Here is a 60,948-nt window from a genome sequence, read left to right as displayed (position 1 = left end):
CACAACAGAACAACACTACACTCTAAGTGCTGAATTCTTTGAGATGTGGATTTGGCTTACTTAAAGCATACTGTAACACCACACATGGATTCACCCTATAGAGCCATTTCAAACTTCCCTCATTTATGTACATTCAAGCAAGTGAGTATCACCATTTCAGCAGAATATATAAGGCAAGCAAGAAGAGTACTTGCCTCAGTTCCCCATTTAAAACTGGCTTGCTCTAACCGTTAAGTGCAAAGAGCAAGCATCAGTGGCAGACAAAATGCAGTTTTCTACTGAAGAATACATAGAAGACTGATGGATACAAATCATCCTGGAGAATGCATAGGTGAGTGAAATACATAGCTACTGAACAAGCTTTATTTATTTAAGGTAAGGTTATGTAGTATTATAACAAATATGTGTGCAAACTACATCAGCATCTAACTGAGATTAACTGCAGGATGTTTTGTCATTTCATTGTAGAGCTTAACCTTTAGCTAAGATAAAAAGTCACACTTTAGACCCTATATAAAAGCTTTATGCATCTATCGTACTCATGAAAGAGATATATGGAAGCAGTTAGTGTTAAGTTACAACTTCTTTCCTTGAAAAAATCTGAAACAAAAGATTTCCAATTTAATGTTGCATTTAAAGCATTTTTAAAGAAATATTTCAGTCGTTTGAATATGGATGCATTCTCCTTAAGGGAAGAATGTTTTTGCACCTTATCTGTTAATACATTCAATATGAATAATATAGGTGAAGCAAAATTCATTATTGTCCCACAGTAGAAGGTTAATTTAGAGTAAGTTTAAGCAAGAGGAGCTGCCTAAATGAAATACGTAAACTGGTAAAATTACAACACATTTTTATTAGCATGTGTTCTGAACAAAAAGAATATTCACCTGAGATAAAGCTAGTATTTGAATATTTCTAAGTAGCAATGAGTTTTGCTCAAGGAAAGCCACTTGAAGTTTTAAAATATACATTTTACTATTATACAATATTTGCAGTTTAAGTAATTAAGACTGATGCTAACATAAAAGTCCTAAAAAAAAAAATCACAGTGTGTATCAATATTATTAGTTACAAAATTTATGCTACTTCATAACTTTTAAAAATTATAATGATTACAAATTTTACCTATTCTTCTAAAAGTGATCTTCTGAGTACAAGCTTCAAGGAGCAATGAAATAAAAGCATAAGAATTAGCTTCTTATAATTTAAATATATACATACTCACTGATTTAGAAAATAATCAAGCTTTGGAAAAAAAAATACAAAACTGACTACTTTTGCTTGCACTGGTTAACATAATGAACTATTCTAATCTGTTTTCCAAAATGAAATGAGAGGTTTTGTGACTGCATTATGAAAAAAAATTAATATTGAACTTCACTTAAGACTAATTTAACAGCAATTTTGAACTGCCAAAAAGATGCATTTATAAGGATTTTGAATACACTTTCTGTTACCAACTTAGGTTGATCAGCAGCTTTTTTTCACTCTCAGAATCCTTCAAAAAGGGAAACTCAAAACAGGAAAAAGGCATATATAAAAACAGTAAACACTGACCTCCTGAGGTTCCTACAACAAAATTATTCAAGTAGAAAATCTACACCATTACATAGCAGCGGCTATTTCTGTAGTTTAGCACACTAACAGCACTTTTTCAGTGTGTAAGGAGCAAATGAAGGAAGCCGTGCTTTCAGCATGCCAAGAGGCAGAAACACTGGAATGTAACAAAGACAAACTCACAATTCTACCAGTATAAACATTCAGTCAACATTCAAGAACTGTCAAGACTACACCACAAGAATTAAGATGCTTTTTATATATCCCATGATGCAATAATTCAGTTTTAAATATTAATGCTGTGTCAGAACTTCTCTTACCTCACATTACACCCTAAAAGGCTTCTGCAAATCTCTGCACTATATGATGCATTAGGAATATGGTTTATTTGCTTTAAAATATACCATGAAAGAACTTACTGATACAAAATACTATTTTGTTTATTCCTGTACTGGTTCTTCCTGCCCTTTGTAATTATTTTCCTTGCTGTCATACCAGATCAGTTCACATCTGTACAAGTATGTATTAAAACTAATATGTACAAAAGTGGCATCCTAAACTAATGCAAGGTGAGGTGGAGTGGTTTTATTTGGTTAAAGGGGCTTTTTGAAATTTAAGAAGTTTAGTTGTTATGCTACTATATTATTTGGGTAGGTTTTCTATTCTACAAACTTTTTAATGTCATTTCTCTGAAACTCTTCCTTAATGTTTAAACATTTAGAATTAAAGCAAGTTGGGGTCTAAAATAATATCCCACCTTGCTAAGTGTTGAGCGGCAATGTCCCCTTTCAAAATTAAAGTCTTTTTATTTAATTTTACTAATTTATACCAGAGTTATTAGTTGAGAAGGTATTTTTGGTTTGTTATCAAAGTAATGTAACTTGAAAGCAAGTTATCACATGCAATTTTGATCAAATTGAATAAATACTATGTACTGGTATTATCAAATGTATTTCATACAGTACATGTTCAAACTATGCTTCAGGCATAATCCACTAAAATTTGCAAAGCCAAAAAAAAGAGGGGGAGGAACATAAAACATGCATGTGATCATGCATTGAAAAAAAAAGTCTAAAACTCTTTAAACTGCATTTATAAGTTCACACTCACACAGCTCAAACTTCAGTGCAATGGCTAAATCATTCAACAGTCAGAGAACAGAACCATGCAAAGAAGAGCAAGTTCTTAAAAAAGCCCCAACAAAGAAACCAAAAAACAAAAACCACCCCAAAAAACACAAACCAAATAAAAACAACAACAAAAAAATCCCCAATCAAACACAAACAATAAAAATATCCCCAAAACTCCAAACCAAAACAAACAAAAAAACCACCCAAAAAAATCCCACAATCCCTTCCAAGATCCCCCAAAATGCCCAAAACAAAAAACTAAAAACCAACCAACCAAAAAAAAAAAAAAAAAAAAACAAACAAAACCAAAAAAACCAAAATAAACCAACACCACCAAAAAAAAAACAAAAAAAAACCAAAAAAAACCCACCAAAAGAAAAAAATAAAACAAAACAAAACCAAAAAAAAAACTCCAAACAAAACAAAAAGCAGCCCCCAAAAAAACACCAAACCAAAAAACACCAACTAAACCAAAAACTGTTATCCAGTATCCATTCTGCAATGCAAAGGTGAGAAACTAAATCTACAAAAAGGCTGTTATGGCTTAATTTTGTTTTGCAGATTAATAATGCAGCACTTGAAAAATGGAAAGGTGTGGCTTCACCTCTGACCAGCAGAGTTAAAAATCTCTCCATTTTCCTTTATCATCATGGGATACTCTTTAGGCAATCTAAATTAATAAAGACTTGCCACTTTCAGATGGACACAAGATCAAGTGTACCAGTTAGGATTTCACATTCACAGTACATAAGAAAATACACATGGAAGGAAAAGTAAAGCGTTAACTTAACAAGGATTTATTCACAGGAATACATGTAAGTAGAGAAAAAAAAAACACAACAGAAAAGCTAAACAAATGAAATGAAGAGGATCCAAACCAACTTTCACTCTGTAGCTTTAAACTTGCACCCTTGTGCATTTAACTACATCACAAAGGGCCACCAACATGCGCCAATACAGTGTAGATACCCTGCATTACATCCATTAACTTAAACATCTCTTTAAGATCATGCTTTGAACAAAAAGAAAGCGTAGAAGGTAATACGTTGAGTGGGAATAAACACAAATATAGCAATCTTGTCATCAACTTCTACAATTGTCTTTACGTGCCAACTAACATTTATGCAGCCTTTAACGGGTCTTACCATGTAACTCATTTTAGAGATTCTGATAAAATCACTAGTATATAACCATGCAGAAAGCACATCACACTGACAGCACAGAGGCAAATATTTTGCACAGCTATATCAGCTTTCCACATTGTGCAGGTTACACACAATACAATATCAATCTTATTCTTAACAGATCCTAAAAAGGTATTTCAAGGCCTAATTGTTAACTACAGTACTTTATATCTATATTCTTAATAAAAATAAATTCCACTGAATCTTAAAAAGGAATTTTAAATGCAGGGCTATATTGAATTGGTAAACTGCAACACAAAACTGGCGCAACATAGGTAAATGTATACCAATTTCACTCTATGTGATGCAAGCATGCTACTTTCCCACTAATTAAAATTACTTCTGATCACTATGAGCCAGAACGCATGCCTGAACCTTAAACTGCAAGTTAAGAATAATGCCTTACTCTAAAAATCAAAACTAACAAAGTACAATAATAAAATCATATCCACTACCTTGGTTGTTTTTCTTAATGTAAAAATTAAGATGTCAATCTTTCCTTTGCAGTGTCCCTCTCCTTACCCCAAAAATGAAAGGAGTGACTTATTTGGCAGCTTGCAGGTTGCTTCATTTATCCAAGTTAACCTTTATTATTTTACGATGGGGTTCTATACTGTACACTGCAAGTGCCTGTTCCTAATACAGACACAAGCTGCATTTTAACTGTACTAACTTCGTTTGTGTAGTTCTTCATTAACATGCAAATACCTAGAAATCCCCTCAAGCAGGATGAAATAATGTAGAAAACCCTTACTTAAAAAAACAGAAAACAAAAAAGAAAGCCTTTTACTGTTTGTGACCCCCATTCTTAGGTTTCCTTTATTGTGCGCAAAATATTTTTCCTCTTTACGTATCCCTATGGTTCAATTATATGGTTTCTTATTTTGGTACAAATCCCCACAATATTCCAGAATGTGCTGTTTTGTGACTAGATTCTTTTTTTTTTCTTCTTCACATCCAGTGCAGAGGTGTAATAGGAGACAGATTTCCACCCACAAAGGCTCCAGATGTTAAAACATTTCCCAACATCGACTTAATACAGTGACGGCAACACCTCCCTCCCGCCCCTCCCAGTAGGGTTGGGATTGTACTGTATTCCCTACTGGTTTACCCTTCCCCCCAGTAAAGGGTAACATTTTCCCTGGGTGCAGAGGCTCCCTCATAGTCTCCCAGACTGAAGGACCTGTAAAAGGAAAAGATAATGGTATGATTAAATCTCACCTTGAACCTTTGGCAGATAGATAAATAGAGTATTTTTCAAGCACTAAGTGCCAACCTCTGACTTAAAAATTGATTTATGCCTAATGTTCCCTTTTAAGTCTGTTAAGAAACCAGCCCATTTGTATCAGATAAGTTAGTAATCATGAAACAACAATATATGCTTTGAAGCTACATTGACAGTTCCACTATTGTGCTAAACTTAGGTTTAAGATAAAAGCAGCCCTATATGTTCTAACCAGTTTTTCCATTTTTAGCACAAAATTATGAGGCAGTTATGACATTGAGAAAGAATATTAAAGCATATCTTCAACTGACCTAGCAGTTTCCTTTTTGAGTGGATTAAAAGATAGCCATAGCTTCTCTGCAGTTGAAACTGAGAGTAATGGCGGATTTTATCACTTTGGTTTCTTTTTCATCAGGAGGAGAAAACATCCTTATGTTAGTACTAAAATGCCCTCACTGGTAAGTATGTAGCAGTTTTATTTTTAATCCATTGTTCCAAACATGTAATGCAAAGAGGATTTTTTATGACTTTGAAAATATCTTAGGCTGAGTTTTAAACAGTTGTCCATTCCAACACTGAACAGAACTGCATGACTCACCTAATTTCAGTACAAAAATTCTACTAGAAGTATCAAAATGGTATAAAGAGTAAAAGAATAAACTTAATTCACTCCTTTTCTTGGGTAATATAATAATATAATTTGGTATATCTTGGGTAATATAATAATCTCTTCACAGTATCACACATGGGAAATTTGCTTTATACAAAGTACACAGGCAGCTTACAAAGCAAGGTGGTATAATAATAATAGAGCTACTCTGGAATGCACTTTCAATGCTCTTTGTTGAAGCTGAATCATTCTCCACACAGAGGTGTTTAACAATTCTGAGTTGACACACAAAATGGAACACGCCAGTAATAAACACATCAGCCTCCCCCCAACATCAAATTATTAGCATAGCATTCTCTGTTCAGGAGAAACATCATTCAGTATGTAGTTAGGACTTCCCATAGCTAGTGTCTTAACAAACCTGCTTTCTTATGCTAGAAGAGTGTTCCCACTTAGACCACATCTGCCACCTACTAATTCATAACATAGAAGGTAGCCTGTGTCTTTAGTACAATGACTTGAGGATCTTATTCATCACTTTGTTTATTAATCTTCAACCAGCACTTTTTATACCTACACTTTCTTGATCAACTAATGTGTGTATCATAGACTCAGTTTTTCTTTCTTTCTTTCTCTCTGTGTAACAATAAAAAAAATCAGACAAATGCTTTTGCTACAGTCACCATCATTTAGGTATACTATCATCCCTTCTTTCTTTCCTTTATATAGGAAGGAAAAATACCTTCTCCAGTGCATCTCAGCAATTCTAAACTGATGAATTAATTATGTTTCACATGATGCAACAGGGAGGAAGTCTCAGCTCTCTCTGGCAAGCAAGAGTCATGTACTTACCTCTAATTATGGGACTGCAGCTACAGTGCATGAGGTTAAACTCCATAGTAAGCTGCAAGGCGCTCTTTTAAGGGAAGAGGAAACTGGTCAGAGAAACGCCTCCAATTCTCATCCCCAACTTGATTTTTAAATCCATGAAGAATCTACAAATGAGAAAGTGGAAGTCAAAATAAGCAAAGAACTGAGGGTACATTATTTACTAGCCTCATATGCCACAAGCTGCTGAGTTGTACATCTGGCAATTTGAATTCTTCATCATACTGAAATGCTACAAAGAAGCAAAGAAAGTAGAGCAAGGTCTTTCTTAACGCGTTTCTTAAAAGATGACATAAAGAATATAGCTACTCACAGAAACTAGTGTATGTGACTTAAAACCCAGGGTTAAGCCATTTCAGAATGTTTATTTGTAATTTTTTCAATTCATTTTTTGTCCGTCCGTCCGTCCGTCCGTCCATCCATCCATCCATCCATCTTATCAACTGACACAGTTCGCATATTTTAAGACTACTGTACTCACATTTATTTTTTAATAAATGTGAAGTATGTTGTGGCAAGTTAAGTTAAACAGCAGCCAGCTTTTGACAGAATGAATATCTGTCAATTTCTAGCACAAATACTGAACCTTTGAGAACTCTGTTTTCTGCATGGAACCTGTAAGACAACTTCACTAAAAATGAAGCTCTTAAAATCTTTTTTGTTTTGAAAGAACAGGGATCCACAGTCAATGGCAATCAAAAGCCAGTGAAAGAGGAAAACAAATAATCTCCAGGTTTCAGTCTGGACCTTGTGATGTAACAAACTAACTGAAAATCAAATTACACTATCAGAAAAAATTCTTAGTATGTTCTCTTAAAATTGCCAAATCTCTGTAAAAGTCAAATATTAGAAAGGACAAAAGCAGGCAAAATTACTGTTTCTCATATAAAATTATACCAAGAAAATCCAGAGCTTTGTTTTTCCTTTTTACGCTCAGTGTAACTGAATTGTGGAAGTCTGTCATGAACACACATCCTCAAATAAAAAGCAGTCGAAATTCAAGGTCATGGTGACAAGTTCACACTCAACACAAGACTGTCAAGCAGAGCTGTTTTTAATCAGATGTAGTGGTAATGACATTACATGCAACCAGTTAACTTACTGCTTTTCTCCCTCCCACAAGCAGGCTCTTTCCTAAACCCAATGAGTCACTTTAACCAGCTGCTACGAAACTACTGAAAATCTCAGACTGCTCAGGTATGACAAAAGATTGTGAGTCAGATTTTAACACTGGCAGCTAATCTACCAGTCTCCTGAAAGTATTTTCTCTTCTAGTTCTAGTACTAAATAAATAAAAAAGAAAACCAAAACCTGGACAAATCCCGTTTCTATCCCTTGTTCCCAAAAGTCATAATTACTGTTGGAAAAACATCTAATTGGGATACAGCAATCACATATTCATGAAGAAGTAGTCTAAAAATCCTCCATGCTATCACTGAAGAAAGCTTAATCTCCTTTCCTGCAAGGCAAAACTCAAAATCTACTTTAAAATTGCTTGCTTAAAAAGGCAAGGATGTCCTTATGCCAAGTGACCAAGAACCACTCTGTTAAGTTTGAATGCATTGTATCCTAGAAATAACATGGAAAGAATTTGACAAAGAGGACTTTAGCCTGCTGAAGGACTGGTGCAGTGAGACTGCTTTGGGCAATCATCACAGACTCTATCCAGGACCTCCTTTAGAGTTGTAATTGCTGTTTTGTTCTGCTGATGTTAGAATACTCACAGCTGTGCCTTTTCCAAATTTAAAGCTCCTCAGAAGGAGGCAGGTTATCTGAGAGACTAACTAGGACAGCGAGATTTCTGTCTCTGCTCTTAAAGATGGGATAGAAAAGTTCTAGCTTCTGATTTGATGCTCACACATCACTAATTGAAGAAAAAGTGACAATACTGACCCATGATCCTAATAAGTACTTAAGAATATGCTCCATTTTTGCTTTAAGAATATCATGAAACTTACTTTTGACATAGAACTTCACAAAAATGGGGATTTCACTTTAGAACTTGTGAGGTAAACCACTTCTCTCTCTCTTTTTTTTTTTTTTTAAAGATACCAGTGCCAAAATACAATGTACCACATTCTAGGTGGGGCTTTTTTTGTTTTTTGCTTGCTTAAAACAAGGCAAATAGTCATTTTGTTTAAATTCTAACTCTTTGCCTAGGTTTTTGCCAATGTTTGTCTTCGTCATAATCTCATAGAGAATTTAATTAAAAATGGTTGCTAACTTAAAGCAACTGACTGTAGAACATTAATTCTTTAATCCTAGTATTTCTCCTGCTCACAAAAGTTTTCCTTTTAAGATGTACAAGATGTATTCTAGGGTATAAATGTATGTTTATTTATAAGTTTATTGAAACTTACACAACCAAGAGGGATTCTGAGGAGGATTAAGCAATCTCTTATTTTCAGCAGGAGTTAGGAGAAACACGTAAGATACCACTGAGATATTTTTAATTTGAAACTTATGTGTTTCTCCAAAATAAAGTAGCCATCTTTGTGGCAAAAAAAGTCTTGAATCATACAAATTTCATTTTCTGAAAAAAAAAAAATTACATTCTTACATGTAGTATAAACTCCTCTGTTCTTCCAAATGCAGGAAAAACATAGCAGGCTGGACACTATGAAAAGCTGTTTGAGGATCGTTATCCCTTCAAGAAACACTTCAGGTGAACTTTGCAACTATTTGAAAAAGTTTGGAATAATCTAAATGCATACACAAAGATACAAGTTAAAAAAAAGTCAGGACTTTCATGCTTTGTCTGACAATTTATTGACCTTGCACGACCCACAAGGAGCAGAGGAACCTCCATGACCACAAACACAGTAAGTGCCAGCAGCGAAACATAAAGAAGGAAACCAGAGGATGTAAAACAACCACCACTAGAACAGACTGTTACCTTAGCAACCTTACCTTACAGAACATGTCTCGAAGATCATCTTTTGGGCTAATCCATGATGCAACAGCATCACAAAAAAAAATAAAGTCCTACAAGATTAAACAATCATATAGGTTAGAAATCTCAACTTATACATCTGAAAACAATGCTTGATGTTCATTCTGTAAATCGTGGATGGTCTTTGATCCTAATTCACAACTGCTTTTGCTTTTATGTATTTATTTTTCACTCAATTCAGAAAATGGTAAATTATTTTACGCTCAAATGTTCAGCAACAGAAATTGCTGGGTGTCTTACATTAAACCACAGTGACATCAACCCAAACTCTCCCCTTTGCATCACACTAATATATCTTCAATTCACCACAGTAATATAATTTCAATTCCTGCAGTACACATATAAATGCAAGATCTACTTACTTTAGTCACAAGCAACAAATGTATCTCTCACACATTTCCAGTTAGGGAAAAAAAGCTGTTTTATTTCTTTAAGTAGTCTTTTTCTGGGACACAGAGAACATTTATCATACAAGTTCAAAACTAAAGCCACCTCAAAGTCCCTGTACTCCATTCATCTGCTGTCGTGCTTTACCTCCTCCTACACCAATAGAACACCAGTCTTTAAAAATAAAGTTGCTAATGCACATAATAGGAACTGAGGATGAAGACTAGAGAGGAGAGATGAGTTACTGAAATGGGTCCTTATTTAACCCCTCTCTGTAAGCTACACAAACGAACATACAGTAGAGGACTGAAATGTAAAGTACAGAACAAGGCCTAATGAAATTAACTGAAAATTTCAAAACAAGGTAAATGCTCAATTCTTGAGCTTCAGGAAAAAGAATTCCAGGCAGAGAAAAGGGAAAGATCAGTTTTGTTCTCCTCTTAGAAAATATTACATTGATACAGCTTTACTTTAGAGGTGTGGAGACTGAAGATCAAGTCATATCCTATTCTTCAACTGTACCATTTTTATTTTGAAGAGATGGATGTTCATTGTCACATTGACTATTTGAAAAAATTATCCAAAGTTGAAACAGAATCTTCCCTACCCTACTATTAAAAATGAAGAGGTGGTTACTGGTTTTGTTCTGTTCCTTATTTTAAAAACCAAGGTTACATCTGGAAAATGGGTTTAAGAATGTCAACTTTTAACTTATATTTGCATACAGATCCTGACCACAGCCTGATAGAAGTATCAAAATACTTATTTTATTCGAAGTTGTTTACATATTCATTGCCAGTAAAAGACAAAAGCTGACTTTAGTAATACCTCTCTTCACTTTTCCTTTTTAGATAACAATTACTGAAGCATCATGATAGGGATCACTCACAGTATACACATCTTTGGGCTCCTTGACCTCAAAGCTACATCATGTACTGCAGTGAATCTCTTCAAGGTGAACTTTTTCATACTCTCCATACGGCTTTCACTAAATTTCACATGAGTAAAGAAAAGTTAACATCTGCTAATGTATCTTACTTGGACTACTCCACTGGGGTTGACCGTAATCATGGTACAAATCCCGCGGAACGCTGAGTCCTTTTCCTCATTGTCTCTTATGTTTCGCAGAGAGGTGCACCTAACAAATTGGAAAGCAAAACTTAGGTAACTCCATTACTTTTCTTCAATCAAGTCAAAACTAGATGACAGTATCTGATGGAATAAGTCACACTGATAAGATGATCTGAAACACGGTTTTGACCACTTAGAAAAACACTTGTTGCACACGGTTTTTCCTAGCATAATCCCACATTAGGCATCACCTCCAGAATCTGGCCTTTTTGTTATACTGTAGTCAGAGAGTGTGACCTCTATTCCATTAAATACAAAAGAAACATGTATCTGAAATACTTATAGAAACTATCATTATTAGAAGCGGAACATAAAATACTGTCACAGTATGAATTATGTCAGATACCACTTACAGAACAGTTATTGAACTTTAACAGCAGCAAGCAAGCTATTTTATACATAACAAATCTATAAACATATATTCCTTACAGCATTTCAAGCCTCAGACTGAATTTTAGGTAATGCACGGTTTAAATTTTACAATATTTGCATGCATTGTATTATCATTCTGGTGGATTTTAAAATGCTCTTTCATAGTCAAGCTTTAACACAGCAAGCATGTGACAATCTTATCCCATGCATAAATTAGTCGTTAGCCACAACATAAAGAATACATGACGGTGCTACTAAAAACTCACAAACCTGATAGGACAAGATTAGTCACATGGTTGGCAATGATTAAGGATTGAGATTTTGTAACCAACTGAAAATATATCTAAAAGTGAGATAGAGAGAAGAAAGAAAGAAGGAAAGAAAGAAAGAGAGTGAAGAAAAATGAATTAAAAAAAAAAGATTGAATAATACACACCAGGGTCTTATAAACTGCTGTAGCATGGGTGCCACCTCTTGAGGACAAACGTAACCAAGACGACCAATTGTTATTGCTAAGGTAACGCAATCACGGTTATACACCACCAAACGCCAACCAAGACATGAGCAAATGAGGGGGGAGGAGAAAAAATAAAGAAAAAACAACAAATAACTCAGAAACAGAAACCAACAGAATCTGTGTATGATAATAAACATAAGATTTCACCAGTGCTGTTTATTACCACCCCCTAAATAAGAGGCAGCAACATATATGGTTTACTCTCCAAGGTAAAAGAAAAATTAAAGAAGTATGAGAGAACACCAAAAACACAATTTTAAATCCAAAGGCTGAAGTAAGCAGTCACTCTGTCCCCCTTTAGAGTAATCATCTGCAGTAAATTTACCTCTACATATTCAAAGTTTTTATTGAAATATACTATAATGGATTTTTTTTAAAAAGGAAATTAATATTTTTCAGTTTTAGTATCAAGTATTCTAAACACTTTATCCAATATTTAGAATTCAGGGATTTTATAGACCTAATCTGTCAGTAAAAATAAATTTCCAAATACTTTTACATGGAATATATTGTGGTCTGTCTGAAAATGCTAAATAGATTGAACACTTCTCAAAGAGTAACCAAGGTTTGTCTTCATCATAATCTCATAGAGAATTTAATTAAAAATGGTTGTTAACTCAAAGCAACTGACTGCAGAACATTAATTCTTTAATCCGAGTATTTCTCCTGCTCACAAAAGTTTTCCTTTTAAGATGTACAAGAATCTGACCTCTGATACCAAAGCATGAGGACACATGAAAAGCAAAATTGCTTCGCCACGTGATGAGGTAGTTTAGTTTTTTGTTCTGAGGGACAGACCAAATAAAGTATCATTATGCAAATGTGTTTTAATGGTGTTTGCTCAACTCACAAAAGATTAATCTTTAGAAAAAGGAGAGGGTGGGGAATAATGTATCAGAATTACTTGAAGCAAAATACATGAATAATACTAAAATCCAGCAGATTTGTATGAAGCAGAAAAAGGAAACCTATGTTCAAGGGACATACTATGCAACACTCTAATTAACAGGCATTTGTGAACAGTTTCATGAAACATGCAATAAAGCAGATGATGCTTTCTCAAATAAAAGTTTGGTGTAGGATATACTAGCAGTCTGAAACATATTAATTCCATGTGATGCAGCTCACTGTTAACGTACTGGTATACTTGATTTCCATATACAGTGTCTAAAATTTTTTACTATCTTATAAAACTTCACTGAAGTTCAAATGAAAATACATTTTTAAGTTTAATCTGTAAATTCTTACAGCTACATCTTTAACAACAAATAGAAATCTCTGTCAAAGTGTGTTTTCCCAACTGCTTTCATAATTACACAGCAAGCTACAGCAAAACCAGTAGTACTCTTGCACATACTAGTGGCACACAACAAAATATCCCACAACAAACTTATAATAAGTACACCACACTCAACATTTATTTGCAGTTATCCATTCACATTTAAAATAACTATTAAGAGAATTATATAAAAAAAAAATCAGTGTTTGAATGCTTCCAAAAATTCTCTTAACAATGATGGAAGCATACATTTAACTATTGGATGCCTCTCAGTTACAGGTAATACACATCCATCAGTGCAGAGGAGGGGAGTCAGGACAGGGATAAGGGAAACTGACATTGTTATATTATTATAGTATTATACTGTCACACTATTCCATGGTGAATTTCACAACTAGGTATTTGATTCAAAATTTTCTTTTCAAAAAATAGTACCTACAATATGCCAAAAAACTAAGTAAATTTTCCTTCAAGTTCACCTTCCATACTAAATGGGATAGAGGAGCAGAGAAAGTGCAGCTTTTAAGTTCAGAGAATACTGAAGGAAAAATACGCTTTCCAAAACCTCTCTCCAAATTATCTCTTGCTTTACTCAAAAAGTATAACTGTACTCTTGTATTTGCATCATATTCAATCATGTCAGATATAGCAACTAAACTGTCATTTTCTTACAAGACAGTTTTCAAAGAGAAGGAAAACAGTAAACAAAATAAACTCATTGCATTATCTATAATTTTTTTGCTCAAGTATGGAAGGTGCTTTTCATACCAGAACATGCCCTCTATAAATGCAAAAGAAACAAGCCTCAGGAATTCCAATTCAGTAAAGCATTTGGGAATTACTCCCAATTTGGAATGCAAAGCCAGAACATAAAATATGCATGCCATTATTAGAATTCTTTTCAGGAATTTGTTATTAAGTGACCAGGTAACAGAAATTAAACATAATTTCAGTTATGCCGTGGTAAAACTGCCATCACAGATCTAGATTTTTGTGCATGATATTGTAAGTTTATCTTAAAAAAAAAGTGCAAATTCAAAGAGTTCATTGTTTTATATATGCCAATTATATCTTTTCCAACACTGGACATATATATACAGTACACGTGTAAGGACATGCATACATCAAAATCAGTGAGAAATTAAGTCCTAAGTGTTACTGCATACATTTGTCATATTTAATACATAAATAAAACCAGAAGAATGATTAAACAGATGATAAATCGATATAATAAGTGTTATAAAAGGAGAAAGCAATTAGAATCTAGATATATGATTTGCTGCAAGACTGAGACTTGTAAGAGCTTGTGCAAAACAGAGTTGCTTTTGCTTATAAAAGACAAATACATAACAAAATCAGTTCTGGTGTGGTTCCCCTATGCAATTTCAAACAATAATTATTAAAAAAACCTTCTAATTCCCATCACCATGTACAGGATATTTTCTGGGTACCTGTGTTCTCTAACAACGTCTTTGGTGTGTTGGGTCTGTTAATTATTTCTACAAGCTGGTGCAAGACCATTGGAATATAAGGCTGCATTTCTATACCTGAAACAACAATTGAAAAAAATCAGAAGAAAATGACCATTAATATACATAATGTAAACACAACATGTACACTTAACTTACTAACAAGAACAAGGACAACAAATATAATTTAAATATTAACATAAAGGTATCACTTTAAAAAAATTCATCTAAAACACCCAGTCAAATAATTCTAAATGTGCAAAGATTTAAAGAAAAAAATAAAATCTTACCCATCTGGATAGAGATTTCTCCAATTGCCCAGGTGGCATTGTTACACACAGAAATGAATTCGGGGTTTAGGTTGGTTCCCAAAATTGGCATGAAATCAGCTAGAAAGAACAACATTTTAAAAACTCATCACACAATACAACCATCTTGTCCCAATATTTTATGATTGTGAGAAGAAAAAAAATAAGGGAAGTTTTAAAAAAAGAAAATGTAATACTATTTAAATACTTGGAAAGTGTTACATTCAAATTAACAAAAGCTATATATTCTAGCTACATATATCAGATTAACCTGGAATTTAGAACCTAAGCAGATAAACGCAAATATTTTCAAATTATGCTTTTAAAATCTTCTTAGTGGGGTTTATCTTTATGTAACTTTCATAGAAATCTTCTCTCCTTTCCTTGCTCAGGGGAGAGGAGAGAGAGGAAGAGAAGAAAAAAAACCACAGTTACAAGCACTAGTGGTTTTGTCATATGGCTGAACAAATCACCTGGATAACCATGTATTCAGCTACCCTTGAAAAAACAATAAACACTAGAAGGCAATCGTGTTTTTGATTAAATTTTAAGAAAAGTGTGTCAAAAATGTCATTATAACATGTGCCAAATTAATTTTAAGTTCCAAACCTATCCAAGCATTCATTTGGCAAGGGCATCTCAACAGTATCTGTGGGAAGTGAAAGAGCAAATATTGTGGAAGTGTATCACTGATGCTACTTCCAACAGAAATAAAAAACAAAGCAGAAAAAAAGAGTAAAACTTATCCTCTAGCCCATTTTTAATCTTATATATTATATATATTTTTACTTAACAATAAGTTCTGGTAGAACAAAAAGAGCTATAAAACTGAAGAAAAAAATTAACTTCTGCACTATCCACAAAAATAGGAACATATTTTCTAAACACACAAGTCAAGGGAAAAAAGACTACAGACTCTTGTTGATAAAGGAAAATTACTATGTATAAAAATATGAAAAGGCAACCCATAGAATAGGGAGCATAACAATGGCTAATACAACCTCTCAGACATCTGCAAAACAAATTATTATACATGTAAAACAAACGTACCGATGCAAGGTTTAACATGCTGAAAACATGCCTTTGTCAGGTCACCTAACAATGCAAAAGAACTCTGCCGTACCTCAGGCATTTTGTCCTAAAGAGAGGAAGAAAAAAATTACAATTCTAGAAGAGTTTCTGATTCTCTGAATAAAGAAAACGTGTGGATCAAATAGCTTACTCATCTCACCTGCATGCATTGATACATTAGTGTCAGGATATTGCTGCGAGCCACTAACTGTTCAATGTTGCCTCCGAGTCCTTCAGCTAAACCACTGAGTAAATCAAGAGCCACAATCATGAAATCTTTATCTGGAGCCTCATATTGATCTGGCTGAGCATTATGCAACTGTAACAAATAAGTACACATTTTCAAAATCATACTAGATTTCTCAGGAGCATGCATAAAAAAGTTGCAGACTGCAACTTCATTTTAGATATTCAATTTTCCTGCACACCTCTAATTTTACATAGTTAACACTTTGGTTTAGCAAAGTAACATTGGAATAGTTATAGCAAAATACCATGGCTTGTGCAAGTGTCTTCTGCACCAGATTTACACAACGCTGGTACACAGGTTCACAGTATGGAAGAAAGCCAGATTGCAAGGCAGTAGCAACTGACGACAGGCACTGGAATTAAAAAAAAAAGGAGAGAGAAAGGAGTCACTACTTTTCTTCACATCCCTGAAGAGTCTTTTACTTGGGAGAGGCGGTTTGGAATGTTATCAGGATTTTAAGTACACCAACATGTAACTGATTAAGTAAACACAACGTAGAGAGGCAGTACTGATTTAGCTGAGCCAAGGCAACTATCAGCAAGTTGTTATCACTCCTGCCTACGCCAGTTGAGAAAATTTCTCAGCAGCAGCATCTTCTTAGAGGTAGCCAAGAAAATGCATACAAAACCAGTTACAATAATTAAGACAGCACTTACACCAAGCTGCAGTACCTTGACCATGAACAAGCCCTTATATATATAACCTAGGAGTTACAAAACTAATTTTTCTAGAGGTGTTTTCCTCTAGAGGTGCTTCACACTCAGCAAGTACAGAGCATCAGACTACATGGCCTGGTTCATACCTTCAGCTTGTCTGACAATAGTTTTAATGGAGGGATGAAGGGAAAGCAAGGAGAAAGAAGACAAGAATAAAAGGAGGATAGAATCCTTTTTTCCCTAAAGAAAACATTCCAAAATGTCAGAAAAAAATCTAAAGGATTTCTGCTAAACCTAAGGACATTTATTCAGTCATAAAGTTTTCTTACCACAGTCAGAGTATTTTTTCCCTAATGTAAAATAGCTAAAAATGTCAGCTTTTATAGTCACATTTACTAGCAGGAACACCTTTAGCATAAAGCTATAATTTTTAAAATAATTTTTAAAGAAATATTCACATTTTAACATTTACCTCTAATAAAGGGAAGAGATCTTTATCTTCATCTTTCAGCATGTTCCACTTCTGGATTAACGGAGGCATTAGCATCTGAATATATTCCTGTTTAGGATGAAAATTTAGGATGAAAATTTAGACGCTGAAACACTTTACTGCATACCACTTTATTTCAAACTTTAAAAAGAACTGAGATATATTCTACTTTTTCAAAGAACAGAACAAACAGGTGTACTGTAATTCAATCACTGTTGCAATTCATAGAAATATTTTAATATTAGAATTCACAATCTGTGTTTGATGTTTTTTCCTAAAGCACATAAGTCTCTTTACAAAGAGAATCTCTTCCTCCAGGTTTGGTTTCAGCATAGCTGCCTGGGTTATCTATCTGACTGCCACAAGGTGTACAGAAAACATTTTCATATTTACATTATGCCTCTACATCTGCCCCCTGCTTTTCTTAACCATCTTCTACTGCCCTGATGCTACAACCCTATCTCCATGCACACGAGTTCTGAAAATTCTGCCTCAAACTAACCATCCACAAAGAAAGTAATTTCCTGTCCTTTCAGAAGGAGGCACTTAGCCTCTCTATATAAAGCTGGCTTCCTTGCCACAGCACAGCCCCAGTCACAAGGACATTAAGCAAGGCACCTCTAGAGCGCTGTTGCTCATAGAAGGTATCCAAAGAGCCAACAGATTTTGTTATGTCCAGAGGAATGAAATTCTAACCAACTAAACAAAGTCCCACCCTCATCAGGAGCTGCCATTTAACTTCCTCCTGGTACTGTCAAATGTCAACGTGGCCAGGCTAAGACAGAGACTTAAAACAAGTCCTTTGATGGTTTGGGGTCCACATGGCAACTAAAATACCATGGAGTAACTAAAAAATTTTTTTTTTTTTTCTAGGATATCTATGTCATTTGAAGTGCTACAGAGAAATAAAACAAGTTTCAATAACCATCATAAGATGCAAACATGTACATCTTCTACTAATTAATACATGTACTCTAAAAAAAACCCCACCAGATTTCCCTGTGTGTTATCTGTGCTTTGTCCAAATACTGACATCTCCTCTCAAGCTAAAAAACTTGAAGCATGAAGAAAAAATCATGATGAATGGCCCATTTCATAACACATCACACACTTTTGTTTGTTCACTCAAAACAGCAAATATTTGTGTAGTGGGAGAATTATGTGCAGTCTATGTATTTTATCTGTAAGCATGTAACACTAATAAAAGGTGCACAGAAACAGCATTTCTGGTTTATAACACATAAAGCACACCACGTAAAACACTGAACAACTTTTCAAATATAGTAACTCCTTCTGTAGAACATAAGGTATACTCACTGGTTTATTTAGATGATGTCCTACAGAATCTGCTAGGGTTCCTATAGCATCATAAAGAATGAGCAGGTTTTTATGCTGGTATTTACTAAATGCGAAGACCAAAGTGTCAAGTATATATGCAAGATAAGGAACAAGCTCTGTACAAGCCTCCTCTTCTAGAGTAGCAAAGGCACTGAAGGACAATAAAACAGGTTAGTACTTTGGAAATAATGAAACAAGACAACCCTAAAATGCACCACTTAACTTGTTTCTGTTTAAACATAAAGCTCTATTTAAGTCTTTAAATTCATGCAAGATAAGCTTCCAAAAATGTAATACTTAAATAACTTCAATCTTTTTTAACTGAACACAGAACCACCCGTAAGGATCTAGTTCTTACATTGTCAAGAACAAATCTTAAAATATTGCCATAAAACTCATTAGGAATACATGGAAACCCACACTAAAAAGAAAAGCATTAGCAGAAAAGTTACAAAACACTAACTAAAATAGAAGGAACCACAACAAAAGCTGATTATTTAAGTTAAAAGTGGAGCACTATCTTTAATGTACCCAGTAGCTGCACCTAGAGATTTTGGTGCTGCTGTGCCAGTACAATACAAACATCACTCTGTACTCAGCTGTTCACTACACAGAAAAAGATATAGAAAGACATGGAAAACTAAAAGCAAATACAGAGGATGCACAATTTTAGCTGCTCTTGGTCAAAACACAAATCATGACATCATGGAAACTTTTCAGCTTGTCTATCCAGCGTTTCAATGGCAGCATTAAGAAAACCCATTCAAAATGAAACAAAACCAAAAAAATCCCCTCACACCAGAGACACTGCTTCAGAGAAACATTAAGGAAAGGAAAAAATTACAGAGCTATTGAAGATTTACTGGCCTAGCTTTGTCAACAGGATTTTTATTAGCTTGTTTCTGCACTAAAAATGCATGCATCATTGCACGAGGTGAACAATCAATTTGTGTGCTACCAAATACAGAAAATGAAGTGTTTTTAAACACAACAGAACTGTGAACTCTAAATGGCTAGCATTCTTACTTTAATTAATTAATTATTTTTTAAAAAGAATTATTATTAGTATTCTTTCAGAAAGGCACACAATTTAAGCAGGAAAATGTGTTTCACTAAAACATCATTCTGTGTGTTGCCAGCTAAAGCAGCAGTTTCTTAGAAGTACAGAAGTGAATGTTAAGACATCTGCTCTACAGAAGTCAGGAACATAACATACAGTATCCTTTGACCAATCTTCAATTTGGAAGACATAAACAATGTATGCAACTGTTCAGTGTTGGGAGGAAGCCCCTTGTTGTTGCCTGAGAAGGTTCATTGTATTTCCTTACAATCTAAACAGCTAATAAATATGTTTTGACTTGTAATAACTCTACATTTTCCTTATAGTGAAGTTTCCCAGTTTATTTTTAGCTGCAACAGTAATTTCAGTGAATCTCTGTTCTAAAGAAAGTATTTGAAAACATGCTTTAATTCTCATATTGGACTTATAATTTAAAAAAATCAGGTGTACTGTCATTTTTAATATTTCCCTTCTAGATTTCCTGGTTTCCCTGGCCCATTGCACGTCCTTCATAAGCACCAGCAGGTGAGGTTATTTAACTACACCACAACACAGCTGTGTTCAACTAAATGCAGATTTTCAGCCATGTTTTGGACAAGGAAAGCTAGAAGAGAAGTGGAGGATTTTCCTTTGGGGAGTTTTTTTTTTGTTGCTTGTTTTTGTTTGGTTTGTTCGGTTTTGCATTTGTTTGGGTTTTTTTTAATAGAATAAATAGAGAAGACTTCAAAGCTCCCCAAACTTGCTAGCCAAAGTTTTGCAGATATTTGGAAACAAAAGGAAACAGTGTTTAATTCCTAAATCTTAATAAGTACCTTTCATAAAGTCATTGTTTCTGTTCTCAGGCAAGGATATATATTCCTTTTGAACAAAGCTTAAAGAACCCTGAACTCCTCCTTGTCCTTAGGCACAATTGACATTTAGGGGTGGATGTTATTATTATTATTGTTGTTGTTGTTATTATTATTAGGTGTTCAGAGACAAATGTAGCTGCTTCTTGAAGAAACACTGAAAGCTTGCTGTAAACTGACATGTAAATTTTTTTGATGCACAAGGGGGTGCACATATTCCCATTCCATTAATGTTGCTTCCACTAATTAAGCAATTAATTTTTATTTGTTTTAAAGAAGCAGACAAGGGGGAGAGGGGAATCTTACTTTCCAACATCTTGTTTCAAGAGGAAGACAATATCTCTTGAAATGATCATAACTGAAATGTTTTGGTAATGCTGAGCTAAGTATAAACAGTTTCAATAATCCAGTAGGACAACTTTCCACCGCAATCAGTTCTGACTGTGTTCATAGACATCTTTTAAAAATGCCAAATTTCTGGTCAATGAAACAGCATAATATTGAAATTAAATGTTGCAAACAGCTAATTTAGTACAATAAATTATTTAGGCTGGTGTTTTACATATCCTGAAACCAAAGTACACAAGAGAAACAGACATTAACTTTTTCCATAGTATTATAATTCAAGAGAAAGTTGCATCTACTCCGATTTAAGAGAAAGAATACATTGAGAGCTAGAAATGGAGTCACGCATTCACTGATAAGGGCGAGAAAACAGCTTTCCATGGGGAAAAAAAAAACAGTGCCATGGAAAGTGATGTTTGCTTAAGCCTTGGCTTACCTGCAGGCAGCTTCTTGTACTCTCTTGTTGCTATCCAAGATACGCTTTAGCAACTCAGTCATTAATGGCTTCAAGTATGTGTCTGGGGGTTGGCTAACGACCCAGTGTGCATAGCGACTAAGAGTCCAGCATGTAATGGAGCGCACAAGAGCCTTCTTGTCGGACAGGCACTGAATAAGGTGAGGGATTAGCTCTGGAAGATATGGAATCATACCCTGCATGCAGCCTGCAAAGAAAAATATAGCCATTGCAGTACCAGGATTAATGAAAAATTCCATTCTGTTTCCTGTGAGAGACATATTTTCATTCTCTATCACATCGCGCAAAGTTAAAAATACAAATATTTTAACAAAGCAAGTCTACCTAATTTATATAAAGTCCTAAAAAAACCCCTAAATTTATATAAAGTTCTAAAAAACACCCCTAAATTTATATAAAATTCTAAAAAGTACATTATAAAACTTATTTATAATTATTATATTATATAATTAAAAATTTATAATTATTATATTATATAATTAAAAGTATTAAAAGTATTAGATAATAATTAAATCTTCAAATAAAGTTACATTATTTTCAATTACATTTCTATGTCAGTGCTTTCCCAGTCTCCAGAAATTCTGCTTTATTGAATACCGTATAGTAAGTACATACAAATAAAGTTTCTTAAGCTTGAAGTTCCTACTTCAGTCTGCTCAGAATAAGCAAGAAAATACCAAGCAGAGGAAGACTGTCTTGACATCTAATCATCACATGAAAAAGGATTCCTTAAGAAATTAAATTTTCTTTGTCTTTTCTAAAATCACACAAATATTGACCATGAATAAAAAACTGCACACTTCAAGTCAGCAAGGGCAGCAACACACTGAGATGTGCCAGAAGTACTAACTTCCATCTTGCTGGACTTCAAATCAAAACCAATTAAAACTTTTCTAGTAACAGTAAAAAAAAGTATGCTCATTAGACACTAAGGAAAAAAAAAATAATTTAGGCAAGAACCCAAATCTACTTCAGCTCGCAAAAGGGACAGAGATGCTGGAACTTCAGGCAAAAAGCCAAGCAAGACTGTGAGTAAGTCAAAAAGAATAGAAGTTAGCCTATTTTAATTAGAGAACAATCTACAAAAAGCACCTTAGTGTACTGAAAGCACAGGAGTGGTCATCTCCATTTCTGAAAACACTTAAAATCTAAGGCAAAAATCTATTAAATACTTATCTTCTATGAAATCAAGGTAGTATTTTGAGAGACATTAACACCTCTATACTGCAACGTTTAGAAAAGAAGAAATTTTAAAAATCAGCAACCTGATATGAACTGTTGCCTTACCTTCAGCAATTGCACCAAGAACAAGGATACCAGATTCTTTAACTACCCACTCAGGGTGGAAGAGCAATTCCTTCAACAGTGGCAAGATGTGTGGCAGAAGTTCATCACGAAATACATTAGCTAGGACATCTAGAGCAGCAGCAGAACATTTCCCTGAAGGGAATTAACAGTGTTAATCTCTCTTTATTATACAAACAGTTGTAGTTAGGCAATATAATCCCCTTTTTAACTCTGAGCTGCCAGTGGATTCTCAGGAGGGAACATCCACTCCGTTACACTCCAGATGAATCCACTGTGCTCCTGTGCAAAGCCACAGCTCTCAGAAAGCCATTTTTTATTATAATATAAATTCCTTCTTAATCTGTATAAAGAATTGCACTGGTCTCATTAGTAAGCAACGTTGCTAATTGTCAGGCTATGCTGGTGACTCCTCTCTGTTCAGATTGGAAGTCAAATATAGAACACTGGATACAAACCAGGGTACATAATTCTCTCAAATCCAGATAATGTATGTCATCACAGATTTCTGAACTGTTCTTCTCTTTGTCTTTTAGGCCACCATTCCTGAACAACTTCAGCTTTCTTTTTAATTTCATTTTAATCAAAACCATGCATCACAGGGCACGTTATGTCATTGGAGTCTCTTTCTCAGAAAAAGCATATTTAATTCTGCAATCTCCACACACAGCAGTGACAAAAAGAGCATTAAGAATATAAAACTACACTTTTTCCCCAAGACATAGCTTTACAGAAACAAGCATATTTACACTCATATTTTCAACAACAATAATTATTCAGATATGTCTTGAAATTATTTAACCATAAGCCTGAAGCTACATTCACCTGTTGTGAAAACTTGTGGCCTTGGGGGAAAAAGACCTTATGTGGCTGTGCCCACATAGCATTATTCCATAATGAGTTTGTTTGCAAAGAAAATTCAAATCAGACTCGTCAGAATTTCACTAGCCTTTTTCTGTCACTGAACTTAAAAAATGGTTTGTGGTGTTTTCTTTCTTTATAACATACCCTATGTTATAACATATAACATAAATTTCCTTACAACGTAGCCTAAAGGTCCTATGACCCTCACAACAGGCCATCCAAACTCTGGTTTCCTCAGAGCCATCTCCTACCTTCACAACTAAAGTACTGTATTGAGAAGCCAATTCCTCACTGAGAAAAGAAATACCTTTAATGACCACAGGTATTCACATACATTCTACTAAATTAATAAAAAATAAGCCAAACCAAACCACCCAGTTTTAGAGGGATGACTGAAATTTTAAAAAGCATTATTAAGCTTGCTCCAGTTATCAATGTGCAAAGCTCTTTTTCCTGCTTTTTAAACTGAACTTAAACAAATTTTAAAGGATTTTTATTATTTCCATAGAAGTAAAATTTTGAGACCAAAAGCTCCACTGAATTGTATCAAACAAATATTTGTAACTTGATCTGCCACATTCAAAATAAGCTTACAGATGGATAGCTTTTGCCAATACAGTTATAAAATCAAAGTGTCATCTCAAAGGCTCCCTCCTCCAACACACCCACCAATTATGTCAGCAGTTAGTTATTTTTGTAGTCAAAATCAAAGTTTGTATATATTCCTTATATACAAACTTCTCTTTTTACTGTGGTTCTTGTATCATGCAAGTAACTCTAGTTCAAAGCATTTCACACATTACTTTGACCTACTTAAATTCCAGTCAGAAATAGTATCATCATCATCAAGTTCATCATCATCATCGTCATCATCTTCAATACCATCCTCTTCATGTTGCTGAGCCACCGTCTTCGAACGATGAAAACGAGGCCTTATATCCTGCTCACTATCTGGAATAGCTTCGTCTTCTTCAACATCCCCCTGCCATCAAATTGTTTTATTAGATAAACTACTACAACTGTGTTGCTTAAGGAAGTTAACAGTGCAGTTTTAGTTCAAGATTTTTTAAGTGTGTCAAAGATCCACAACCCACGTAAGCTGCTCCACTAAAAAAAAAATGCCACTGGGTTCTGTGTTTTACTGCTGCATTTACCAGAAAAGCAACATAAAAACACAAGCAAGGGAGGTATTGCTCACCCCTAAAGTAACCTTCTTGTTAAGAAATTACCCAGTGGAAATGGAGTAGAAAAAGCGATTGAGAAATACGGATACACAGACATATGTAGTGATGGCAAAAGCCATGTATTCAACCTAGAGGGCATTAGAATTAGTTCTGAACGTTTTTTTAATGCTGCATTCTTGCAGTAGCTCATGGTTATAGTATCCCAGCTCTGCTAAACTGTGTGGGAGGGGACTGAGGCAAAGCAGGAGAGACACAAATTCTTTTCCAATAAACACAGCATCAGTTGCATTTAGTATCTGGAACAGCATACTTTGCCCCAGAAAGCCAATTCTCTACTGAAGAGATGATAGGGTAGATCTGCCCATTCTGAACTGAACCATTCTGATTTATAGGTCAGAACCTAATCAACTATTCCAACAGAGTGAAAGAAACTGATGCTCACCTTCAACAGAATAATATCAATCTCTGAATATTTCATACCATTAACGAGCACAGGTATCAGCCTGCAAAGAAATATTTATACATATTAAAGTAACATATAAAAAAGCAGACAATTTTTAAGTTATACAGGCCATAATTTTGGTTCTAACCCTCAACTCCCACTCAAAGAGAAACACTTTAGCCTGATAAAAAGAACTATTACCTAAACCAAGTTCCATGTCATGAGATTCATCAATACTTTGTAATAAGAAAAAGTGTTATTTCAAATTACAAACTCATCCAGAGGCACCTTTCAGAAATTACATCTATAGGTTTTCAGTAAGAATTCAAACTCCCATAATATGCATGATAGATTGACTCTTACCAACAGTACTTGGCACTTTATCTACTTGTCACTGAAGACTCTACCTCATTACTGTTAAAGATGGAGCCCTAACTACATTAAACTCTCCTATCACCTCGTGCTTACTTCAGTAAGACAATTCCACATTGCAAAAATCTTGACTAATCCATACCAAGATTTACTTAATTATTAACAGGTTATGGTTATAAGGCTCCAACTGTACAGATGTAGAGCCAAAAAGGTACTAAGGAAAAAAGTAAAATACTTCCCTTTAAAACATGTTCATCACAACAAAAGAAAAAAAACTAAGAATATATAAGCCAAATGAAACTAATAATAACCATGGATGACGCAGCAACAGTGACAGACTCAATCTTGCTATATTCTGCAAGTGAATATTGTTTTTGCTCTAACATTCACACACTGCAATGCCACATTATGCTCTAAACTTTAAATGAAGGAATAGTAAGTATAAACATTAGCAGCAATTCATTGGCATTTCTGCAGCATACTTTGTGGAGTATTCATATTATAAAAAAGCCTACAGGCATAAAATGGAACAGATGTTAGAAATCACATAAACAAGTTTTAAGATCTTGTCCCACTTCTAATTTAACATACAAAATTTTAAGATTATCAAGCACTGACAAGCTTATATAGCTCCCTATAGGAGTCAAACAGGACTCACCAATAACTAAGTTGCCTTAAACATACGACATATAAAGATCATGGGGAAAATGTGGTGTAATTCTTATTAATTTACTTTTCCAGAAATTTAAAAGCTTTTTTAAAAAAATAATATGATGCTGTTGCAGTGTCAAGGTTCATGTAGGCCAAAAGAGATTTAATACTAGTAGTTATTAACTATGTGGTGTGTGTTGGGAACTTGTGCTAGGTACTATCATTCTTTTGCCTTTTGGACTACAAAAGTAGGAACTAAATCTCTCCATTTTGAAATTCAAAAATAATTTCTTGTAACACTTATTCTCCTGGCTTTAACTCCTAGTCTTTCTCCACCACAGTACATGTTTTAATCTCAATTTTCTACTTTTTAATAGGTGAGGAAAACTAAAATTTTGCTTTGTTTAATTACTTCACATCTATAATGCTTATTTTTGCTGAGAATGATGTGTCTCTTCTGCAATTGTGTTCTTCTACTCAAATCTTGAGAGAACTCCTCTCTCTTTAGTTAAAAAATGTTCAATGCATGTGTGAAAAGAGTGTATTTGCTGGCAACACTGAAGAACTAATTTCCTTCTGTAAAACACTTCAGATTAGTCTGGAAGAGTTTGCAAACACTGTTGCAGACAAAAGACATTTGCACTACACACATGGATATTTCCTCCCATACAATCAAAGATCTATCTCTTGAAAACTTTTTGCAACTCTGAAAAACTATGTTTTACAACTTAAACTACTATTAGGATGCAGAAGTATGAAGGAACAAATTGTACAGGCTTTCTTCAAGTTTAACTTGTAACAGTGATACAAAATTGATTTCTAAATCCAAGTCCTGTCATTTTGTTTTATGCTCTTTTTAAAATGAAGAACCCTTTGCATGACTATGCACATTGAAGCACTGCACAGAGATGCCGAACATCAGCAGTAGTCAAGACAACATGTTATGGTTCACCAGATATTAGAGGCAATGTCACATGGAGTTGTTCACTTAAGTGCATTTTACTGTATCTTTGTATTCATGTGAAGCATAACAGCTTGTTAAATTCGAGGTAGGCACTACAGTGACACAGTAAATTGTTTCTGGAGTTCACTGGGTCTGAAACCCTCAGAAGTCTTTTCAATTTTACTGTTCACAAGAACTAGCTATGGAATTCTTCTAAGCATACTTTAAGCCATATACAGTGTCTCTAAGAGTACCTATGAACAAGTCAACTGAAGTTTTAAGAGGACAGTCTCAAAATAAATATGAGTTGTAATTCTTTATACTTACTTAGTAAGATGCCGACATAATACCTCTTTACAAATTGGCTGTTCAGCCAATGTCAGCCAAAATTCACATGCTTCCAAAGCCACATTTTCATCTTGGTCCTGGGTCCTTTGGAGCATGTACTGCACAATATAAAAATAAATTACTTGTATAAAATAGAACATTTATGTTAAAACCTTTTTATTAGTAGCTCAAAGAGCATCTCAGCAATGTAAAATAACGTGCTTTATCCTGGTTATGGTCAACACGCCTGAAAAAGTAACATCTTCAATGTGTAAACTGGTGCTGTTTCAGCACTAGTGCCAGATTTTTACCATAATCTTTGCACTTAGGGTCAAGCAATGCCTGGCTGTGATACCAGCCATTTTGGGATAATTGATTTAATGAAGAATAAACAACTAAACATGCACTGCCTGTCAAACACAATGTCAAGTTGCAATTAGACAAGAATAATGTTTTGCAATCTTAGTCTTAAAGGGAAACAATGAGCCAGCAAGTGCAAGAGCAACACACCTGTTCTGATGAATGCTTTTTATTTATTATTTCTGCAACGTCAAACAGGGGAATCTGCAGAACATCTAGGAAATGAGACTCACCTCAACTATACTAATCATATGAGGAAGAAGGCGATCCATCCGAACTTCCAGCAGCATTACCAGAGCACGACAAACATTTTTGCGTACTTCAGGCTCCTCATCACCAGCCAGTGCAAAAAGATTCTATTGGAAAGTAGCAACAAGCTGAAAAACCTCAATTCATCAAGTTCAACTTGTATTAGAATTGACATTACTGGCTGACTGAAGGAGATGTACTTCTGCACTCGTCCAAAGCACACCTCAGAATACTATTTTATTTTTTAAAGACATATTGGTTAGCAAATTAATTCTTCAGTCTCTCGTATATTTTATACATAAATATGACACTGTGTATTAACACTAGTATAAGAACAGTACTTCTGCATTATTTTTTCCTCCTAAACATAAACTGTGTCAAATAAGAGGACCAAATCAAATACTCTAGACAGCCCAGAATCTTCTTATCCAAGTTCAGCAACAGTATTTAGACAGGCAGAGTTGCCCAGTGATATGCAATTCTCAGGAAAGGTAAGAGACAGACTGCTGCCATTACTTTTGCATCTTTACACAACAAGAGCTTTTCCTACTCAAGAAAAGGAAACATCTTTTGAAATACACCTACTTGTTTTGCTTACAGGGTGGTTAGCTCTGAGCACAAGCATACAGGGTGAACTTCAATCTATGGGGGCTGAAGCTAAGAATGGGCAAGAGAAATGGGGAGCTTAGGGGTAAAGGTGGTTGTAAAATGTAGTTCAAACCTCTGGATAAATTGGATAGGTAATTTGACTTAAACCTCCAACCAAGAATACACACCCACCTCAATAAAAGAATCTATGTGCAACATAAGAGCTTGAGTTCTGCTGATGATAAATTGATTGACGCACGCCACTGCATGAGACCTACAACAGACACAGTTAAAATATATATGTTTCATGAGTTAAAAACATTTTTTTAAAGTGTACTAAGGCATCAAAAGCATATACCAAATATCTTTCAAAGCAAGAGAGAACAAATCTGTGCATCTGTAGCAACACCAAGTAAAATTACTAAACTACATTTCAAGTACTGCCCTATACTCTGATATACCTAATAAACATTTAAAAATAAAGTATTCAGTATAAAGCCTACTATAAAGGCTAGGATGACTACAGCTGGCATATTTGTTCTGACAGTATGTATGTTCTTTTTGAGCATATTATGACCATGATCTTCTCAGATAATAATAATTCCATACAAGTCAACATGGCAGTATTTTAGCTTGACCTTCTTCATTGCTAAGTATGCAACTGTCTTTGCAATATGTTTAGAATTTACTGAGGCCAGAATGTGTTCACAATATAGATGTAGCTTAGAACAAAAACACACTTGTAGTTGGATAGGCACTAAAACACTTGTGGAAGAAACATTCTAAGAAATGAAGCACTTTTCTTCTATTCCATTTCATGCAAAGCCATTACTTACAGGTCTTTTTCATTCCTAGACACAAAACTCTTCAAAGATTCATTACAGTATTTTTACTACTCTAACTTCAAATTTTTATTCTATTTAGACGTTTCTTGGAAGACTGTGTCATAAAACATTGTTTGAAAGTTGTCTTTTAAGAGCTTTAAAGTATTACACTGACACTTTTCATACCTCAGCACTATGTACTGAACTGTCTGGGTCAGCTTTAAGGTAGTCTGCTTTAAACTCGAAATGTAATTCCGGGACTTTTCTTTTATACTGTTACTTTGGAGAGATTAATCCTGTTTTACAGTGAAAGGATGATGAATCCATTTAATTTGATTCAGCTGGAAGTTCAGTTATATGGAGAATTTTTTCTTCTGTCAGAACTCAGAACATTTTGTCAGCAAAAGAATTTTCATTCTTTCACTGCCGAAATCATTACAAAAGGAATGTAAAATTGTTATTTTTAATCAGAATATTAAGTGTCAAAGCCAGGTAAATAGAAGCACAGGAAAGAAGAGAAAGACTGTACAGTGTGGCAAGGAAAAAAGCATGTTTTTCTGTCTCTCTCACAGCTCCAGAGAATTACTAAGTTCATCTTTTCCACAAGACCAAGTTCACACTTTGTTTCATAATCTTCTTAGCAAGCATCTTTTATAGATGACTTTCTAAACTGTATTAGAATCCTATCATTAGTCTTAGTCTTCACTATCTATTACTTCTGGCAATAAAAAATTGCCACTTTAAAGCTGTCAAATCCAATTTTCAATGAGAAGATAAATCACATTTCACAGAATCACCAAGAATCATGGAATGGTTGAGGTTGGAAAGCACCTCTGAAAGTCATCTGGTTGATGCTGTGCTCAAGCAGGGACATCTACAGCCAGTTGGCCAGGACTGTGTCTAGTTGGCTACTGAGTATGTTCAAGGATGGAGACTCCAGCACCTCTCTGGGTAATCTGTGCCAGTAATTGGTCATCTTCCCAATAAAAAAGCAATTTCCTGACACTCAGAAGGAACTGTCTGCCTTTCTCTTATGGCCACAGTCTCTGGTTCTGTCACTGGGCACCACTGGAAAGAGCCTGGGCATTTTTTTTCCTCCCTCTCTTCAGGTATTTACACATGTTGATGAGTCCCAATTCTCTTGGCCTTTCCTGATATGGCCCTTTGCTGGATATTTCCAGTATATCCATGCCTCTCTTGCACTGAACAGTCCAGAACTGGATACAGCACTTCAGGTGTGATCTCACCTGGAAGATGAAGGGAAGGATCACCTCCCTTAAACCAGCTAGCAATAGCCCAGGATACCATTAGCCTTCTTTGTGGCAGGGGCACTCTGTTGGCTCAGTACAGTGTAAAACCTTTGTTTATATTTGTTATATTGTTTTGAATACTAACAATAACAATGTAATTCTGGGACTTTTCTTTTATACTGTTACTTTGGAGAGATTAATCCTGTTTTACAGTGAAAGGATGATGAATCCATTTAATTTGATTCAGCTGGAAGTTCAGTTATATGGAGAATTTTTTCTTCTGTCAGAACTCAGAACATTTTGTCAGCAAAAGAATTTTCACTCTTTCATTGCCGAAGTCATTACAAAAGGAACGTAAAATTGTTATTTTTAATCAGAATATTAAGTTCTAAACACAGCACTGAATTTTTTGTAATTATATGCAAGAAATTAGAGGAAGCTATTTGATTTTCAGAATCATTGACTGATTGCATGAAGAGGTGAGATTCTTGTATTAACTGTGAAGATAAACATGAAAATTACTGATGCACAGGGTCTCTGCAGGATCATTTAGAAATGGTTTCAACCAGATCCACAAAACAGTAGCCTTCTGCTAATATATTTTAACAGGTAACTGTAAGTACAGCTTGTAAACCTACCGTATTTTTGGACTACTGTGCTTGAAGAACTGCAAGAACTTAGGTATCATGATATTGAGTGGCCGGTCCAACACATCACTATCTAAAATTTCAGCAGAATCTTCACAAATCTTCTGAAGAGCGCCAAAAGCGCCCTGTTTGAAAATGAATAAATAAATAAGTACCTTCTTTCACATTCTGAAGAAAACAAAATTTAAGACTTCATATAGAACAGGTAATTTCAGCACAACGCAGTAAATGTAGCTAGTCAATACTGTAAATGCAGCTAACTAATCAATGATTAAACTGAAATATTCTTAAAGGCATTTTATTTAAACTAGCATCTGAGCATCTGTCAGCTTTCAAGCTGGGAGAGTCAGCAATGACTAAGTGATAATTTTAGTTTGCTTTGATGCTCATGTATCCAAATATATTTCAAAGAACACTTAAAAGCTGATTTTTATTTGAGAAGTAAGCAGAATGAGAAAGAAGTATCCAAATTAATTGCATATAAAATCATATTTCCTTTCCTAATTCATTGTGGGGAAAAACAGAGATGATGGTCAATTTGAGTTTCATTTCAAATGTAGGGTTTTTTTTCTAAGAGAAAGAAGCACCAAACACTACACAACAATGTGGCATCTTGGATCATTAGTTATCTTTGAGGTTCACTTCATACAAAATGTTGCACACTTTCACGGAGATGTTATCAAGTAATTCAAATGGTGTGATCACCATCTTTATTTTTTTACATCAGACATAGCTTTATACTTTTTGTCATAGTTTAAATCTGTTATTTACTTATTTTCCTTCATTCAGACTAAACAAAACAGTTCATTTCACCTTGATACAGCAATCAATCACTTCTCCAGGTTAAGTTACAAGAAGAATGAACACTACTTTTACATAAGACAAAATTCAACATCAACTTAATGGTGCCTAAAAGATTCAAGATCATGGAGCAGTAATTTCAGAAGACTTCTCAGCTGAGATACTGTGATTATCCATCTGCAATCTTATTGCACTTTTTTGCAAAGAAAATCAATTTGTTTGAATGAACAGTAAGAACATGGACATTCTCAGCTGAGATACTGTGATTATCCATCTGCAATCTTATTGCACTTTTTTGCAAAGAAAATCAATTTGTTTGAATGAACAGTAAGAACATGGACCACAGATAGAAGAAAAAGTATCAAATTTGAGCCACTGCTCTGCAAGGAGAACAATGGGCATGTATAAATACACACAGACATGCACACAAAACTATACATATACATAGTGTCTGTGAAGAGAGATAAAAATAATGAAATTATCATCTTGTATTTGTATCTTGAAAATACCATCTTGTATTTTCTATAAATCTCCTTACCTCACAGGTATTGTAATCTTCAGAATCCAACAGGCTGCAAAGCTTTGGCAAGAGTTCAGGCCAATTCTGTAACTCCCCTTTTGAGGCAATGGTTGTTATCAGAATGCCTAAAAGAAAAAAAAAGAAACAGAAGAATGGAGAAACTGGAATCTCAAATGCTTTCACTTGTTTCATATCAATTTTTTGTATTTTTCTCCTCTCAAATATCTGAAGAGCTAAGAAAGTTATGGCTTTGTTAAGGACTGGCATACATAAAAACAGGAAGTATATGTAACTGCAAATGTTATTTGAAGGGCTTTAAACAGCAAAGGTGGGTTGCTTCTTCCTGTGGCCATGAAGGATTCAAACATTAGAAACCAAGTAACTTCACTTAAAAAAATTATAATTTATAACATTTATATATCTGTATAATTTAAAATTAATAACACAGCAGGGCAGCTTTGGCTGTAAATTTACTAAACACTGTACAAATCTGGACCTTTAATAAATGTAGAGTATCCACCCCAAGTCACTTCTTTTTTACTATGATAGGAAAGCATGATCATGGGAATCTGTCATTCAGCCTACAACCTAGTGATAAATCACGTGTACACAACTTTACTGTGTCTACACAAGATATTAAGGACACATTTTAACACCAAGATACCTACTAAGAGCTTAAACACCATGGCAGGTCATTCAGTTAGGAGCTGTGAGAGCCAGCAAACAGACAGGGCAGGCCAAAGAGTCGCTTATTCTGTTTCCACCACATATAGAAATCCTGGGGAAAACTGATCAGGTGACAGGGACAGAGAAGGCTACTTCTAAACTAGGATTGAATTTGTATGGGTCCATTTTGCCTCGATGCAAAATGTAACAACCAGCACAATCCTTTATGCTACTGGCAGCTCCTTCTAAGGAGTATGAACACAGAACTTGACACTACTACAACTAGTAAGTTGTAGTAAAAAGTGATGGAAAAAGCTTCCCAAGGTTTCTCCTTGAGCTACTCAGAATATATAATTTTTAGCATTTTTGGAATAAAATGCTAAAATTCTTGTTAAATACAGGACCACATTACAGAGTAAAGGACATTCTGGACAGGACACACAGTAACTAATAGGTATTTTGCAATATTGCTTTGATGCAAGGTCCTAGAAATGGTTTTAGAGGATGAAATGGACTGGCATGCAAATCAGACCATACATGTCATTATAAACTTCCTGTACAGGTGGTGCTTTGCCCCTGTAACTCCTGAAGCTGATTTCTGAACTTCTTAACTTTTAAAAGCTGAACTTCATATCAAAATTCCCCTTATAGGGCAATTGCTAGCTTTCAATGTCCTCTTGCAGTGAAGCTGTCCTGTTCAAATACTGAAACTATTTCCTCTGCTTGCTTTCAATCAGGAACTATATTAAGATCCTGCCCAGGCTAGAGAGTCCCTAGAAAGTTTTAAGAACAGTTACAGACACTTTCTAAGGAGAGGTATTTATATTCTGGTAGATTTGTGCGTCCTCAACAAACTCAGCTTGAATCTATATTTCAAAATTAGCACATGGTTACCACAGGTTAACAGTACAAAGAAGATACACTTGTTCATTTGGGGATTAGAATAAGGATAAGCTAAATATGACAAAACAATGTGCAGTTATCATTTGGTCTCAAGTCATGTGCTCATTTTCCTCAGCAAGGTGACTTCTGAAGATGGGATTAATCATCTTGCCTCAATCTGTGCCAAAAGAGATCACCTTTTGTCTGATTAGCACTAGGTGCTAGAGACCACAAAGGAGAGTGAACACTGCATTAAATCTTCTCTGATGCCATTTTGATGTACTTGCTCATTTTGCTCTCAGAATTCCTGAGATGTTATTTGCAATTGACTCATAAAATTCATAGTGCTTGAACTGCAGAAACATGTACTCATCAGAAAGAGCAGCTCTAATCTCCATCTGCCAACTCATGCTAAGAAGGCAGTCTAGGTAGGCAGTAACATCTTTACACTTCACCAGTACCAAGAATCCAGTGGGTACCAGACCAAGGTCAGACAGCTACAAGGATCGACCAATTCAAACAGGAGGGTGCCAAGCACAGCCAAAATGGCAACATTTAGGCAAGCACACAGTTCATCAGCTGCTACTCATATTCAGAGTTCACATATGTCTGTAATCCCTTCATGCATCACTTAAAGCTGAACAATACTTGAGCTACTAATCCACAAGCATTTCCTATCAGGAAAAATTAAAGAGTAACTGCTTGAAAACAATCAACCCCTACTTCCCTCAAAAAAACAGCACACAGACCATCACCAAACAACCCGAAGATAGGAAACCAAATGGAGCTGGAATATGTTCCTTAGCTGGCTCCATTGTACTCCAGAGAAAACTCCTATGAACAGATAAGCAAGCATGACTTCTACAACCTGAAATTCAGAGTACCTGCCACTCACAGATTTGTTTCTACTCTCATTAGGAACACTGGTCATTAACAGAATCCATAGTAAAGCAGCTTCACAACTGCCAAGACAGCGGGAAGAAGTTAAGAAATGAGTAATTTTTTCTGGTCTTTACTCTGTAACCTGAATGCCTGGAGAAGGAATCTTATAGAAAAAGTAAATTACTCTAAACAGTTACTGGTAGATTATTTTATAAGAAGAGTGAACTGAGAGAAGCTACATTTCTTTCTGAACTGACGCCCATACACATTTTCAGTGTTCAAACACATATTTTATGTTTTTCTAGTTTTTGAGCAGACCAGGAAAATTACTACAACATTAGAGGAAGTTGCATCATCAAAGAACAAACAGAAAAGCAACTTTACCTTGAACTAAGTAAAAATTATACAAACGTACATACAGTATATGTATATAACAATATATATAATACAAACATAGGTATTTTATGAAAGACATGTACAAAACCAAGGGATTTTAAAAATCAAAAATTCATGTAACAAATCAAACTTCTCACTGTAATTTTTAAGGTCTCTTCTGAGACCATTTCATGATTTTATGATATTGTGAAGTTCTAAACACCACACTTTCTCTACTGTTTTCTGACAGAAGCTCTTTATGTGAATGCCTTATGCATGGTATCACGATTCCCTGAAGGGTTGTGCATATGTGTGCACATAGAGGGTGGGGCATAGAAAACCAGCTAACAGAAGCATTTCATTGATGCAATCAGAGAACTGCAACTGTTCTTAAGTCAGACCTCCACTAGATTCCAGTTTTTAGGTATATAAGCTGGCAGCAAGCTCAATTTAAGCAGATTCAAATAAACTTACATTTAGTTATATTTCAAGAAATATGAACTGAATTGCTATATTACATCTAAGATTACAGGAATCTAGACTATGATAACTTTGTATTCACAATAAAAAATTTCATTGAAACATGGTGAGATTGTGATCATTATGAGAAACAAACAATTTTATGAATTTAGTAACTCTTTATGTCCCTAGTACAGCTCTCACCATTATCAGAAACATTTTCAGTATGCAGAGGACAGCATTAAGTGGAAACTTACCTACAGTAGCTCTAATTAAGGGGGAGGAATCACCAATGTTGTTCAGACATTCACTTTTAATGAAGTCAGTTACCCCATTTGGAAAGTTGTGAAAATGTGCTTTTACATTATTCTTCAAGATAAGACCACTCAAGGAACGTGTTGGCTCATCTGCAACAGAAAGTAATTACAGTCAATCTTCAATCAAATCACAGAAATAAAGCAGATTTCCAGAACAATGGCACAAGATCAAAGCTTATATATAGATATTAATCTTAATTTCCTTATCTCTCCTTCCACCTACACCCATCAATTCACCTAGCAAAGCTTTTCAGCTTCAGAGTACATAAATTAATCACCAAACATATAAAATTCAATAAGGGTAGTGTCAGATTCTGCACTGGGGATGGGGCAGCCCTGGATGTGCAGACACACTGGGCAATGAGACACTGGAAAGCAGTGCCACAGAAAGGGACACGGGGGTCCTGGTCAGTGACAAGCTGAACATGAGCCAGCAGTGCCCTGGCAGCCAGGAGGGCCACCCCTGTCCTGGGGACATCAGGGACAGCATCAGCTGGGCAAGGGAGGGGATTGTCCTGCTCTGCTCTGCTCTGGGGCAGCCTCACCTCCAGGGCTGGGGGCAGCTCTGGGGGCCACAACAGCCCAAGGGGAGGACACAGAGTGTCCAAAGGAGGCCACAAGGATGGTGAAGGGCCTTGAGGAGAAGCTGTTTGAGGAGCAGCTCAGGGCACTTGGTCTGTTCAGCCTGGAGGACACTGAGGGGAGAGCTCAGTGCAGTTACAGTTTCCTTGTGAGGGGAGGAGCAGGGGCAGGCACTGATCTCTGCTCTGTGGGGACAGGGACAGGACCTGAGGGAAGGGACTGAGGTTGTGTCAGGGCAGGTTTAGGTTGGGTGTCAGGAGAAGGTTCTTCACACAGAGGGTGGCAGAGCACTGGAACAAGGTCCCAAGGAAGCTGTGCCAGCACCAAGCCTGACAGAGTTCAAGGAGCATTTGGACAATGCCCTCAGGCAAAGGTGTGATTTTTGGGGGTATCCTGTGCAGAGCCAGGAATTGGATTTGGTGATCCTTGCTGGTCACTTCCAACTCAGCATATTGTGTGATTCTGTGATACATTATTTCTGTTTATTCAAAATCAGAGTACTGGATTATAAACCCTACATTTTAAGAGTAAGTTTTGAATAGACACATAGGCAAGGAATAGATCTGAAGTCACATGATACAGGAAACGCACTAAAGACTTTTCTCGGCCAAAGACATTCAGACATTCTGATTACACTGACAGGCTGCAACACTGATACTGTAAAAAACTGATGACAAACCCAGTTTCATCACAGTAGGATATGGAAATGATGAGGGACTGTCCAGTAAAACCTCTACCCGTACTCACACACAAATACAGTGTTCAATTTTTCTACGAAATAAGGTACTTCAATACCTTTAGAAATTCAAAATACTGATCTAATAAATTAATTATTAAAGGAAGCAGAGGGAAAAAGTTACATTAGATAACGTTAACAAGAAAGTGTTACACAGTCTGAGCTATAAAATAAATGCAACCAGAACTGACCTGAATTGAGTAAGAATTTAAGTTCAGGCAACAGTTTGAGTTCGGTTCATTGAGCTTGCTCTAACTTACTGGGCCAAGTAGAGGAATGGAAAAAGAACAGTATATATATCTTTCATTTATAGTGGAGTAGATTCATGTTTCATTCTTAACCAAGGGCATGAGTAACTTGGTATTCCATCTGAGATATGCTGAAAGTGAAAGATCTGAATGTTCTATATAAAGTGTTAGTTTACACTATAAACAAATTTAAATTTACAGTTTACAGCAACCCTAATAGCACTGGAAGATAATTTTAATCAGCATTTTAGCCACTTGTTGAATTTTTTTTGATGAAGTGCTGATTTGGGCAAAATACGAAATTCCTCTATGCCAAGCATTAGTCTACACATGGATCTATTACAGCCCTTCAGAACTGTTATTAACCCAACAGAAATGAAGATAAGCAAAATAAGAGACACAACTTTAAAATATAAAGTACTTTCAAACTAAAGGTACTGCACCACAACACCAAAACTCCCACAACACTGCAATGTCTTACTGATGGCTGACTGATGGACATTGGACACTTTATAGCAGCAAGAAAGAGAAGAGCTTTTCACACGAGAGGTGATTGTTTGCCTGATCAGAAATTAAAATTCATTTTAATCAACTGATTTTGAGTGCCAAAACCGGAATGCCTTCATACACTTTTTAATCTTGTCTTTTATGTTCACATTTCAGTTCTTCTAAAGAAGCATTAGTTAGAATGCTCTGGAACTACAAAAGTACTGAGGTAGAAACAAACATGTTCTTCAGAGTTCAGTAAGTTTATAAACCAGCAAGCCACCCAATGAATACATATTTGAGACAATTCTACAACTTTACCTACACTGTATGATTTAAATACCAACTTCTAAACAACATGAAAAATAAAACTCATTTCACAGCACTACATTTGCCCGCACTATTTCTAGGAGAAGGAAGGAAAAAAGGGTTTATTATTTAAAATAAAAAACTAAAGATTGTATGTGTGGACAAACTTCTCTCAACCTCACAACTTAGTTGTGGGCCATCATAAGTATCACTAAGTTACTTGGCACATCAAATCAAGTAATTTTGAGATAGTCTCTGAATTACAAGCAAAATCTTCACATCAATTCATGAGCCAATAAAGTGTGTCAAACTCTGATTGCTTTAACATAACTTTCATCCATTGACAGGTACACACACCTTTGGGCAATTCAGTCATTCATGAGTTACTATGAATATTTAAAATTGTGCCTGAGGAGAAAAGAAGCCAAAGGAATCCTCCTTTAATTTCCACATTTTAAAACTTTTGCAAACCACAAAAACCCATTATCATTAGCAGCCACAGACGCCAAACACAATAGTTACTGTAACTCTCCATCATCTAGTACTATCTTCTTGGTGTGAAAGAAATCAGTGACATCCAGAGTCTGATTAGACTATAGTAGGCTAGTCACTATTAGGATAAACACTAGAATGAAAATATTAAACACTGCATTAAGGAAAAGCATTAATTTATTAGAATGTCTGACTACAACTAGAAAAGAGATGAGGTGACAGCTTCAATTTAACCAGAGATCTACACATTATTAAGTGCCTTTTGTCAAAACAGACAGATTTGTCAATCAGTTTAGATAAAAATCACATGCAGGTGAAACTTCAGGACCATTTTTTTTCTTCACAAACTATTCTGTGGTATGCAGCAGTACGAAATGTCTTTAATCCATTCTTTTAGCCAAGACAACAAAAAAACTATTCTTCTTAGAAAGTGATTATCCCACGTATCTGCAACAAAGATTCCATGGGATTCATAATGGAAGTGGCATCTCTGACAAATGACAAAGACATAACAAAATGAGAAAAAGAAGAATTTTTTTTAAAAAGCAAAATCAATTATTAACAGATTGAGTGACAAGCAGAAATCACAAAGGACTTTGTACTAAACAAGCACCAACCACTTGAGACAGAGAAGCAGCCCAGAATCTGATATATAAGCACTAAGAAAAATTAATAACACTGCATCTTAAAATCTTAGTTTGAGAGAAAAAAATTTAGATATGACTGGACAAGGTTATTTATGGAATCCAGGGTGTTCAACAATTTAACAGCTACACCATCAGAAGATAGTAATATAGGTCTGTATGGAATTCTTGCTGTAACACCAAAATTACAGGCAGATGGCTTAAGAGCTGAGTAAGACACTCCTCAGTCTTCATAGATCTTGTGATCAGTTCTGTCAGCCATATGCTTCTGCCATCAGAAAAGCTCAGAGTCTTGTCTCCTTTTGTCTCAGTCAACTTAGAAGTACAGAGTTGACAAGAACATATAGTACAAGAAAAAGAAGGAATGTGAAGCAGACCTCTGGCATTTGGTATCATCTTTGGTGCCAAATCAGTTCATCAGCTGAAGATTCCTCTTTTCACACTGCCTCACTTTAAAATAAAATCATATAACAATTATCATTTGTTTGTCAGTAAATTCTCAATTCTGTTTTAAGATTCTCATACTAGTTCCAAATTTTAATAACAGAGAAAATGGATGCATAGCCCCATTACACAAATTATTTTAGGGTTACTGCAGTGCTTTTAAGAATCAAAGTGTGCCCTCAAACAGCCACAATTCCTCTACTGAGGGTTTGTATGACAAAGGTTGCATATGTGAAAGCAACAAGGTTTTTGTTGTACCTTGCAAGCCCAGGTAAGCATATGTTTCTCCATGCCTTTTGGAATCATAGGATGATTTGGGTTGGCAGGCGCCTTAAAAAGGTTATCTCATCCAACATCCTCACCATGGGCAAGAATGTGTTCAATTAAATCAGGTTGCTCAGAGCCCCATCCAATCTGACTTGGAATGTTTAAAGGGATGAGGCACTTGCTACTTTCTAGGCAACCTGTTCCAGTGTTCTACCACTTGCACTATAAAAAAACCTCTTCCATGCATCTAATCTACACCAACCTTCTTTTTTAAAATCATTATACCTTGTCCTATCACAATAAGCCTGGCTAAGAACTTTGTCCCTGTCTTTCCTATAGGCCCTCTTTCAGACAGGTGCAATAAGGTCTCCTCAAAGCCTTATTTTTTCCACACGTGATCACAGCAATTCCCTCAGCCTTTCCTGATTGCAGAGGTGTTCCAACTCTCTGATGGTCTTTGTGGCTCTCCTCTAGACCTCTTCTATGTCTTCCCCGTGCTCTGCCCCTACTTCCAAGGCCTGCAAATTTCCTTTTTGCCCTTTACTTTGACGAGCAAGTCAAACATAAATTGCTAGATTGCTAAAAGGGGACTGAGTGACTGGAATGAGAACCTTTGTCCATTTACAAGCTGCGATATAATGATTTATGAGCATGGCTATATTTTGCTGTGATATCTTGTGATATTGGCAACATTAGATGTGAGAGTGAGACTGTTTCTAAGGCAAAATTGCTGGTATGTTGATCTCCATCTTAAAGCTGTAAAGTCTTTTTCAGAAATAAGCTGTCGTTCTATGTTTTAACTATCAATATGGATTCACTAAGTACAAATACAAAATGTGTATTGACAATGACTACTGTTACTGTTGCCCATGAAGATTTCCAATGTGTTAATCAGACTGACTCTTAAAAGAGATAAAAGCAAAAAAATAAGAATCCCAGCAGAACTGTGTAATATGGGAAGCAGAAAATGAACAATTTCTTTTGTTCCAATATATAAGAATACAGCACAAAAACAGCTTTACAAGTTTCCTAGCAGAAAAAAAATCCTGCCTTTTTTTTTTTTTTTAAAACTGGACTATGCCTTAAGTGTAACACTTAAATGGATAAACACTTAAATGGATATGGTTACTATCACATCAGGAGTGGACTGATGGTATTTCAAAACATTCAGTGTATGTCAACATGTAAGTGACCTTGAAATGCAGTGACTAGACTGAAGTTAATCAGTGCTCTCCATTGACTTATGTGAGTCATGGAAAATAATTTAACTCAATTGCCTAAGCTTAGCAATGTCTGTAAGAGACCAAAACAAAGCTGGAAATGTTCTGCTGATACTGAGTTTTGCATATTTATTGAATAATAAGTTATGCTTCTTAAGATGATGGTGTAAATAAAATTGAAATGTGGACAATACAAGAGGAGTACTGAAGTGATCAAAAATAAACTTGTTGGTTGGTGTATTTGAGTCTATGTGGCAAAGTTTTGGTAGCAGAGAGGGACATGCAAAGGTGACTTCTCTGAAAAACTTCAAGAAATGCCTCCCAAGTCCAACAGAACTATTGCCAAATGGCTCTAAGATGGACCTGCTGCTGGCCAAGGCTGAGTGCATCAATGATGGTGGGAAAACAGCAGAGGAGGAGGCGCCCACCTCTTCACTCTAAAGACAGGACCTGAGGAAATGGACTGAAGCTGAGTCAGGAAAGGTTTAAGTTGGATATCAGGAAAATGTTCTTCATCCAGAGGGTGGCTGAGCAGTGGAAGAGGCTTCCCAGGGAAACAGTCAGAGGACCAAGCCTGACAGAGCTCAAGAAGCATTTGGGTAACAGTTTCAGGCACAAGGTGTGATTCTTGGGGTGTCCTGTGCAGGGCTGGCTAGGCTCAATGATCCTGATGGCTCCAATCCAACTCAGCATATCCTGTGATTCTCTGATTTAAGAAAGGAAAAAAATTACATGAAGAATTGCAGCCAGAGTAGAGAGGAGTGTGAATATGTGAATATGTAAGAGAAACAGCCCTGCAGACATTAAGGTAACTGAAGGAGAGGCATGAGATAGTCCAGCTGCTGGAGCAGAGATTCCCCTGCAGCCTGTGGTGAGGATCATGAGGCAGACTGTCCCCTGCAGCCCATGCAGAACCCCACACTAAAGCAGGTGGATGCCTGAAGGATGCTGTGCCCCTGTGGGAAGCCTGCACTGGAGCAGCCTGCTCCTGAAGGACTGCACTCCATGGAAAGGATCCACGCTGGAGCAGTTTGTGAAGAACTGCACCATGAGGAAAGGACTCTTGTTGTAAAAGCTTGTGGATGATTGTCTCCTGAGGGAGGGAACTTCTTACTGGAAAAGGGGGAAAAAGTATGAGGAGTGCTCCTCCTGAGGAGGAACAAGTGGCAGAGAGAACATGTGGTGAACTAACATCAGACCCCATCTCCTGTTCCCCTGCCTCACTGGGGGAGAGGAGGTAGAGAAAAGTGGGAGTAAAGTTAGGGCCTGGTGGAAGAGAAGTGTTTTTAAGATTTGGCTTTATTAGTCGTAACCCTAATCTGATTTGACTGGTCACAGAGTAAACTATTTCCCCAAGCCTGCAACAGTAATCTGAATGATCTCTCCCTGTCCTTATCTCAGTCCAGGGGCTTTTGTTATATTCTCTCTCCCATGTCTAGATGAGGGGAATTACAGCCACTACTATTAGTTTTGGAAGGTTTTGTTTTCTAACCACATGTCAATCAGAATGCCAAATTCTGTCTATCTCTACAGACTTGTAAAGGTTAAGACAAGAAAAAGTTAAAGAACTCATCTCCTGGTTTCACTTCTACTTTCAGCCTCTCTATCAAATCTCCACAACCAGGTTGTCCCAGCACTTTTCCTCTCTCATGTTGTCTCGTGTTGTCTCCTGATTCAGCAACTAAACCGGTCCTTGAATTCTATCAAGACCAGAGTAATCACTAATAAGAAATAGGTATTCAGCATTATGAAAACAAGATTCATTACAAGGTCCCAAACTATACAACAAATGCAGGGCAGTGCTGTAGTTTGAGAACATTTTAAAAGTAATGTAATGTCTCTGGCATTTACGTATTGAGGGCAGGGAGGAGGATGACAACACGGACTTTTGTACTTAATCAAGTGCATAGGAAAAGGAAATTACGATGGTACCAATGGAACTTGCTTAGACAGCATCTGGCAGGGAATGAATACAGATTTAGAGTCATTAATCTATCTGAAGAAACTGCCTCGTCAGATGAGTAGAGGTTTTGTCACTCTCTGAATATATCAAAGGTGAAACTTATATATTAAAATATGTGATAATCTGTCATTTGAATGTCAGCTGTTGGTTGACAAGGATTACTTGGCTGAGTAAACTAAGGCTGTGTTATCAAAATGAGTAATTCAGAATACTGTTCAAACTGCTGAGTACTGCGAAACACAAAATGCAAGATACAACACTGGTGCTGTACAGGGTATTGCACAGTGCAAATTTTAATTAGTTTTCCTTCTGTCTATATCCTAAAGGTATAGCTTTTCAGAAAGTTGTGTGGTAGCACACAAGCATGAATGCTGTTTTAAGGCCTGACTTCTTTGTTTCTCTGATATCCTTACAGCCAGTAAAGCTTCTTCCCCTATAATGACTATTTAATGAATGGAAAGCCTCCTCATTTTTATTTCCTAAGTCTGTACTCAGTGTGCTTTTTTTTTTTTTTTTTTTCCTTCCCTTCATTTTGGCTGACTTTTCTGAACAATATCATCAGGCTTTTAATTAGCAATATTGGGTTGCACTCTGGTAAACATCAGAACATAGTTTTGGCACTACTGGAGATGTTCCTCCTAAGCAGCTGTGTATGTAGCTAAAATAGGAAAATAGAAAGCACAGACCTCCATTAATTCAATACATTTTTGTTTTTTGTATTTTGCTACACGAGAGTTCTTACCAGGAAGATTAAGAGGACCAGTGAAAATGAGACTTATCTGAGATGCTTTGCTGGGTGACCATGCTGCTCTTCTGAGCAATTATAAATCCATCTTCAGTGACCATGCTGCTCTTCTGAGCAATTACAAATCCATCTTCAGTCTCTTTAGTTTTCAGTTTCTACCTACCACTTCATCACTCTTCTTTCTTTATAGGGGAATGAATATGAGGAAAACTGGGAGCTCTTATTATTTTGCAATGTTCAAAGCTCCTGAGACTTACAGATTGCCAGTCAGAATTCTCTCTGATTTGTAGCAGATCCACTGATTCAGAGAAAAACATACATCACTTGAAGTTATGTGAATCCTTTTTCCTTAGAGATATCAAACTAAAAATTTGTCCTGTTGAATCTACAGTTGCTTGAACTGCCAGTGTGACACTTCAGACAAAGCAGACAACTGCTGTAGGGCAAAGCAGTTATGAACTCCCTACACAGTCTGAGTGCAGACTGCAGTCATTGTTCCTTGGGGTTGAGTGCTCCCTTCCCTCAGCAGGTTTGCAGATGACACAAAACTGAGCAGTGCAGTTGACACAACAGAAGGAAGAGATGCCACCCAGAGGGACCTGGATGAGCTTGAAAAACGAATCCACGAGAATCTCATGAGGTTCAATAAGTCCAAGTGGAGGTGCTGCCCCTGGGTCAGGGCAGTCCCAGACAGGAGTACAGACTGAGAGAAGAAGCCCTGAGAGCAGCCCTGGGTAGGACTAGAGGGTGAAAAGCAGGACATGAGCCAACAATGTGTGCTTACAGCCATAAAGCCAACGGCATCCTGGGCTGCATCCAGAGCAGTGTGGGCAGCAGGGCCAGGGAGGGGATTCTCTCCCTCTGCTCTCAGACCCCACCTGCAGGGCTGCACCAGCTCTGTTGTGCCCAGCACAGGAAGGACAGTAACCTGTTGGAGCAAGTCCAGAGGAGGGCCATAAACATGGTCAGAAGGCTGGAACACCTCTCCTGTGAAGACAGACTGAGACCTGGTGTTGTAAAGCCTGGAGAAGAGAACTTTGGGGAGATCTCAATTGCTGCCTTTCAGTAGTTAAAAGAGGGAAAGCAACTTTTTCACTGACAGATGGTGGTAAGACAAAGGAGAAGGTTTTTAAAATAAACAAGGAGAGATTTGGATTAGATGTTAGGAAGAAATTCTTTACTCAGAGAATGGTGAGGCACAAAAACAGGTTGCCCAGAGAAGTAGTGGATGCCTCATCCCTGGAACTATTCAAGGGTTAGATGGGGCCCTGAGTAATCTGATATAGGGGGTGGCATCCCTGCCCATGGCAGGGGAGCTGGAACTAATCTTTACTGTCCCTTTCAACCCAAACCATGATAACCATAATTCTCTGATGATTATGTAACTCTGTCAGGGCACGGTTGCTCCTGAATGCCTGTTGAAAGCAGAAGGCCTGAGCTTCATGGGGGTTCTTAAGAGTGTGTATTATGTTATTATAGAAGGAGAAGAAAGGAGTTTAAAATGCTTTGCAAAAGCAGTAGTAATGCTTATCCTATTACTGGTATTAGCATGAAACTGTGGAGTTAAGATGTGCCTTTTCTATGGACAGTAAAGCAACTCAATTCTGAAGCTGGTAAAACATACTGTGGATATTATTATTTGTATTATTAAAAATATTTGGGTTTTTTCTTCTAGGTTCCACTCTCTTGTGACAATGAAAAAAAGATGTTTTAACTTGTACATGAGCAGTGGTAATGGGCATTCCTCTATTAAAGCAGATTTGGCTTCATAAAAATGCTTGGCTTGCCCAGCACTGGAAGATAACACACACGCTGAAAAGCTTTATCATCCTAATGCCTCATAGTAAGTCTCCTTTCTGAAAATCTAGAAAGAGGTGGTGATTCTCCTTCCTAGGAGCCTAAATCAGACACCAGCATCTAGCCTTCCAAACAGGAGGCACTTCTGAATGGCATCGAATCGAACACTGCTTGGTGAACAGAATCCCTTTAGAAACATGAGCAACACTTTTGCATCTGTAGGAAAACATCCCATAGGAATGTTTGATTCTGGCATTTTAAGTACACTTAGGTTTGATTTAAAAAGCCACCAAACATCACTGAGTATAAGAGCTTGCTTTTTTATAAAGCATAAAGAAATACCCATTGCAGGAGACTACATTCAGCTTGTAAAGAAACATAAAGAAAAGGCTTGAAACAGCTGATTAAATACCTCCACTTTACACCTAAAGATTTATTTTAAGTCAAAATAGATCCAAGACTACTTGAACTTTAGAAAATGACATAGCAACTCTTTCCTTGCATGGGCTTCAGAGACAAAGAAAGAAATATCAATGGAGATTTCATACTCTCGAGTCTGGATGTTCATAAAAAAGAACTCCAGGAAAGTGTTCCTGAAGCAGTGAATCACATAACAAATCCACAGTCTAATTCAGTTTCTTTCAAGACTCTAAATAAAGAAATAATCTGTCAGGAGAAGACTTTCCTTAAACCTACAAAATCCCTAAAGAAGCATGAAAAGGAATAATTAGCAAGCATATTGGGGAAAGCCATGGAATTTTTACTAACCTTACAAAATTAATTATCTCATAATACATATACTTAGTAAGTTGGCCAATGATACTGACTTGGGAGAAGCTGCTGACTTCTTCAAAGGTAGAGAGGCCCTGCAGAGAGACCTCAATAAACTGGAAGGGTGGACAATCACCAGCTGAATGAAGCTCTAACGAGTGCTGGATTCTGCACTGGGGATGGGGCAGCCCTGGATGTGCAGACACACTGGGCAATGAGAAAGAAAGAACTGGAAAGCAGAGTCACAGAAAGGGACACGGGGGTCCTGGGCAATGACAAGCTGAACACGAGCCAGCAGTGCCCTGGCAGCCAGGAGGGCCACCCCTGTCCTGAGGACATCAGGGACAGCATCAGCTGGGCAAGAGTGGGGATGGTCCTGCCCTGCTCTGCTCTGGGGCAGCCTCACCTCCAGGGCTGGGGGCAGCTCTGGGGCCACAACAGCCCAAGGTGAGGACACAGAGTGTCCAAAGGAGGCCACGAGGATGGGGAAGGGCCTTGAGGAGAAGCTGTTTGAGGAGCAGCTCAGGGCACTTGGTCTGTTCAGCCTGGAGGACACTGAGGGGAGAGCTCAGTGCAGTTACAGCTCCCTTGTGAGGGGAGGAGCAGGGGCAGGCACTGATCTCTGCTCTGTGGGGACAGTGACAGGACCTGAGGGAAGGGACTGAGGTTGTGTCAGGGCTGGTTTAGGTTGGGTATCAGGAAAAGGTTCCTCACCCAGAGGGTACTTGGGCACTGATAGAGGCTCTGCAGGGAAGTGGTCACAGAACTGAGCCTGACAGAGTTCAAGGAGCATTTGTAACAGTTTCAGGCACAGGGTGTGGTTTTTGGGGGTATCCTGTGCAGAGGCATGAGTTAGACTCAAAGAACTTTGTGAAGTCCCTTTCCACTCCGGATATTCCATGATTCTACTCATTCCCTTAAGATATTTAGGCAATTCAACAATTAGATTTATACACTGATTAGTATAAGTCAAGTCTTTCTGTAATTCTTTATGTATCTTAACTTCAGAGAAGAAAATGCTTTGCTGTTATTAAGTAGGCCACTATGTAGGGTATGCAGCATTTTAAACTATGAAGGCACATTAATCTGACTTGATTCCTGAATGGTAATGCAATCAGCTTCATTGCTTGATGATTATTTTTGTATATTTAATAATGATTTGTAGGGTGACTGTACGGGGGGGAAGTGGTAACGATACTTTTGTTTCAGTTTAACTATTAAAGCTCCTGAATATTTTCTAATCTGTGTCATCAAAGATGTCTTCTTTGCAAATTGACACATAATCTCACATCATGGTCTTTTTCTTGCTCAGCTTCCATTTTCTTTCAACACCAACATCCCAAGAAAGATCCTAATGAAATGGATTCATGACAGCTGCTCTCCAGATCAAGTTTAAATTTTAAAACTCCTCAAAAAACATTCACATCAAACTCACACAACCATTTTAAATTCCAGTAATATCTCATAAAAAGCTGTTTCAAATTATATGTGCAAAACTACATTAATTATTAGTGCCATGATTACCAGAACATAAATTTCCATCTGTGAAAAGCTCTGTTGAAACAAAAACTTGGAGGGGGAGGTAGGGGAGGGAACAGTGTGGGAACAGGACCAGTCTCCATGTTAATGCTCCAGATCAAAGTAAAGTACTCTGAATGACCAGATCAACACATGAACAAGACCCAAGAACTGCAGAGACCATGATTCTTCTATCTTCAGCTGGTTCATAAAAATCCAAAGTATTTTGGAAATAAGCTCAAAATACCATCCTTAAAACCTGTGACAAAAACCTGACAAAAACTTAAAAACTGACGAAAACAGTACTAAAGTAGGGTTCTTAGTTCAGCTCCTTTACCTCCAGAGTAAAAGATCATTTTAAGGACTCTGATCCTTGACTGCAACAGCCTTACACCACTGACTGTGATCCATCAACCCACTGAGACAACACTCTGTGGAGAATAAATAGTGGAGTTCCCATGTTTGGATGGGGGTGAAGAGCCACTAAAGCACCTTCACAAGATCACAACTGTGAAACTGCAACAGAATTGACAACTGCAGTTACACAAACCAGCAGAAAGTATCAGGACCATTATTTACCTCCCTCAATATTTTCCCATTGGCACAAGGACCTGCTGAGAGCCCAGCAGGCAGGAGGGGGAGATAAATGCAGAACTTTACAGAAATGATGCAAAACTAACTATGTCCCATTGAATAACAATGCACAGGACAGCATCTTTTGAAAATTTAGTGCAAACTACATCCATCTCCCATTCACAAAGTTCAGGATGCTGTTTGAAATAAAATGTGATGTAATTCTGGACTGAAACTAAGCAGAAAACACCAGGAAATTGAAGTTGTCCTACAACAGGACAAGGCAAATTAAGAAGGGTGCTATTTCTGTGTATCTTAGCATAGAGAAAGAAATACCTTACAAACATTGTTTGCAGAAGACATAAACAAAGCAAGTTTTCATACAGGCAACTCTGGAAGGCCTGAAACAAACTCAGTACTTCTGCTTGCAGTATGAATTGTCCATATTATGACATCCAGAGGTTCTGACCTGCCTCAGGCTTCACGTATCTTGGAGAACTGCCTCAAAACACCTTAAGCAGAGACTAGAATGGGTCTGAGCAAGACAGCAAAGAGGCTGAAATCAGGAAAACACATTCTCACACTTTTCTTTGAAGAAACATACTTGGACTAGGGATGCAATAATGCAAACAAGGAAAGAGGGATTGAGATGCATGACCACAGAAGGGGAGCTGCAGTTAAATGAAAAAAGCAACAACAGAAGCAGAAATGATGCTTCCATGTAGCACTGGACTGTTCCAGTCAACCACACAAAATCCAGAAAATTATCTGAGAAGCAGAAGCAACGTGCACACAACACTCCAGAAAACAAATTATTAATTTAACTAGAGGATTCTGAGCTCACCTCGGGGGACACTGGAAGAACAAAACCACAAACAAAACACTAAGGACAGGGCAGTGTCACTACATTATCTGAGAGGTTTTTTACCTTCCAGTCCAAGGAGGAACAACTACACTAACAGTGCCTACTAGTAATATTTTCAATTACAGATAAATTAGCAAAACAACCTTTTTTTTCATTCAGACTACTTTTCAGTTAGTCTGGACTCCATCTTACCTACCCAAGGAAGATCTCTAAGCACCACACTTTGTGGGAAGCACACTCTGGAGATCTGTATCTTAAACTTTAATGGCTTGGGATCTTATTTTATTTCATCAGCCTGCCTACCATCTAACTGAATGCTGTTTCCTTAAGAAGTTTTATATTGTGATATTTTTAACACTGGGGTTCATCCTGATTCCCAACTCTATCTTTAGAAATGCACAATAATTTTAAAACAATCAAAACAAACAAACAAACTTTCAACAAACAAAGCCTAAAAACTCAAACAACAAAAACCCTAAACAAAATCCCAAACAAACAAAAAACCCAACAAAAACCCCACAAACAAACAAACAAACAAACAAAAAAAAAACCAAACAAGAAAAAACCCAACAACCAAACCCAAAAAAACAAATAAGAAATTAAACCTGGGGTGTATGTATACATGCTGCAGCAGCAAAGTAGGCCATATATTTTTGCTGATGAAATGGCATCAGGGCATTCCTGCTTCCAGGAAGACCCAAGCTAAACAAGCTTTGACAGGGCCCAGAAAAATTTAAAAACAAAACCAAGAAAACCCTTATTTATACATAGGATTATCACAATAGGCCTTAAACTACTAAGTCACAAGAATTCGGGAAGAGAAGCCCGATGGAACTAAAACTAGAGGAAAAGAAGGTAACACTTTTTTCAACTGAATAGTAACAGTGCTAAAAAAAGAGCAAATTTCCTGCGCCTAAGGGTTACCTAAGTATCTTAACGGCAGGGCTCAGTGAAAGCCAGTTTTGTAAAAGGACTGCAGTTACAAAAAAAGTTTTCTTGCAAAGTTAATTGTCCACACGGGTGTAAAACTCAGGTCAAAGGTCAATTGGTGCAATTTTCACTGCAGTAGAAGGATACTATTTAACAAACATTTCAACCAACAAATGACAGAATTCCCACATTAAGAAGCAGTCACCTAAATGTATCCTTAAGCACCATTTTCTGAGCAGAAGTTTCAACAGTAGCAAACACTGAATCAAAGCTTAGTTCCATCTGCTGCCAAGCCAGGATCCTCTTCCTGCGGACTGAAAACTTAATTTTTATTGAGTAAGCTGTCAGAGATGTCACAAGCCTATTTTCATTGCCCCTTCTGCTGGAATAGTATGGACACAATAAAAACATGAACTTCTAACAGTATGAATATCTGTGCTTTGGTCTGTGGCGAGGCTGTAGTGACAGAAAACCAACAGAACCTGGTTCAGGAGAGAAAAAAGCCAGAATGCTTTCTCAGTCATACTGAAAACAGGGATCTGCTGGGATGAATCCATCCAATACTGCAGCTGCTGACCAGCAATGCCAACGGTCTCATCACCTCACCTGAGCATGAGGGAAGTGAAGGGCTGTTGGTTGGATTCAAAGTAAATCCAACCAACAGTCTTCTGATATTTTTCATTAGTCCTACCTAAGCAAGGCAACAGAATTTGAATATTTAGAATTTAGATTTCGGCAAACACTGAAAAATATGAAAAATGAAGCATATGAAAAATACCAACACCAGTCTTGGTTATAGTACCTTCAATATTTTGCAAATTACCAGAAACACAAAGTTAAAAAATAGTTGCCTTGGACAAAAGGTTATGACCCTAAAAATGTCATGATGAAGGACAAGAGCATCACCAAAGTAACAGGTGCTTTTCAACAGTCTCACAAAAGGCCTGATGTATTTGTGAGAGGTATCAGTGCAATCTGATCCAAAACACCTCTCCCTGGAAGTTAACTTGCTACTTCTTCCCAGCTTGGCCCCTCAACCTGCCAGAACCTGCTTTTTTTCCCCCTCAGATAAAACAGCTTTACACAACCATTTTGTAACAGCTGGCATCTCCTACTCTTCATCCAGTTCTACAGAGCTTGATGTGATTAAACATAAGGAAGGGAAAAAATGACTACTGAATAACCAAAATCTGTTAGGAAGAGAGATCTTGACACATCACTGAACACCAAACATCTATGACAGTCCAGAACCTCACGCTCAAATGGTGAATGAAGAAAGCGAAATTGGGAAGTTGTGTTAGTGTCAGAAAACAAATTTGTGGACAAAAAAAAAAAAAGAAGTGAAACATCCTTCTTGTCACGTCCTTTGTACAGATCCCGTATCTCTACTAGTGGAATTGCTTTGCTTTAAATTTTTGTGATGTAAAGGACATGTTATCTACACTGGCACCTTATTCAAAGTATCCTGGCTGGCTCAAGTCTTGAAAATGCTCTAAGGCTTAAGGTGCTCCCCCCCAAGACTTTACAGATTATTAGGTGACTTCCTACACATAACACGAAAGCATAGATGTATTCCAGCCTTCAAACATGAAAATGCTTTCATACTCCTCTGTTTCCCTCCTCCTGAAGTAAGCTGATACCAAAACAGTGCTTAAAATGTAGGCAAACCTTCTTGACAATTCTTTGAACATTACAGGGCCACACATAATTAAAATCTAATTCGAAGGGAAAAAGCAAGCAAGTGAAACACCAAAATGCAGAAAAAGCATAACTAGCAAACCACTAAAGGAAAAAACCCTAAAAAACTACCATAACAACCAAACATGATTACAAACAAATATAAAGAAACAGATGTGCTAAAAAGCAGATCTTGAAACAAATTTCCTTTCTGTACCAAAGACATCTCAAAACTGTAGTACACTGAAAAGACAATTTTTCACACACCCAGATCACAAAGGAAATGGCTGAATTTACCAACTGGTAGAGGCTACACACTCTACAGTCTGTACTGTAATGTCCTTAACAATAAAAGTACATGACTGACTTCTAACTGTATTTTACTGCAATAAAATCTTCAGAATGAAGATTATGACAGACATCTTTGGACAACTCTAAATACGTAGCCTTTAAAGTATTTAGCAGTCTCATTACTATGGAGATAATTAAACTTAGCAGTATGTTTTATAATGCACACAGTCATGATTCATCACAGTCATTCCACAACTTTACTGCAGTCCAACAGAGGTATGATGCTCTAACATTTCTCACAAGATTTCATGGGCCACTTAGAATGGATTCCATTCTAAGGCTGATACTGCAAGTACCATTAAGTTATCAGATTTTTTTTCCCCCAGAAAGACCACTGAGTGCACAGGTGAATTCTACATGACCATGGACACTCAACCAACCAGCAAACTGACTAGAGTCAGCTTTCTATTTCTTTGAAGCAAAATAATACTTTTTTTTTTTTTTTTTTTTTTTTTTTTTTAAGGCAAAGAAGTAAAATAAAACAGTCGCTATCTCAAGAACTTACCTTCAGACTTCAATTTTGTAAGAACAAAAATCAGGTAGTTGTTGAAATCTGGATACTGATTGAGTTGTTCTAGTTTCTGAAGAGAGAAACTGTTAAGGAAAGTTGAATCTTTACATACAACATTTAAAGCTTTCTGCATACAAAGACTGTTATATTTTTTATGTACTGCTACATCACTTCAACCAGCTGTGACTGTAAGCTCACAAAATACAGAGAACAACCTAAAAACAGTTTCTGTGATTTTCTTACTACAGCAATAGCTTTTAGTTATGGGGAAGTCTAAAAAATAATCCATGGACAGACATAAAAATTAACAGATCCTAAAAAATATCTGTAAAGCTCTATCGCCAGAACAGGCAGCTGAACATTACCAACTGTGGAGTCAAATGGATCAAAATCAGAAAAGGAGAAGAATGAACAGAAAGAGCCAGATTTAACAGAAACTTAATGAGAAAACACTTAACTGGTCTAAGAAATGAAGACTAGCTCTTAGACCACTTTTCTTAACAACTTCTCCTAGTTAACTCTTCCTTTTTTCTTCCATGAAACATAAAATAAATTAATTTGAAAAAAACCTGAAACCATACCAATTTATAACTTTACTAACCAAGGTTTTTAGCTCACCTATACTTCCCACTTCATTGTATTTGACATCTTTACACCCAAGTGTGCTAAAACGGCATCATAGAGAAACAACATTACAGAACAAACACACAGCTTTTTAATTTTTCTACAAAAATTTATAGATTAAGTACTTTAAATTTGAAACAATTAATCATAACACTCCTTGGACATGCTAATTAACAGCATCCTGGAATACAACAGACATCATAATTTTATTTTTTTTTTGTCTGTGTGGAAACAGCCTCAAAGGACAAAAAAATTATGTATAATTTTGGGGTTTTTTAATTATAGGACATGGTCTGTCGAGTTGTATTAGATAATTTTCCCAAACTGATGTACAATACACTGCTAAAACTATCCCACTTCTCTCACCTTTTATGAGCCAACATATGAGGACCTACTGGAAAGCACAACACAGGTATCAACACAGCAGGGAGGTTTCACTATTACTTAAGAATTCCAAGCACCAGTTGACTTTTGTTCAGACAAGTTCTATACACCGTCAATTCAGACAGCATCTTATACTTATACTGCCCATCCTGCAAATATGATGCTATAGCTCAATAAACAAACCAGATGTAATTCAATTATTTGAAGCAAAGCTTTAAAATACAATTTTATACTAAAGCTACACTATAAACACTGTTCCTGTAAACACTTTGATATTTTAAATACTAAATACTGGTTTAAGCTTGGGGCATCAGCAGAACACTAATTCTTTAGACTCTTCTGTTAAAGATTTTTCAAAGAAAGCAATCATATCTTAAAAATTTAGAACACAGCTGAAAGAACAAGATGATCAAGAAGAAATCCACCTTCACCTTTCATACAGGAGCAGAAGCCTTCCTCAAATTTACTGCATTTGCTACAAAAATCTAGAAGTGGAGCAAATTTGGCTTAAAGCTAAACTCTTAATATAAATATATACAGACACATGCATGTTCTTACCTACTTAAATAAATTCTGTTGCTTTCTGTGGAAACCTTCAAGAAAGTGCCTTAAATAAAAAGATACCCAGCTAATAAACTCATATCCTTCATAGAATTTCAGCACTTCTACAAATTTCAAAGCACTTATGGCTAGCTCAAAGAGCAGGAGACAATAGATGAGGCCTTCATTTTTTTTAAGGCCTATCCTTCTATTAGCCTTAATTTAAAATTCTGCTTTCCCGATCCTTGCTCCTTAAAAATCCTCGCTATTCATTATTTCTACAATGAAGAGTGACCGGAGGTGGTGAGGGGGCTGGGGGGATGGGAGGAGGAGGGGCGAGGGTAAAAAAAAAAAAGAAAAAAAAAAAAAAAATCATCAATCTACAACACCAAAACGTACTGCAAAGCAGCACAAGAAGCTCTACATACAGCAGACCTCCTCCTTTAATTTTAACGAGCCGAGTTTGGGGGATCAGGCTTCCAGGAAAAATCACAACATCCTCCTGAGCACGCACCGAAATGCGCAGTGTCAGAGCCAGCCGGGCCCACGAGGGCGCGCAGGCAGCGGCTCTGCCGAGGCTTTCCCCTCGAATCCCGGGGCCGGATTACCCCGGGAGGCCCCAGCCGGCCCCTCTGTGCCACGGGGGCGGCGGGAACACCGCCGGGACACCCCCGGCCCCTCGGCAGGACCCGCCGGGCCCAGGGCCCCGTTCCCGCCCGGCCGCCCTGGGGGCTGGGCGGGGGAACCGAGACAGCGGCCAATATCGGCGGGAGCGCAAGGCTTTAAGAATAAATTAATAAATTTTAAAAAAAATTTAAAAAAAAAAAAAAAAAAAAAAAAAAAAAAAAAAAAGTCCCCCTACGGCCATCCCCAACGCGGCCCCTCGTTGTCTCTGGGCTCGCAACAGGTGCCCGGCGCCCGGCGGGGTGAAGGCGGCCCCGCGGCCCCCACGGGCCGCCCGGGCGGTTCAAACGCCGCGCCACGGGCCGCCCGCTCCGGCCTCGGCTCGGCCCCCGCGCCCTGCGGCGGCTCCGCGGCCGGGCCCGGCCGGGCAGGCCCCGCTTGCCGCAGCGCCGGCCCCGCTGCCGCGCAGGCCACGCTCCCCCCGCCCGCCCGCCCGCCCTTCCCCGGCCGCCCCCGGCCCGCTCGGGGGGCCCCGCCGAGCCCCGGCCAAGGATACTTGTTGCACGGCTCTCTGCGTGGTGGTATCCGGGGACTGGGACTCCTTGAGCAGCTGCAGGATCTGCTGGAGCCCCTGCTCGTCGGGCTTCCACTCGTACTCCATCTTGGCTGCCTGGAAAACAGCAGACAACAGGCGGTCGCGGTTGGCGGCGCGGCAGGGCCCGGGCGGGGGCGGGCGGAGATGGAGGAAGGCCGGGCCGGGCCGGGCCGGGCCGGGGAAGGGGCGCGGCGGTGCTCGCTCCGCTCCGCTCAGTCTCTGGTGGCCCCCGCGCACCCCCGGACAGACGTAGGAAACACCGACCTGCTCCCCGCTGCTTCCGCGCCGAGCAGAGACTGAGTCACGACCAATTTGTGATCCGGAGCGAACAGCCGCCTGGCGTCCTGCTGCTGGGTCCTAGCGCCGGGCACGGCTCCGCCCGCCCGGGCCGCCTCGGGGCTGCCGGCGCCGCCGACCGTCCGCCTGTCCCCGCTGCGTCCCACACCGCCGGCAGCCTGCGGGCGACACAACGCCAGAGACTCACTCCTGGGGCTTTCCCCAAGGGAAACGGGGAGCCCGAGCCGCCCTCGTAGGAAAACAGAGAGAAACTTGCGGCGAACGGGACAGGCGAGGGGCGAAGCGGCCCCCCGGGATAGACCCCGGCAGGGAACGCGGAGCCTCCCGCCTTCTGCCCGCGGAAACCAAGGGCGAGCGCCAAACCAGAGCCCGGAGTCGGCAACGTGGTACCTGCCGCACTTGTACGTCATTTGGCCGAGCGCTGAGCGCACCTCAGGAGTTCCCAGTTCCACGCGTAAAGAGGGAACGGGACGAAATATGCGGGGAAGTAAGGGGAGGCTGGGGCATGCGAACTCTAAAGAAACTGCTTTGTATCTTGAACTCAGCCCCAAAATATATCACGGGAGATGTCGGGTTAAAATTTGCAATTTAGATACATCTGTACATATATATATATATATATATATATAATATGCATTACACATCTATGTATATAGTTATTTTTATGTATTGTACTAACAGAAGAAAGAATACATTTTTGTTAAAACTGATCTAAAACGTGAAAATGAAAGCCAGTAATTCCCTGTTTTTTAAAATAATCTTACTTTTAGTTGCTGTGTTAGTAAGCACCTCACTTCACCTGAAAACTAGTTTCTGCTGCAGTACAGAACTCAGTTGAAACATTGCTCACCTCAGCCATAACAAGTGTTCAGAGGCACTGAGACAACAATACTGATTCCTAATGGTGCACCCCAGATAATTTGCTATATGGCTCTCTGTCTCACCTCCCCAGCACTGACTGTCCTGTCCAAGGTGCCATGAAGTGTCCTTAGCTAACTTTTCTTCTAGTACTATGTGATGCTGTTCTTGAAGGAAGTAAAATCAGGATTGCATCATCTCCGACAAAACAGCAAAAGGAGCCATGACAGGCAAGATGTAAGATGGGTAGTGTACTCATACTAATATGTGGATAATGAGTACAGTGAGAGAGACTTTTTGATGAACCAGGAAAGAATGCACACTGGAGTATGAAGTGTGCAGAAATAAGCAGAGAACTATGCGCATAGCACACAAAATAAAACCAATGGAGAGAACAAAACCAGCTTATTTTAAAAAATCAAACCAGAAATGAGATTTATTAGGCTCTTCTATTTTAGAAACTGCTGTACTTATCACTGGACTTTTTGGGAGACTACAAAAGCTGAGCGTCTCTTGAGAGTTTACAGCACCTAAACAAGAGGAATCCAGTAAGGTAGGTACATAAAGACATACCACTCACTACTTAGTAGGAAAAAAATAAGCACAAGATTTACCTGAGATTCTTCTGATCAGGGTGAATCTCCACTCATTTCTCTCTAGTACAGGAATATGTTCTGTAGAAAAGGATTTTGACCCAGACCATTAAAACTGATGTTAATGGCTCACACTTTATGGGCAGGAGAGATCTTTCTGAGATGCATGCATGGCTGGAACAGAGACACACAAATCAGGGAAGAGTTAGTGTGGGACTCATTTCACCTGTGTCTCAACAGTAAGGTTGTAGAAACTTTACTTTTCTATGAGACTTCTGTCCCACATCTGTTAAGTTTGTTTGAACTTGATTAGAGCTTCAAAAATAACTCAGAATATTAGATGCTTCAAGAATAACTCAGAAATTATGATGCAAGGATTATATCTGTGTAATATTATCTGGAAACCAAGTGTGCTAAAAAAGAACAACATTAAAGATAAGAAACAAGGGAAGAGATCAGAAAAGAAGACTGAGAGACTGAACAGGTAGAGAAACATGCTACAGATCCACAACTAAGAAGAATGTAGGTTTCCTTTCCAAGAATATAACTAGAACTCAATCCTGGTAAGAATTTCCACTTCTGCAGTGGAAAGGACAGAAAAAGACCTACAAATTGAAGCCTCTACAGAAGACCTCTAGTGGAGATGTCAAAGTGCTTTACCAAGACAGGTAAGAATAATTTATGAGACAGTATCAAGATGAGAAGGTGTTCTGCAAGACGAGGTGTCTCCTTCAGCTTCTATATATGAAACCTGTAAAAAACCTGAGGAGGAACCTATCTTTAGTCCTCCAAATTATGTAAGAAAGCAGAAGGAGTCAAAGTAATTTGACTGAGAGAAGAAGAAAAACTTCAGGTTGAAAGCATTACAGAAAAAAAAAAAAAAGAGAAAATTGTTTATTTCTGTATGCTTTGCATTTATACATCTGTATGCTTTGCCTTTTTTGTTTCCTACTACCTGTTTTCCCCAAGCAAGAATCTTCTTGTATAGAAAGAAAATCAGAATCAATGTTAAACAAAGTACCCAAGGCATGAATGCCACCCTCCAAAACACAGCATGGTTCATCCCACTTATCAGCAAAATGCAGCAGAACTGAATCTGACACACTTCATCTATGTATGTTAAGATTACAGAAGTTCTCTGAAGGCAGAAGCCTTGCGCAAATGCTGAGGAATATTTGATTTCTCTATTATCCAGAATTCAGATGTCATGCACTAGCCATAATCCACTGTTACCACAATGTGTAACATTGAAAACAAACAAACAAACAAACAAAACATTTACAGGCCCAAACACTAATCTATTTCTTTAAGGTATTTCTCTCTTCAAAGACCTTGCAATTTTTACTTAAGTGTCCACAAAAAGCATATATATATACTTATCTTCTGTTTTCCTGACCTCTTCCATTTCTCTTTCAGAATTTCCCATTAATTCAGGCTGGAATGACACATACCAGGCATACAAGGAAACAAAAGAAATGGCTACAATATGTACTGCTGCTAGATGATTCAAAATCCATTTTTTTTAAAGTAGTAGCTGTGAATGTATGAGAATTTGATTCTTGCTTCTTCCCAAGGTGATTAACCCAATTTTTTTTTCTGCAAAGTGTTCTTACCATCACATTAGAACGTATTTGGTGCTAGGTCTTTTAATTTCTCCTGTTGCTTTTCATTATGTTATAAACAGATACTAACAGGAACTTGGATTAGAATCTGGTTTCTGATAAGCAACATGTATTACTGGCAGTTGATACCCAAAACATATAGACAGAACAAATAAGAGATTCATAATAGAATACCCACCCCATCCTTCTGTAGACTCACTGCACTTACAAAAGAAACAAGAGACTTGTCCAAATCCTTCCCAACAATCATCTAGAAAAAAGACTGAGATCTGCACTGCTAGGAAAATGTCCCATCCCTCAAATGCCACAAACTCCAAGCTGTACATTTGGAAGCTACAACTTGTTGCTGCCAATGGTTTTGAAACTAGTTTCAAATAATTGTTCTCTAATAAAAATTAATTCTCAAAATAGTCCTAATTTCAGAACTGCTAGACAGTTTCAGCCAAAAAAATTTCCCATTCTTTAATTATATTCCATTTGTAATATTGGATTGTTTTGTTTAGTTTAGTTTTGTTTTTTTTCTTCAGATAATTCTAATAGCAACCTTCTTGTCATAGAATTCAGGCATTTTAACCTGTAATATTGGTATTTAACAATGGTAATAAACGGCTAAAACCAGTCTTCTGAATTTCCACACAAACTGCTTATAGTGTTTCTCTGCATAGGATTTTATGCACAAAGGAAACAAATTCCATAATAGTTTTCTGTGTAAACCCCTTTATGTCAAGCTAAGAGTGATGTAGATTAGGCAAAGCAGAAAAAAAGCTCTCATAACACAGAATAAATGTGTTTATGTGAAGGAGCTCATGCAGAATAGCTACTGCTATACTATTTTGCAATGCCTTGTGCCTGGAGACATGCCCTAAGCTTTCACTCAAAAAAAAAAAAAAAAAAACAAAAAACAAAACAAAAAAAAAAAAAAAAAAAAAAAAAAAAAAAAAAAAACCACAAAAAAAACCACAAAAAAACCAAAAACAACTGGTAGTCCTCACATCCAACATATCAAATGAGCATCCACTCTGAAACATTTGGTGCAGTTTGAGTTCAGCCATATGATACATTAACATTTATTATACAACTAATTTGAATAGTTTTATGAAGAAGACATTCAACCCTGTGAAGCACCAGAAAAGTTACAAAGGAGATGATATTAAGCCAGTTTGAAAGGATTTTGTGTTCCTGACTAAAACACCTATGAAGTTAATTTTCTACTTTTCCAAAGCTGATT

The 60,948-nt window shown here is 37.2% G+C and overlaps 1 protein-coding gene across 1 annotated transcript; it reads right to left on the bottom strand.

Moving 5' to 3' along the window:
- Positions 1-4,748: 4,748 nt before the first annotated feature.
- Positions 4,749-56,707, bottom strand: TNPO1 (transportin 1). The gene is made up of 25 exons (XM_083883061.1): positions 56,615-56,707; positions 56,312-56,425; positions 53,578-53,653; positions 36,395-36,544; positions 32,892-32,998; positions 31,544-31,677; positions 29,024-29,105; positions 28,228-28,350; positions 27,635-27,753; positions 25,342-25,402; positions 24,529-24,697; positions 22,834-22,986; positions 21,508-21,733; positions 18,798-18,969; positions 17,463-17,549; positions 16,579-16,686; positions 16,245-16,403; positions 16,064-16,151; positions 14,996-15,094; positions 14,688-14,783; positions 11,877-11,952; positions 10,976-11,075; positions 9,508-9,582; positions 6,562-6,704; positions 4,749-5,057 (listed from the first exon to the last, which is right to left on the bottom strand). Exons 2-24 carry the CDS (start codon positions 56,414-56,416, stop codon positions 6,597-6,599), a joined length of 2,673 nt encoding a protein of 890 aa, XP_083739187.1. The 5' UTR covers positions 56,417-56,425; positions 56,615-56,707; the 3' UTR covers positions 4,749-5,057; positions 6,562-6,596.
- Positions 56,708-60,948: the final 4,241 nt, after the last annotated feature.

Source organism: Zosterops lateralis, assembly GCF_965231275.1.
Source record: "Zosterops lateralis genome assembly, chromosome: Z".
NCBI lineage: Eukaryota > Metazoa > Chordata > Aves > Passeriformes > Zosteropidae > Zosterops > Zosterops lateralis.
This window is presented reverse-complemented; position numbering and strand designations above follow the sequence as displayed.

Excerpts from the sequence above, each read along its gene's own strand:
- TNPO1 (XM_083883061.1), bottom strand. The coding sequence starts at position 56,416 with ATGGAGTACGAGTGGAAGCCCGACGAGCAGGGGCTCCAGCAGATCCTG. Across the intron at positions 28,351-29,023 it reads ACATAGATTCTTTTATTGAG|AATCTTTTTGCACTGGCTGG; the intron begins GTGGGTGTGTAT and ends ACTTTCCAATAG. Across the intron at positions 27,754-28,227 it reads ATATGATTAGTATAGTTGAG|TACATGCTCCAAAGGACCCA; the intron begins GTGAGTCTCATT and ends TATATTGTGCAG.